This window comes from Gossypium raimondii, chromosome 6, assembly GCF_025698545.1.
Source record: "Gossypium raimondii isolate GPD5lz chromosome 6, ASM2569854v1, whole genome shotgun sequence".
In the NCBI taxonomy this organism is placed as follows: Eukaryota; Viridiplantae; Streptophyta; class Magnoliopsida; order Malvales; family Malvaceae; genus Gossypium; species Gossypium raimondii.
In genome coordinates, this window is record NC_068570.1 from 13528959 (window position 1) to 13601047 (window position 72089).

Here is a 72089-nt window from a genome sequence, read left to right on the forward strand (position 1 = left end):
CTTCCTAATTAGTCTCATACGCCATTTCCCACATTGTTAATGAAATAGATAAGTGATTTATCAAAATTAACAAGCTAACCTGATACCTTATCATACTCAGCCACCACTCTTTTCATTGCAATAACTCCTTCCATCGTTGCTTCCCCTAATAGAATACTATCATCAACAAAGAATAAATGTGTTATCGATAACCCGCTTCTTCCCACTTTCGCTCCACATTCTCCCCTCCATTTTGGTTATATTCAATAAAGTAGAAAAACATTTTGCATAAATTATACATAAATATATACTTAGAGGATCCCCTTACCTTAAACCTTATGTTGGTTTAAATTCTACTCCTTGAACTCCGAGTAGGGAACACTCTTAACACATCTCATGATTAGAGATATCCATTCATTTCAGAAACCTAAATGGCTCATCATTTTTTCAATAAAATTTTATTCTACCCTGTCATAAGCTTTACTCATATCTAGTTTTAATGCAAAAGAACCAACAACACTCTAATTTTTTTCTTTTTAAAAGAATGCAGAATTTATACGCCACTAGAATGTTGGTAATTTGCCTACTTGGTACAAACGCTCATTGTGTTTTCTTAATACAAAGATTAGGTACTCTCTGAAATCTATTCACCATGGTTTTCGAGATAAGTTTCTAAATTACATTACAAAGACTAATAGGCCTGAATTGTTCCATATTCTTCGACATAGACACTTTAGGGATTAGCACAATATTCATTCTATTTACTTCTTCAATATCCCTATGACCATTCAATACTTCTAAGCAATATTTAGCTACATCATTCCCCATGATATGCCAATTTTTTTATAGAAAAATATCAGAAATTCATCCTTACCTAAAGCCTTAAGTGGAGCCATCAATTTCAGTGCTTCCACCACCGCATCTACTTTAAACTCATCCATTAATTCTTCATTCAGCCCTTCTACTATGCATTGTTGAATCTCAACAACTAACCTTTCACAATTCTGCATCGGTTTTAATGAAAAATGTTCTTTGAAATAATTCTTTGCCAACTCAATAATCTCTTTTTCCCCTTTAATCCATGTTCCATTCTCATCTTCCAGCCCTTTCACAAAATTTCTTCTTTTTCTGTACGAGGTAAAATTGTGAAAAAAGAATGTATTGCGATCTCCTATTTGAAGCCAATTCGCTCTTGCCTGTTGTTCCCAAGATAGCTCTTCCTTATCTGCTCCTATATTTAAAGACACCTTTGCTTCAGTGATTTCTGCCAAACTATTCTCATATGGGTCTTCCTCATTCAACTTGCTTAGTATTGAATTCAAATCCCTCTTCTTTTATTTCGAAGTCATTTGTTTACTTTTGCCCACTCTTTTAAGGTGTTACCCAAATCATCTAGCTTTTCCAGAAGCTCCGTTTCATTTGAATCCCATCCCGTTTTAACTTGCTCCTCAAATCCTTCTCCAATGCCCAATCTGAGTTAAATCAAAACGAAAATCCTCTTCGTATTGAGTTTCCCCTCCTGCCCCCAATGTATCCATTAATATCGGGAAATGATCCGAAAAACTATGATTTAGGTGATTCACCGAATACCCTGGAAAAAAGCTCCCACCATGCCGAATTTGCAACCCTGTTATCAAGTTTTTCTCTTATGTTCTTATTCGGTAATCTTCCCCTTTCCTCTGTAAACTATTATCCTGAAAAAACCGAGTCATTTAAATTGTATTCCTCCAACACTTCTCTGAAAGCTGACATCTATCTTTCCTCTCTTAAGCGTCTTCCCCTTTTTTGAACAAAAACACCACCTCATTGAAATCCTCCACTACTAACCAAGGCAATCGACTACTATCCTTCAATTGTCTAAGAATTTTCCACAAGTCCTTTCTCAAATGTTCCACTAGGGATCCATAGAATCCAATAAACCTCCAACAAGACTCTCTATTTTCTTCAGTCACTTCAACATCTATGGGTGAATTGTATCCATCGCCATATTAGGGTTATGGAGCATTACCGTACAAACGAAACATTTAAACATTCATTTCATACATCATTATAAATGTATTATAAAACAACCATTCACTTACATGTTGTCCTTAAGTCGAGCCATCAAGGCCTTAAATTTACCTTAGAAACGAATCGAGACTAAATTGGAAACATTTGGAAAGTCTAAGAAAAAGTTAGAAAAATTTGACTGCAGGGGTCACACGGCCGTATGCCTCACACGGCTGAGACACAAGCCAGAGTTTTAGGTCGTGTAACATTCGAACTAGGGACACACGACCGTCTCTCAACCCATGTCCTCACCCATGTAACTCTCTGAGTAGGGTCACACGCCCATGTGCCAAGCTGTGTGCTAGGCCGTGTAACCGACTAGCTTGCATGCAAGAGAACCTACAGGGGACACACGGCCGTGTTTCCAAGCCTTGCAAACCAAAATTTACCTTTAATCAAGCAATTTCAAATCCATTACATGCATAATCATTCAACCTTTTTAAACACACTTTAAAATGGACCTCAAACAACATCAAAACACAATTAAACATGCTCAAAAACATATCAAAACAAACATCTTAAGTGCCTAACCAATGTGCCCTTATTGACACCACATTTAATTCATCCATCAACAACCAATATACCATTTATAGGTACCTCAAATAAAATTCAAACACTTAAATAATTGAATATGGTAAATGCATAATCTATACTAATCATTACCAACCAATTATCAACCAAAAAGGCTCAATGAACAAGATTTCTTCATTTACTAATCAAGCACCTCAAGTATAATACCAAAATGACCAAAAAGTTAAGGCAAACACCAAGTGGAAACATTTACATAACCACTTCAAAGATTCATTTAACCACTTCAAAGATTCATTTACAATCATTTAGTACTTATAGGACTACATTCTCTAGGAATTAACTAAACAAAAGGATATTATCTTAATATTGACATCCTAGGTACATGCCAAGACTCAAAAAGAAATACATCACCAACTTTGAGTACGGGAATTGTCTGGATGTTGAGACGTAGAACAACATTAATACCTAACCTGCAGTCAAATGAAAATTCAAGCAGTAAGCAACTAATAATCTCAATAGATCCCACTTTCAAATATTAACCAGAAGTTTACATTTCACAATATATAAGTCATCTCATGAATTTGGTCATTTTACCAAAATATATAATCCAACAAATGGCACTCGGTGCCTAACGATTAGACCGTGAATAAGGTTTTGCACCCAGCACTAGATATTTAACTCGACAAGATCCTTGGTGTGGGCAACACTAGTCAAACAAGTGAAAAAATTATTGCGCCCAGTGCTAGTCAGATAACCGGCGATAGTTGTGCCCAACATTAGTCGAACGAACCGATAAATTATTGCACTCAATGCTAGTCGGATAACCGATGGTAGTTGTGCCCAGCACTAGTCGAACGAATCGAAAAATTATTGCACCCAGCACTGGTCAAATAACTGACGATAGTTGTGCCCTGCACTAGTAGAATGAATCGACAACTTGTTGCGCCCAGCGCTAGTCAGATAACTGACGATAGTTGTTATCCGCAATTCTATAATATTATTTTTCATCACTCAATATCACATTTTATATAAGTACATATACTTCCATAAACTTCCATTCAATTTAACTAATAACTACATTACGGATATAATAAGACATCAAGTAGTAACTAGATTAATTAAAACAATTAATAAAGTTTGAGTTCAAGGAATAGGAACTTACCTTAACAAAACAGTTGTAATAGTAAGGTCAATAACTACTCTATTACTTTAGTCTTTCCATGGTTCACGTCTAGCCGGTTTGTTCCTTGATCTATGTTACAATTTCATTCAATTAATACTATTCCATCACTTTAATAAATATATTTATACAATTAAATCCTTCTATTATTTATTATAAAAATTATCCCAACATTTTATCACTTGTACAATCTAGTCACCAACACCAAACATAGAATTTGACCATCTACCATCATTAACATTAACATTTAACTTAATCACATCTTCATTAAATTTCCATTAACCAATAAATTTCCAGCCAAATGATAGTTTAAAAACAGTCCCTATACTTGTCATAATTTATCCAATTAATCCTTCAATTAGCTAATTCTTTTACAATCTAATTCTTAATGCAAAATTTCATAAGTACGTCTCTAAATTTAAACTAATCAAGAATCATTCAACAAAATGCCTATTCAATTACTAAACTTAATTTCTAACAAGATAATACCAAAAACTTAATTTCTCATAATGGCAATCTCCACAAACTTCCTTAAATCTAAAAATTCCAACTTGGGTAAGTTAGTTCATGACTTTAAGGTTCCAAAACTATAAGATTTAAGTAAAAAGAATCAAACTTACAAACTAATTTAAGCTCTCAAAGGAACAACAATGGCCGAAATACTATGTCTCTCCACTTCTCAATGGCATGCAAAGAAGAAGAAAAGAAAATAAAGCCTTTCAATTTTATTTTCTCTCCTCCCCCACTAATCTATTTTCTTTCCTTATTTTATTCCCATTTTCATTTCGTTTTCCATTTATTATAACTTAAAATTTTTACTAAATTAAGCATTATGACACCAATAACACATACATATATTAAATATATATACATATATAATTTCCTCATAATCCTTCACTAACAAAACTCATCTAATTAATAAAAGTCTATTTACCTAATAAGTCCTTTAATTTAATCCCACCTTGAAATTTAATTTCATTACTACTTTTATCACACATTTAATTTAATCTATGTACTTACTTTAAACATTGGTAATTAAAATTATTTAATATTGTTTAATTCACTTTTAAGGTAACTCTAAAAAATATAATAAATAAATATTTATAAGCTCAATTCACGAAGGCGGGGTCCTAAAAGTATGTTTCTCGACACCTTTGACTTACAGGTCGTTACAATCCTAACGATAACCCTCCTTTTGATCTTTCAACACCCACATCAATCTCGTTCACAAAACCATATTTCCTTCTTATCCTCTTCATGCTTCTCATACTAACTTTTGTTTCTATAAGAAACAGTAGCTGGGGCTAGATTTGTCTCAATATGTGTTTGAGACGTCAATTGTCTGTGGCTGCCCCAAACCACGGACATTCCAACTTAAGGTTTTCATTGTGACCGGCTAGCCTGCTTAGAAGCGATCTCCAATATTTCATTATCCAACTCTGTATCCATTGAAACATTGTTATTTTTGTCACCCATTTTATGCACATGTTGCCTTTTTGTTCCGTCCACTAATCCAATCGGTCTGTCTTCCAATTCCAGTTACACCTCATTTGTCTTGATGTAATCTAATCCTCCTCTTGTCCCACGTCTCAGTTCTTCACTTATTTGAACTCATTTTTTAACCCTTCTATTTGGATCAAATTTCAATCCTCTTTCTCTTGTCTAATTAGGTTGATGTACGTGTGAATCCCCAAAATACCTTCCTTCTCTACTTTTGTCCATGTCCATTCCTGTCCTACCTATCTCTTTAGATTTTTCCCTCAGCCATTTACATACAATCGGCGCCGCCTGTTTTGGTGAAGCTCTCAACGAAATATCCCACCCAAATTTCACTTCTTGTGATCCCAAGGTTAATTGTAATGGGCAAAAACTCTTTCCATGCCTCAATATCCCACATAAGAAACAAAATAGTGATAATTTTAAAATTGGAACAACACGTAAGTAGATTTGTCTTGTCCATAAATGATGCATTTCTTCCTCTTTAGTGGAAATTGAACATCCAGACGTACTTAATACGCATGAACTGTTAGACAAAACACGTTAGCGAACAAAAATAATTAATTATAAATAAACACTTATAAAATAAAATATGTTGAGAATTATTTATAGTTAATTTATCAAATATGAAAATCAAATAAAATCGTAATAAACAATTGAAATAAAGGCCAATTAATATTTTACGAAATGTTGAGGCTCGTGAAACACGATTTCCTTAAGACAAATTCGGCCGCTCCTACGGTACTTGGAGTAACGTTGGTCGAAAGTCTCCCAGGATACAACAACAGCAGTGATCGAAGTAGTAGCACCTCTACCAGGATCAATCGAACGAACAATGCCTTTGTCTATCACCGGAATATTTATAAAACACAAAGGATGGAAAAAGTGATTTTTGAGAATAACATAATTTTGACAAGAGAAATTCTAAGAGAGTATCAAAGTGTGTAAAAACCCTTCAAAATCATGGCCTTTTATAGGCATGGAGAGTGTTGGAATTTTGGAAAAATATCCCCAAAATCTGCCATTAAATTAAAATTTTAAACAAATTTATTGGAATCAAATCAATAAGATAAGTTTCCATATATAAGCAGATTTTATCTGCTGAGGAAAAATAAATTCGTGTTGGGCTAAAATATCCACAGGTCCATTTGGGCCTGATCGGTACGGACATTTTGCGTCGCCCACGTCGTGCAGGTGCGCCCCAACCCAATCGGGTTTGGACCTGCACCGCCCCTGCATTTTAGGCAGGGTTACAAGCTTCTTCATTCAATTATCTTTCAAGAGAATTCACTTATATAAACACTTCCCACTCTTGGTATTTAACCAATGTGGGATCTAAGCCTTTTATTCTTCCTTAACAATATTTCCAAGTAGCTTACTTTGAGCATCAATTTCTCATTCATCACTCAACCATTTTGAGCATATGATATATCGTATAAAGGTCTCATAGAGTCGAATATGAAACCATAAAATTATGATTCAACTCTCTACCTTTACCTATTAAGGATATGCCTCAAAGTTGCAATAAAATACAATTTTTCCAACAATCCCTCACATGAATGAAAATTGATAGTTTTATCAAAAAACATTGACTTGATGTGGTGATAGAATCTATGATCGATAGGTGCATAGGATAGGTAGGTATCGACCATTTAACCTTCCCTTGCGAAAGTATATTTACTTTACTAGCTGACCAGTAGACGTGATGTCCTTGAATTGTTCTGCCTTTTATGTAAACGATGATATACCTCACACAACTATCTCCCAAGTAAGGTTTTAGTGCTCATTGGTATGTTCATATATCCATGAACATCTCATGGTTCTGCAAGATTTTGAGAGAACTATGCCCCAATAGTCTCCTTAAAGCGGCCCCACTTCACTCTGACATAGGCAACTTAAAAGCATTGCTTAACCTATCCCCTTTTTAGTCACTGTTTACATCATAGGAATAGACTTGGGATAAGCACCCCCACCATGACTAGATATTGGGATCTACAGTCAACTAGGTAAAGTTTTTCTTCACATAGCGCATTTTATTTTCATGGGCTTTAGTCCCATTCCTTTTGATGTTTTAATAACATGATCTTCTTTTAAACTTTTAGTTAGCAGATTCGCAATGTTATCTTTTTTTTCAATTGAATATAGATAACTCTATTTTAGATCATTTGTTTAACGGTATTATGTCGACGTCGCATATGTCTCGACTTGCCATTATATGTTACGCTAGCAAGACACCCCCACACTTTCAAGTTGTTATAGGATGGTTTTCTACCTTGCCATAACTCATGTGGTGTCTTGTCCCTTTTCTTGTGGGGTACCTTATTTAAAAGGTAATTTACTCATAGAAACGCTTCCCCCAAATTTCATGTGATAACCTAGAGCTTTTTAGCCGTGTGTTCATCTTTTCCTTTAGAATTTGATTTTCTTCTCGGTTACTCTATTTTAGGAAAGTATGGTGGTTTTATTGAAATGATTCAATACATCCACCACCATGATTACTTAATCTTTTATTAAGTTGGTTTTCAACTTCTTACTTATAGAGAATAAATTCTCTTCGTCTTAGCTCGTAGTAAGAAAGGTAATAAACATTTTATTCCTTCCTCTCGTTTAACCAAGCTTTACAAGCATTGCTATGTATTAGATCAAGTGATTTTTGACCTTTATTATTTTGCCTCACCACATGTTTCTCATTTATAATTATAATTATTGCGAAACAAAGGAATGTGCTCTAAGTTAATTTATGTACGTAAAGTACCATAATTAACATACCCGAGCCTACTATGTCATTAATTAAATGACTTAAGCATATGAACAGGAAAGAACAACATTCTTATTCATTATTTTACTTTTACAGAGATAGCATTTAGGATTCACCTATTATCATCCCTTTAGCAAAAATTCCGTGAATGATCAGTTGAAGTTCCTGCACTTGATTCACAACTAATTTAGAATCAACCATTACAACATTCAAGAATTTAGCAACTAAGAACTTTTTAGTTCCAGCATCATCGGCTTTGTATTTATGGTCCAACGATGTCCATAATTTTTTATCTATTTTTTTAACACTATACACTTCGTACAGTGCATCCGACAATCCATTTAGGATGTAGTTTCGGCATAGGAAATCTAAATGTTTCCAAGCTTCAACAGCAATGAAAGCGGTAACTTCATCTACTTCACATTCTTTAACAATAGGAGGCTAATCTTTCAAAAATTTGGTCAATTTCAACATGGTCAAATAAAATAGTATTTTTTGTTGTCAAGTCTTAAAATTCTGTCCCGAGAATTTTGCAGGTTTCTGGTTATGGCTTACAGCAGCCGCCACTGGCAATACTGAGTTTTGGATCGAAGATTGCATTTGAACCAAAGCTTCAAATTGTGAATTGATTGAATTGGTGGGAGTCTCCATTTTTTCTGTTAAGAAACAAAACCAGAATTAGAAAACTTATAAACTTTTTTTAGAAATCAAGAATCTAATAAAACCCAAAACAAAAGTTTATACGATCTAATTAAAAATACAATAAAACAGTGCACCAGGTAGGTAACCCTAAAAGATAGGTGGTGCACTCGGCACGCTTAAATACCAAGTCTTTCAAGGAACAAATCCTAGACATGCATTCTCATATTGTATTTTTAATTCACCATTGATAAATTTCTTTTAATTCAATTTAAAGCAACAATTAAAGCTACCATAAACAAAAAAATTTCCTTTTGATTTGTTAAACGACAGAATAAAATTCTAAAACAAAATCAAAATTATTTTTTGTTAAACGCCAGTATTAAACCCTGAAACAAAATGATATCATTAAATCAAAATAAAAATCTATTAAACAGTGAGAATAAATCCAAAATAGAATTGTTTGATTATGTCTTTGTTTGGAAATAAAACAATATCGAATAAAATCTTGTTAAACAGCGGAATAAATCCCAAAATAGATTTTCTTTAATTTAATTTCTCATTTTTGGAAATAAACCAAATTTGGAATGAAATCGTTGAACGGCGGGAATCAATCCTGAAACGATTTTTATTTTACTCATTTTTGGAAATAAAATAAATTTGGAATAAAATTGTTGAATGGCGGGAATCAACCCCGAAACAATTTTTATATTACTCATTTTTGGAAATAAAACAAATTTGAAATAAAATTGTTGACCGGCGGGAATCTATCCCGAAACGATTTTATTTTACTCGTTTTTGGAAATAAAACAAATTTGGAATAAAAACATTGAACGGCGGGAATCGATCCCAAAACAATTTTATTTTACTCGTTTTTGAAAATAAAAAAATTTGGAATAAAATCGTTAAACGGTGGGAATCAATCCCGAAACAATTTTATTTTACTCGTTTTTGGAAATAAAACAATTTTGGAATAAAATCTTGAACAACGAGAATCAATTCCGAAATAATTTTTATTTTACTTTTAATTTCCCGTTTGGAAATAAAATCAAATTAATGGAATAAAATCCGTTAAACAGCGGGAATCAATCCCAAAACGGATTTTACCTATTTTTAATTTGGAAACAACATCAAATGAAATTTGTTAAATGGCGGGAAAAATCCCGAAACAGATTTTATTAGTTTTAATATTTATTTGAAAATAAAAAATAATAGAAGGAAAAAGGAAATCTGTTAAACGGCAGGGAAATCCTAAAACATATTTATTTTATAAAAAAAATGATTTTCGAAAAATATGTAAAAAAAAAATATTTGCCTTGGTATTGTGTCGGATTAGAAAATTGCAAATAAGCATATATGTCTTAAGATTGTTAGACAAAACACGTTAGCGAACAAAAATAATTAATTATAAATAAACACATAAAAAATAAAATATGAATAGAATTATTTATAGTTAATTTATAATATGAAAATTAAATAAAACCATAATAAACAATTGAAATAAAGGAGAATTGAGATTTTACGAAATGTTGAGGCCCGTGAAACATGATTTTCCTAAGACAGATTCGGCTACTCCTACGGTACTTGGAGTAACGTTGGTTGAAAGTCTCCCAGGATATAACAAAAACGGTGATCGAAGTAGTAGCACTTCTACCACGGTCAATCGAACAAACAATGCATTTTTCTATCACCGGAATATTTATAAAACACGAATGATGGAAAAACAACAGAATTTCGACAAGAGAAATTCTAAGAGAGTATCAAAGTGTGTAAAAACCCTTTAGAATCATGGCCTTTTATAGGTATGGAGAGTGTTGGAATTTTGGAAAAAATATCCTCAAAATCTGCCATTAAATTAAAATTTTAAACAAATTTATTGGAATCAAAGCAATAAGATAAGTTTCCATATATAAGCAGATTTTGTCTGAGGAAAAATAAATCCGTGTTGGGATTAATTTATATCCACAAGTCCATTTGGCCCAACCGTTTCAGACGTTTCACGTAGTGCAAGTGCACCCCATGCACGCGAGACAAGGTTACAAACTTAGTTATTCAATTACTTTTTAAGAGAGTTCACATATATAAACACATCCCACACTTGGTATTTAACCAATGTGGGATCTAATCTTTTATTTTTCCTCAACAATATTTTCAAGTAACTTACTTTGAACGTCAATTTTTTATTCATCACTCAACCATTTTAAGATTATGATATACCGTTGTAAAGGTCTCATAGAATAGAATACGAAACCATAAAATTATTATTCAACTCTCCACCTTTACCTATTGAGAATATGTCTCAAAGTTTCTATAAAATGTAAATTTTCCAACATGAACTTTCTGACGCCTCTTATTACTAGCGCCACATCATGCTTTATAAACTCCCCGATAAAATTCCCAAACTATCGAGCCATCCCTTCAGACATGAAACCCAAAGGCAAACTATGAATTTGCACCCAAAAATTAGCATGAAAAAGAGGATTTTGTACCAGGTCCTCTCCCTTTGTCAATCGGTGAAAAATAATCAAGTGCATGTTGAAAAACGAGGGTATGTCGTCCATAACCCTTTTCAGATCTATCTCATTGTAAAATCGAAACATAATTCTTTTTTATTCAATCTCCGTGATGGAGACCCCTTCTAATGGATGCCATAATTCTGCTAGAATGTTTCTCATTGATGGAAAGTAGACAACGGTGTCTGTTAATACCCTTCCTACCAGACATAGGTTGTATTCTTCTTCACTCACATCTTCATCTTCTTGCCATTGAACTAGTTCTTCCCCCTCATCGGCAATATAGAGATTTGCTAGTTCGTCTTCCATTATTCTTGCTTTGATGGAACTTTCACCTTATTTGGTTAATGTGAAACCCTAATTTTTTGTAACGGAGAACAACTCCAATTCGTGCTAATAAGCAGACTCTTACCTGTTGAAAAAGTTTAAAAACCATATTTGAAAACTTTTTAAAAGTAAAATAAAAAAATACTTTAGTATGATAAACTTGAATTATTAATTAACTTATCTAGGTCTCCAAAATTATTATTTTAGAAAGTTTTAAATTTTTAATTTTATATATTTTTAGAATTTTTTGAAATTTTTATAAATATTTTAAATTTTTGAAAATTATTTTGAATTATTTTGTAACTTTTATTGAGAGAGAGATCTATTTACTCATTTTCAAACTTGATGTTGACTAAAATGATATTTATATCAATCTGTTATTTAAATTATTCGATTTATTTGAATTTTAAAATTCAACTCGATTCAAACTCGAAACTCGAATAACTAGATTGGATTAACGAAAAATTTAAATTTTTATTTTATTTTTTCAAATCGAATCGAGTTTTGCTCTGCCTTAAATCAATAATAATCTAAACATGTCAAAACACACTAAAATCTACTTACGTTACTTTATATCGATTGGGTACCAAAAGTGTATGTATTGACTACCATGGTGGGCAGGCGGAGACAGTGCAAAGGGCAGTCACCCATTGTAGGAAAGCCCATACGGCAAACCCTAGTGCATTCAGGGATGAAGAAATGGTGGATTTCTGAAGTTTGGAAGTATGCAAATTTCATTTGTTGCTTTTAATAGAATTTCATAATACCAATTTTAAGAAGGGCCTTGGTCTTCTTATTTGGTCGTTGTAGTATTTGTTACTCTCATTGTTTGATGGTATAAAAAATGGTTCCTTCTTAGCCCAATAGATTCCCTCACATGGAGCCACCACTGACAAATACATCCATGGTGTTGACCCATATCAGATCTTTGCAAGTCCAACCAAATTCACCAACTGCATCGTTTCAATGGTTTTTATTTATTTATTTATTTGCATCCATGACTGTCAGGCAGTAGGTCCACCATTTTGAAAAAACAAAAACACTATTCTTAGAATGATTGGATAGATATTTCCATTAATGAAGGAGGTTCCAAGTTTGGATCTGCTTTTCTTAATGTAACTATTGAAAGAAAAAAAAAATCACCACTTTATCACTTGATAAAAACTAATTAATTCCTTGCAGAAAATTGAATGACATTTTAGAACAATTAGCAACATGGGTTACAACAGGTTTTTGTACAACTGAAGCAATTGCATAGCTTTGGACATTTAGGACAATAGCATTTCCACTTGCAAGAACAGCAGTTTGTGCATGAAGGGGGTTGAAAATTGCAACAGCACATCTTTCTGCAGCAACACTGCCATTTTGGAACTTTGCAGCAGCTAAAACATGAACCGCAGTTACAAGAGCTGCAGTCGCACGAACTGCATTTACATGCAATGCAATCAGATGAGGTGCAGCATTTGCAGGACATGCAGTTGCACAAGCTGCAGTCACATAGACTACATTTCCAGCACTCTGGGCATTTCAGATAGCAACAGCACCCAGAATTACAGCAACAGCTGGTGCACGCCATGTTAAAGCAGGGTAATCCACTGCAAAAAGAATGCATGTCATTAAGCGAGACGTACAGGAAAAGTAAAATAATTTGATTCAAACATATACATGCAATTACATGTCCATATAATAACTATAAACATGCAACCAAGCCTTTGGAGATAGAATGTAATTTTCAGGTATATGTATAACGGAGAAAAGCACAAGAAATTGGTACCAAAGCCATTTCCAAAAGCCACATGATTTTTGATTCTTCCTGCTTGTATGGACAAAATATATAAAAAAAAAAAAAAAGAAGGGTAAGCTTAAATTATCTTCTAAACCTTACATAATTAAGAAATGACGATGGTTTTAGTAGTTACAGCTGTATAAGAGGATCCGAGTTTGCCATTACAAAATCTGTAACCCTGAGAAAAGAAAAAATAAATAAATATAAAATACATTATCTGGCTACCACACAAGACTATCAATAACTAAGCAAAATATCCAAAATGCATAGATAACCATTCAAGGTAATTGCAAACTGTGCATACTCTTTGCAGTATCTTGAAGCAGGTTGGAAACCTTCAACAGATTTTAACTCCTCCTGTTCAAAAGTGAAACCCTAATTAGCAACAATTTAAAGACATTCGTAAGAAAATTTTGCTAATATACAAATATATATATGGGGTTTATTTACATACCAAGATAAAAATTTATTTGACAAAATGTCACAGGTCTGCTGCAACCCACTATGCTTCTATCAAAAATGAACTAACAATCTAAAACTGCTAGTTTTAAGCTAATTCAAAGATTAACATTTATACATGAGCAACATTTTGGTAGATTAGGGTGTTTGATGAATCATCAAACTATTCTGTTTCTAAACAGGGAAATTGATGGCAATCATGTTATGTTTTTATCAAATAACCAATACATAATCCTCTAGATTTATGTGCGGATCCAGAGGCAAGCTCCACCATCCAAGTGGATTGGTGACCTCAACCTGGTAGCTTTCTAAACTTAAACATTCTGCCAACAGTTTAATTTGTCAGGAACAGCAGTTTCCGCCAAAATTTACCATGTTAGAGAAAAAAACAACTATACTAGGTTTGTTTATATTTTTTTCATGTTTTAAATTTAATTTTAATAACTATAACCAAAGATATACAATGTCATTGACCCGCAAAGTGCAACACTTCCTTTTTATGGAACTTGGAAATGAGATTGTTAATTTCTGTGTTGAAATCTTAGCAAATTATAACATTTCAAATTCGTGTTTTCATCCTAAACAATTCACAACTACAACAACAATAATATTAAGCAAGTTATGCATATACTAATTTAGAGCTAAACAGAAAGCAATCCCAGATTAAAATTTAAAACACACCTCAAGAAAACTAATCTCTCTCTCAAGCATCTGAACTTTTGCCCTTTCCCTTCGCTTCCCATACAAATCCGGATACTTTGGAGGTGATTTCGGAGATGGTGGATGCAGAGGCTGAACAAAGGAAGAACCACCTGACCTTGCAGCCATTAATTTCCTGGTGCAAACTCAGATTCTCCGGTCACAGCCGGAGTACAAAGAAAATGTCGGCTTTGTTTTTTTTTTTTTTTTTCACAATATCACCCACCCCCTTTTTCACTCCCCAATAAAACAAAACAAAGTAGTACTAGAAGTAGCAAGTAAAACACAAGAAGGAAAGTAGTCGCATTTTATGTATAGCAAAAGAGTTAAATAAGAGACGAACAAGAAGCGGCAAGTAATGTTGGGTGTGAAAGCTAATGCAAAAGAAAGAAAGAAAAAAAAAAAGGTTATTTTGTTTGGGGTGTGACAGTGACAGTGGCAGATGCAGTAATTAACGTTTCTGACAAGGATAGTTACGACCCAAAGCTAAAACGACCAAGCAGAAGCTGTACAAGAAATGAATGTAAATGAAGGCTTATGGTGGTGACTTGTGAGGGTGAAGAGAGTTGGCTTTTAAGTTTTAAAAACCCAAACCAAAATATTTAAAGTTGCAGAAGAAGAGATTAAATGAGGATTTAAAGGGGAGAGATAAAGATAATGAGAGGGTGAAAAGGGGGTCATCATTGTTAGATGAACAAAGATGTGATCTTTCATCTAGACACAACCTTTGTGCATGGTAATGAATAATAATAGTAAAGGTAAAGACGGCAGTGACAAAAGCCTGCAACTTTTGGTACGAACCCATTTCTTTATAAAAGCTAAAGTTTCAGTCTTTCATTCTCAGATGGATTTGGGGTGGTGAAAATGTGCTTTACCATAACTTAACTTCTGCTAAAAATATTAAAAATAAAGAAATGAGTTAGATTACTTAAAACAATGTCTCAGCTGGTGTAGATAGGTCTGATCGGTCCCTCAAGTGGGTAGGGGGGGGGGGATTGCAGAAGTGCAGAAGGCAGAGAAGCGGAAAGCACGATGTTGTACCTCAGATCGCACGTGACATCTGCGTAGGAGTGAGAAATGAGTTGAAATTCAGTCTTTTTTTAATGTATAAAAGAAGTGTCCTTTTTTGTGCTATTGCATCCTTCAACGGCTAATCAGCCCTTACTTTTGGAAAAGAAAATTTAAACTGAGTGGGGAACAAAAACTAATTTACTCCACTATTTACAAACCTAAAATAATCATATTAATATTTTTTCATTCATCGGAAAGAAAATTTACCTTTTGCTAAAGATGTTGAAATTTGGGAAATTTTACACCTTTCAATTGCTTCAATTTAGGGTAGTAAATTCGCTGATTGAAAAGAATATTTAGTTTTTCTAAAAAATTAAACTAAAAACGAAGATAATCAAATTCAACTAATTTGGATCATTTTAATTCATCCATTTAAAAAATAGATAATTTTTCACTATTTTTCAAATATTTATTTTATATTAAAAAAGTTATAAAATTTAAAATTAAGAGTAAACTACACCAACTGTCCTTAAACTTTGTTTAAAATTATATTTCAGTCACCCAACTTTAAAAGTTAGATAATAGGCACTAACATTATCAAATCGTTATCTTTTGTCACTTTCTGTTAACTTCATTAAATAATTAACATTGCACATTAATTTAAAGGGTTAATAGCTAATTTGGTCCTTGAGTTATAGTTAAAAAATTATTTTGATATTTTTAACATTTTATTAACAATAATTGTAAAAAGTTGAAAAAAATCTTAAAAATAATTAAAAGTTTATATAAAATATCTCAAAGGACTAAATTCCATTTGTTTTCCATAGTTGATGAACACCTTCTATCACATCAACAACTTCATATTGTTTTACCCAGTAAATGTTTTGTTTTGTTTTTTTTTTCTCCAAGCCGTAAAAGTCAATTTCTCAATGCAATATTTGGATTCCACTATTTGACCAATTATTATTGCGCAAGTTTGCAAGAAACAAAATTTACGCTTGCAACACTGCTTTCATTCTTGAGAATCATAAAAACTTCTACCATAAATATTTCTTTGCAGGATTTTCCTAATAACTTTCAGTTTTGAAATTTTGGACTTTTTAAATTTATAATACAAAAGTGCTCTTCTTCTTCTCCAAACCATTCTTCTTTCGAATTTCAAGAAAATATCTTATTTTTAATGATCTAAGAAGAGTGGAGCTGACGCCAATTTGCATGAGAAAAGAGAAAAAAAAAAAAAGATGAAAATGAAGAGAGTGTAAAACAACAAATCAAATAAAAAAACTAGTTGGATAAAAGTGAATGGATATTTAATTAGTGTTCTTTTTATGAAAGCTCAACGACTGCAAGTTTTTATGAGTTTGGATGCGAAAAATTAATTGTAAAATTTTTATTTTTCTTTGCTACAATTGATTTTTTATATGAGTTTTATGTATTTTAATGATTTTTAAAATTTTTTTACAATTATTGTTAAGAAAGGTTTAAAATATGAAAATTATTTTTAACTCTAGCTCAGGGACCAAATTAGCTATTAACCTTTTGAATTAAGTGTAACATTACCTTTTTAACATAAGTTAACAAGCGAGTGACAAAATGTAACAATTTGATAATGTTAATGGCTATTCGTAATTTTGAAAGTTAAGTAATTAAAATGTATTTTTAAATAAAGTTTAGGATAATTAATGCAATTTACCTAAATTTAATTAAATTTGGTTTGAGTGAGGTTAATAGCATTTTGTTTTTGAACGGTGATAATAGCATTTTTGTATCTTGTGAATAAAATATTAAATCAAATCAAATCGGTTTAGGTAATAATCGAATTGAACCAAACCGTACAATCGAAATAGAAAAGGTAAAAAATGTAATTACGTGGGGTTTATTATGAAATATAGTAAATTAAGTGTCTATTTGGATATGTCAATGGAGTCTTAGCTTGATCAGTATGGGTATTGTTGTCAATGCAGGAGGACGTGGGTTCATAATAAAAAAAATAGTTGATTTTACTAATAAAAATAGTAAGCATAAACTCTTTTTCGTCAAATGTTGGTCCTTAACTGAATTCATCATTGTCTGAATTTGAATCTATATCATTAAGACTATCAATATCTCTTTCTTCATATCCTTTTCAAAGTATGGATCATCCCAAATCTACATATGAATGAAGTTATGAAGTATGCAACATGCTCGTACAACCCAACTTTATCTTTTATATGTTATACTAAGGTGATGTTATTAGTATGAGAAATATTTTTTTAGAACAAAAAATATCCTCTCAACCACATTCGAAACTTTAAATGTCTCAATTTAAAGAGTTCTTGAGCTATCTCTAGTGCTTGCGTCTAGCTCCATTCTCTCAAATGATATCATATCTCACGATATGATGCAAGAAAACTTTATATATTTGCATAATTAACATCTATCATACAATATTTGGGTTCACGGTGCAAATAGTCTATAACTTTAATCATAAAAACTTATATAGACTTAATTCGGAGAAAGAAATATACTAGGTTATAACTTTTTATAATATGTAAATTAAGTAAAAATAATAATATGACATTTATAATATATAACCTTTACCAAAAACAAATTATAAAGTGTCCAACAACTTTCATAATATTTCTTATAAATAATATAAAATTTTCCATAACTTTAGAAAGTTACTTTTTACAAATAAATTATGATAAAAAAACTATAATTTTTTTATGAATTAACATATTATTTTTATAATATATAGCATAGATACATAATAAGTTATGTTTGTACTTTTTTATAATAAATTTATAAATAAATATATCATAACATCTTTATAACATATAAATTATTTTTATAATAAAATTTTTGGCCATAATTTAAAAAATTAAAATTAAAATAATATAATTTTTGTTATAACTTTATAAAATACACAAACTATTTTTATAATATAATTTTCCAAGATTTATAATATAATTATTTAGAAAATAATTTTTCTCTTTTCAACAATGATCTCATCACGTAAGATGATGAGTTTATTATGTGTGTGTGACACGTACTTGGGACTACGATCATTGGAGGAACAATACCTAAACCCGAAGATGCTCCAAAATCTTTTCGATTGCTCGTCCGAGAATTACGATCTTTGGCTCTAGAACTGAATCGTTTCCTTGCATCTGAGAAGAACTTCCAGATTAATAGAAAGGAAGCTTAATAGGAATGAATCAGAATTTTTCTTCTATGATCGACCGATATAAACATCAACAACTTCGAATTGGATCAGTTTCTCCCCAACAAATAAGTGATTGGGCTAAGAAAATCTTACCTAATGGAGAAACCGCTGGAGATGTGACAAAGCCCTATATTTTTCATTACAAAACCAATAAATCGGAAAAGAATGGATTATTTTGTAAAAGAATTTTTGGACCTATAAAAAGTAGAATTTGTGCTTGTGGAAATTATCGAGTAATTGGAAATCAAAAGGAGGGCCCGTGTTATATTTTATTTTTTAAAAGAAAATAGATTATAATGTGTCATCCTTATGTGAATTTACTAAATAATTTAAAATCCACCTTATTTGTTTATAACAAAACCAAAAGTTAGAATAGTGATGTAAAGTAAATATTCAACTACTATTTTTTAGGGTGTGAAAAGTATTCAACTATATCTTTTGGAGTGAAAGTTTCAGACTTTATGCTTGGGCACAATCACTGGGAAATAATTACTTTTTACATTATGTCCATTCTTTGCGGTACAATCGCTGAATTTATGTCCTAGAACAGTGCACAGCTTTACATTAAATTTTCAAGTAAGGAAATTAGGAGAAATGAAAGGATTAGCGTGGTGGGAAATATGATACCTAACACAAGAAGCTGACATGATATGATGAAGTACGTGGCACATGAAGCTGATGTGGCAGAATATTCTGATGATGTCGTCAAAACATGTGGCAATAGATCAATGCTGGCATGTGAAGTTGGATACTGACATAGCCATTGCACGTGACTTGAAATGTTTGACGTGGTGTGGAAAACGCGATCATGAGTGCTTTGGCAAGAATGCTGGCAGGTAATAACATCTGGCTTTCAAGATGACAAACTGTTGGATTATGTTTTTGACATCGATTCTAGGGACGAGTTTGAAAATTTTCTAAATGTCAAAGAATTTTCTTTTATAGACATACTCTTCTCTAATGTATTATACTACCAAGAATCTACACTAACACCACGTTTGGTTCACTAGAATGAAATAGAATTGTAATAGAATATAACTGTAATGGAATAAAATTATAACAAAATAGAGCTGTAATCAGTAATTCAATTGTTTGGTTGAATAGAATGGAATATAGTTGTAATAGTATTTTTGTGTTTGGTTGAATGGAATAGAGGTTATAATAGCATAGGAAAAAAGCTTAAATGACCGAACACCTTTAGTAGAATTTTTTAAATAGATGATTATTGTTATTGTTATTAAATTTTAATAAAATAATAATAAACAATTTACTAAATATTTTAATATAATTATTATTAAATATAATTTAAACATTGTTAATATTATTTTGTTTTCATTTTTGTAAAAATTTTATAAAACTAAAATATATCCTTTAATTAAATTTAGTGATCATTTTGTAAATTTTTAGAATTGAATGACCAAAATATAAACTTACTACTAATTTAATGACTTGAGTGTAATTTACCCATAAAATCTTACCAAATACCCAAGCCCACCCACCAAAATCCTAAAATGCACCGGGCATCATCACTTTCTTCCCTCATTAATTTTCCCTTTCACCCAAATTTTTCATCAACAAGAACAAACTAAGGCCCAACAACCTAATCTAGGAAAAAGCTCTAAAAGGCACTGATGCGTCAGCCAATGAAAACAAAAGCAATAAACACTCCTAAAAAGCAACAATCAACAATTAATTTCCTTCGGTTATCTAAATAGTCCCCTTCCCAAGCTTCTTCAACCTTTCATTTCCTGCAAAAATGCCCTTTTCAGAACCTACATCCACCCAAGACTCCCCTCCCTTAAATCAGAAAACATATGTTTAGAGAGCCTACCCCTTTCGATCCTTTTCCACTTCTTCTTTGGCAAAATCAGGAACTCCATCTTGTAGGCATTGATGTATCCCTCGTTTTAATCCTTCAACAGCCAACAGATGGGCAACACCATTCCAACATTTTTATTTTATCTAAAATGATAAAATATTTATCCTTCCATTCTTATTTACTTGTTGTGGTTAGAAATTTTGGATCCCAAAATTCCCAAAGAGCAACCAGCCGTGGCTTACTTTTCTGCCTTAAAGACCAAACAGTAACAAAGATGAAGAAACATGCAAGCTACTTACTTAAAAATTTAAGCAAATTTGGTTCCTTTAGGTGTTCCTGTAGATGGGTTGTTGTTCTTTTCTTTGTATTTTGTTTGAGTGTTTGAAATTGAGATGATTGAGTCTCTTTTTTTAAAGATAAATGTTATAAAATTTTGTTATTTTTTTCTGCCATGGTTTACTTGCTGCACTGTTCAAATTAATGTGTTGCTATTTTTGATCGATTTTCTTTGTTTAACTTTGGAGTTTTAGATGATTTTCTGCGTGGGTAAATTGGGTAAAAAAGGAAATCTATTCCAGAAATCACCGAATAACCCATTCAGAGGTATGTGTGCGTAATGGTGTTTATGGGACTTTGTTGCTTAGTTCCGGAATGACCATTCGGTTGAATAGTCATTCAGCCAACCAAACACCTGCTTCACTATGGCGAGGTGAATACACCTGGAATGGCTTAGCCTTTCAGGTGAACCAAACATGGTGTAATTGTGTCTACCAAATTTTCATAGTTTCTTTTAACTCTTTATCAATTACTGTCTTTGATTATATTAATAAAGTATAACCCATTTGTCGAAACTATTTTTTGAAAACAAAAATTTAATTATCAATTTATTAAAAATGAAAATTGGAGTCGTCACCGATCTTTAATGAGGTGTGATCGGACCACTTTGAAAACGATTTTAGGTCTACGAATTTTGAGAAAATAGGTTCGGGAGTCGGTTACGCATGAGGAAGGGTTAGCACCCTCGTAACGCCTAAAATTGGTACTGAATTGATTGTTTAATGTCTTAGTGTCGAGAATTTGAAACGATTTTAAAATACGATCCTTTGAAAAGAAAATTTGAATGAAATAAATTGGATGATGAGGCTTACTCATTTCAAAGAAATAAATTGTCACACTTAGTAAGTTAGAGTGCAACATTTTAAATCCTCAAAATTAAGTTCATCTTTTGACTTTTAAAACCTATGCATTTTAAGAAGGATATCTGATTATTTGGGTCAAATGAGAAAATCAAAACTCAGTAAGTTAGGGTTCGACTTCACAAAATTCCTAAATATCGAATATTGCATTTATTTTCATTTGTTAGAAGAATTCTCGTCTCGAGAAAACAATATGTCATATCCAATGCGTTAGGACACCACGTATCGAATTCCCGAGAATGAGATTTTTATTTATGTTTTAATTAAAAAGGATATTCGGTCTCTTAGATTCCGAGAAAGATTGGAATCCAGTAAGTTAGGACACAATCTTTTCGAGGATCCCAAATTCCGAGTGTTGCGTTATTTTAAAAGACTTTTGTATAAAATGATTTTGATATTTAGATAATATGAAACCTAACCCTTTAAGTAAATAAAATGCTGTAGAATGATGATGTACAACGTGAATTGATTATTCATAAATTTAAATATACACTAATGAATACAAACAATCAATAAATAAATTTAAACGAGCATAGCAATAATAACTTCATACATTATGTAAATATCAACATTAGCTAATAAGAGGAAACTAATTGAAAATCAAGAAAAATAACACTAATGAAATATACAAATTTAAACATAATTTAAGAAATAAATATAATATATATAAATTAAAAGGTTAAAATAAATTTGAATAAATTAACAATATTGAAATAAGTTGAAATAGATTAAAGATGTTGAAATATTTGGAAGAAATAAAATATCTATATAATAATATGAAATTAACAATAGATTATGTATGTATGTATAATGAAAATAATTTAATATGAAATATGTATACATATAATAGTATTATATAATAGCATAATATAAAAGGTATATTCACAAATCTAAAAATATGTAATGAGTGAATTTAGAGAGAATATATTATAGAATAAAATAACACATTATAAAATTATAATAATAATATAAATAAAGCTCAAAATGATGATATATAATAAGATAATATATAAAAATGTAGGTGAAAATATGACCGAATATACCAATATTAATAATTAATAAATTAATAAAAAACAAATGTAAAAAAGAAGGGATTAAATCACAATTAAACCTAAATTAACAAGGAAATAATAGAATTAAAATAAAGTAGAGGACTATACTGCAATGCGCGAATTACATGGGGGGCCGATTGGGAAATATCCCGCTTCCCCAAAAACGTAGCGCAGTGACGGGGACCGAAATGAGACAATATCAAAATACAAGGAAAAAATTAAAAAAAATAAAAAGGACCGATTTAAAAACCCTGAAAGATCAGAAGGACCTTTTTCGCAATATACCCAAGTGTTGGAAAACGCGCGGATCCTTCCCCGGGTCGGGTCATCGCGCGGGTTGCTGGGGTTAATAGACCAATACTGCACCATTTTAGGGCCACTGAAACAGGCCGTAAACGGTGCCGTTTTCCGCACTATATAAGACCCCTTATAACCCTAAAACTAGTCTGTTAACAAACAGACACCAACCTCTGCCCCTCTGCGCCGCTTCAGCACCGAAAGCCCCCTCGCCTATTCAATCTTGGCCTGAACGGAGGAGGGATTCGGCGACGCATCGATCCAGGTAAGGTTTTTGAACCCTTTTCTCTTATTTATTTATATATATATTCTTATATATAGGATTAATAGCAAAACAGAGAAAGAAAGAAAAGCAACCGGAAAAAGAACAGAACGGTAAAGAGAAAGAAGAAAACCTTCTTTTCAATTTTTTTGTATTGATTTCGTGTCCGTGTAAAAGCCCCCTAAATTCAGTGTTACAATTAGCTTTTTATAGCCAAAAATAAAAGAATAACAATAAAAAAGAAAAATACAGAAAAATCCCGAAAATTTTCTCTTTTTTGCTTGTTTTCTGTTATTCGTTGTTGCTGTGTGTTTGTTTTTGTTTGCTGCAGGTACGGCCGTACGGAGGCCAGCTGGAGGCTCGTGGTGGCGCTACGTGCGTGAGGAGGCAGACACTCGTGGGAGAAGCGAACGTCACGTGTGGAGGCTTGGCTGTGGCGCTGGAGGCTTGCGGCGGCTTAGTTTCTAGAACCCTTTAGCGTTTCTGAAAATGTAAAAAAATGGGTTGTTTGGGCTTGTAACGCGATTGGGCTAAGGATTGTATTTGGGTTTGTAACCGGGTTTGGAGATTGGGCTAATTAGGCTTAGGTTAGGTTTGGGCTAGGGGTTTTGGTTAACTATGGACTGTTAATGGACTTTGTGTTTTTTTATTATTTGTGTTTGTGCTTTTGGGCCTGGGCAAATTGGGCTAGATATCGGGCCACTGTAATTGGGCCATTCGGGCTTAGTATAAGTTTGATTTTAGTCTGTAATTTTGGACATTTGGGCTTTTAATTTTTGCTTTTATATTGGTTTTATTTTACTAACGGGCCGGGCAAATTGGGCCTATTACACCATTCACTATGAAGCTAAAATTTTTTGTTCATTTGTTTACGATATTATTTTATGATTACAACATGGTCTTTAAATTATTAACAAACTCTAGAGAATTTAAAAGATTCTTACTGATTATACTTTTATCTATTAGCTATGTTAACATATAACCATGTCTGCTATGAATCAAGGTATCTATTACACCATTCTTTACTATATCATTTCATTATTATAAAATTTAAATTTGTTATGCCCTTATTTAGACAAGGACCACATAGTACCACATATAACAACAATTGACCTGTAACGACTTTTCCATTTAACCGATCACACGAGTAGGCCTACCCTCTATATTGTCAGTTACGTGGCACAAACAAACAAAGAGTTACCCCTATATATACCCTAGAGCATGAGAGACAAGTCCTCTCATTCTCTAAGAACCAAAACCTAGGTATCCTTCTCCAGCCTTCTCCTTACTTTCTTCTCCTTTTCTTTTTCTCTCATTTTTCAAAATCCTACTCCAGCTTTTCGCATGTCATAGGTGAACCAGCCATCCTATCTCCAATACCTTCTCCTCCTTATCTCCTCTCTTGCTGAAACTTTGTATCAACAAAATTCTATAATGATGACAATACGATATAATAATGTAATTCGATAAAACCAATACTATATCTTTAATATAGTAAAACATATGATCACTTTAAAACTACTTGTACAATGAATTAACCTTATATTATACGGTCTAGTGTCATTTATACCAATAAAATAATTATAATTCTATTTTAACTATTATAGTATGATAATTAATATTTTATTTTGATTTTGCCCTCAGTAAACACTATCACAAATCTAAGTCGAATATGTGGGTATCCAACCACCATACCAAATATGCACAAAGCACTAACTATAAAGTCTATAAAATGTACTCTGGGGTGTGCAAAGCACAAACTGTAACCATCCTAATACCAATGCGCAAAGTGCAAATAGTATGGTACTCCTGGGAATGCTACGTAACCCATATAACAAATCGATGTAAAGACACAATATTGTTATATCCTATGGCATGCCCAATAACCAACTAGTTTCCAAACATGGTTTGCAAGGGATTAAAGAAACTTTAACGATAATTTCATCTCTTTCATTACTTGAAACAACTATATTCCCATAAGCCTTTAATTTAACATCAAAAATCACTCGTCTTCCTATTTCGAGTGTAACAACCTAATTTTTAGTTGTGTTAGAAATGGTGGTTTCAAAACTCTATTTTCGATGTTCGAGCCCGTAAATATTAATATTTATGGGGTTAATATAGAAATATATTAAATTTTGGTATAGTAATTTTGTTTATTTGACAGTTAATTAAGATATAGGGACTAAATTATAAAAGTCTTATCACTATAGATTTTTAATTAGTTAAAAGTTTAAAATGGTAAATGAACCATTTTATAATGAATGTTGGTGGATAATGAAGACATCCTTCACTAAGTTGGCTTAATGATGGATTAAATTAAGCTAATCAATTTTAAACTAAATTAATTAAATGTTAAACTAAGTATATAAGTTAAAATAAAGAAGAAAAAGTAACATCTTCTTCCTCATATTGTTCTTGCTGAGTTTTGGATGAAAGAAAACCCTTTGGGAGCTTTCAACCTTAGTCCCTCAATTGGTAAGCAATTTAAAGTCTTTTCTTGTAATTTGTATGTTCTTGATATCATGGGAGCTTGATTTAGCTAGTCCATGTATCAATTTGTAAAATTGTTAAAGTCTCTAAAAGTTGTCATTGATTAATTCTTGATGAAATTGATGTTAAATGGTTAGACTTTAAGCTTAGATGTGAATAAAAGACTAGATTGTATAGTGTAATTGCTAGTTTTTGAACATAAGGACTAAAGTGTTTAAATTTTTAAAAATTGATGTGAAAATTATGAATTATAGATATTAGAGGCTCATTGAAGGATTTAATTGAGATGGTTTCAAAATCAAAGTTCAAAATTGAAAGATATGACAATTTCGGTTTTAAGGACTAAATTGAATAAAATAGAAAATTTTAGGGAACTCAAAAGTGAAACCGAATCGATCTGTGTATAAAATAGGGTATTATAAACTGTTTGGAATTAATAAATTAAATTAAATTAAATTAAATTAAATTAAATTATTGTTTAGATTGGGAAATGATCCAAATCGAGGATAATTAGGAAAAAGGCAAAATTATCGATTAGTCATTATAATTCAACTTGTTTGCTGTTTTGACTAGGTAAGTTCATATGATATGATTGTATTTAAATTGTTTTATATTTAAATTATGAATTTTGTATATTTTATAGTAATTTGAATTGTTTACAATTTGGCACAAAAGGTGAAATATGGACTAAATCGTAAAATGATAAATTCATTATAATTAATTGCAACTTGATATATTTAATGAATTGATAGTTACTTATGACTAATAGGATCATATTTGTGTGAATTTGACTGATTATCGAGATAGATGATTAAATTGAATAAAATTAAAATAATATAACTTGGTGAAATGGTAATATTGGCTTGGAATTAAGATAAATCATGCTATATTATGAATGAAATGATATCTTGATTGAGGAATTGATAATATTGAGATCGATAGAATGACAATCGAACTTATAATGAAATTGGATTAGTTACCCTATTAATTGTTCGAGTAGAATTAGATATTGTTGGTATGTCATAGGGTCAGAGTACTGAATAAAACCATCGTTGCTGGGCAATTCGGGGTGGTATACATTAAGTATTAAATCATCATTTTCAGGCAACTCGGCATAATAGATTGATTGAGTTGAGAAAACCATTAATGTCAGGCAATCTGATGTGGTATTAATTATCGATATAGCATCATCATTGTCGAGTAACCCGGGGTGATGGATCCAGGTATTCATTCGAGTCTGAGTCATGTTAATGGGGATATAAAATGTAAAGTTGATAATGGTATATCAATTGAATTAATGTTGTGAAATAATACTTAAAAAATAGTTATAATACATGAATTTCGATAGTATACAAATAATTATGCAAACTGGATATACAAGTCTAGAGGATTGATACGAGAACGTGATGAATCAATCAATTCAATTCGGAAAGTGATATGAATATGATATTGAATTGATTAAATGTTGATTAATTATATGAATGGCATTGTAATGTTGATTATAAGTGAATTATATTATTATATGTTTGAATTACTTTATGATATGATTATATGTTGAACTCACCTTGTTGATATGTGGTTTCCATGTTTAGGCAAACTTGTCAAGCTAGTAGCTTATTGTATTAAATTGTAAACTGAGGCAAGTTGTTGTTTAATGTCTATGAATTTACTAAGCATTCGATATGCTTACCCCATTATTTTCCCCTTTTCCTTATAGATTTCCAACTTGCAGAACGTGTTAAGTGTGTAACACCCCTAACCCATATCCGTCACCGGAACAGGGTTACAATGCATTACCAGAATTTACAAATCAAATAAAGATATTTCGTACTATTTAACATTTATATTAGAAATAAATCATATTCAATCATATTGTCCCTTATATGAGCCCTCAAGGCCCAAAATATGCATTAGAAACAAGTCGGGACTAAACCAGGTACTCAGAGATTTTTTCACAAAATTTTACAATTTTCCATGGTGCAGGGGACACACGCCCGTGTGCTAGGCCGTGTAAGCATGCTGAATTGCAATAAATAGGTGTAGGGGTCACACGGTCAAGTCACATGCCCGTGTGTTAGGCCGTGTGAAAATACCTGAGCATTCTGTTTTGAAATTTTAAAGATGCAACGGACACACGGCCAAACCACACACCCATGTGCTAGGTTGTGTGTCACACACGGCTGAGATACACGCCCGTGTCTTTGCTCGTGTAGAAAAAACAGGCTATTTTCAAGCTTTATTTCTCACCCCATTTTGGTATCAGCCCAAACACAACAATTTGCACAATCACAAGTCACGATAAAATCTTCAATTCAAGCCAAACTCAAGTTCAATACATGTCAATACACCCCATATGTCCAGTATTCAATCTTAACTAATTGACCATATAACATATATGCATATTTTACCATCCTTGTTATCTTAAACCATTCATCAACATATCCATAATTTATTCATCACTCAACCATATCAAAAACAACAACATGATAAAGCCACACACACACACACACACACACACACACACACACACACACACACACACACACACACACACACACACACATATATATATCAAAATATGTTCAACTCAAGCCATTCCAATGACTATTTACAACAAAATGCTATTAAGCCAACATTGGCCAATTTACCCTATACATGTCATTATAACCAAAATTAGTTTTCTATATGTACCGAAATGAGCTGATGGATAGTGTGATGATATCTTCGCTAAGCTTCCAACCCAACGAGCTTCTAAATTACTATAGAAAAGAGGAAAATAAAACAGAGTAAGCTTTAAATCCTAGTAAGTTCGTATAACGGGAAACTAACTTACCATTCATTTACATTTAAGTTAAGCATACAAAATTCATCCAAAGCAATTTTACCAATAGCCTATACACATATCTTCATCAAACATATTAGTCATGTATTTCACATGAATTTCAAGAAACATATGAGTTCATCAAATATCAAATTTCCATGTTCATAAACTTTCCACATCTTGTGTTCATACATCAATTCCATATATTTCAGGTATATACTGGTATAATTCATTTCAATTTCATGTTATCTCATGTCATAACTTTGCCCGTTGAATCATTTAAAATATCGATGGATACACGGGTAGTACAGACGAAGTGTACAAATCTGTAATCTGTCAATTCATATTCGGGAATGCTCATACGAGCACTTAAATGGGAAGCTCTCTTTCGAGCCATATAACGGAAAGCTCATGTGAGCCATGTAACGGGAAGCTCATAAGAGCTGTAATTGTGAAGTTCAAGTGAGCCAATGTCGAGAAGCTCTGGAGAGCCATTAATTGGGAAGCTCATGAAATAGCCTTTATTATCGGAAAGCTCGCAAGAACCATATAACGGGAAGCTCGTGAGAGAAAAATATTGAGATGATCATGAGAAAAAATAACGGGACGCTCTTTCGAGCTGTGATGTGTCCGCAACACATCCAGGACCACAACCAATTCGGGAACCCTGTATCCACATAATTTCATTTATTAGAACGAGACTTAATATTTGTTAGACATTGTCAGATATGTAACTGTTTTCATATACATGGCACTTATATATTTCATATGCAAAACATTCAATTCAAAATATATAAATATACAATTTAGTTACACGAACTTACCTCGACAAGTGTTCGTGTTCGCGAAATCTATTAATCCGTTACTTTCTCTTTTCCACGATCTATCTCCGTATTTGATCTATCTGAATCTATACGAATAAATTTAACATCAATTTAATACAATTTATATTCAATTCAATCCAATTCATATCTTAGGTAAAATTACCATTTTGTCCCTATACTTTTGATTAATTACAATTTCATCCCTTGACTCGGGAAATGAAGTTCATGCAATTTAATCCTTATTCCAAGCCTAGCCAATTTTTACATGTAACAATAAAAAGCCATGTATTTCATAAAATTTAGAATTTTTCCATGAATTTTCCATCTTTACAATTTAGTCCTTAAATCATAATTTCATCAAAATTCACTTTACAAAAGTTGTTTATCTATCAAGAACCTTTCATTTTCTACCATAAAACTTCATAATTCAACTATATTCATCCATGGAAAAACCCTAGCTATTTGAGTTTTTTAGCTATTAGAATTCAACTTTTGCATGTTATGCAATTTGGTCCTTTTATCAATTAAGCATGTCGGTAAAATTTTCTTAGCAAAATTTTTATACGATATTCTTATCTTATCGTAGACCATAAAATAATATTAATATAAATTTTCTTCCGAACTCAAATTTGTGGTCCCAAAACCATTGCTCCGATTTCACTGAAAATGGACTGTTACAACTCTCCCCCCTTAAAAAATTTTTGTCCTCGAATATCTTACCTGTAAAGAGGTTCGAATATTGTTCTCTCATGGTATCCTCAGGTTCTCAAGTAGCTTTTTCTATAACGTGTCGTTGCTAGAAGAATTTTACTAAAGCTACCTTTTTATTTCTCAATTCTTTCGTCTCATGTGCTAGAATTCTGATTGGTTCTTCACTGTAAGTCATGTTAGGCTGAATTTCAACATCTTCCGGAGAAATAACATGTAAAGGGTCTGACTGATATCAGTGTAACATAGACACGTGAAAGACATGGTGAATCCTATCAAGTTCTGGTGGTAGTGCCAATCGGTATGCAACATGTCCAATTTTTTCAGTGATCTCATATGGTCCAATAAATCTTGGACTCAGTTTTACTTTACGAACAAATTGAAGAACTTTCTTCTAAGGTGAAACTTTCAAAAATATTTTGTCACCAACTTGAAACTCTATGTCTTTACATTTAATATCCACATAGGATTTTTGACGATCAAAAGCTGCTTTCAAGCTATTTTGGATCATCTTCACCTTTTCTTCAGTCTCACGGATCCAATCAACTTCATGTATCTTCTTTTCACTGAGCTTATTCTAATACAATGGAGTTCGACATTTATATCCATATAAAGCTTCATACGGTGCCATCTTAATGCTTGACTGATAGCTATTATTATATGCGAATTCGATCAACGGCAAATATTTCTCCCAATTGCCTTCGAATTCTAAAACACAACACCGAAGCATATCTTCTAGAATCTGTATCACACGTTCAGATTGACCATCACTCTGAGGATGAAATGCGGTACTGAAATGTAATTACGTACCCAGTGCCGCTTGTAACTTATTCCAGAATCAGGATATGAACCGTAGATCTCTGTCTGAAATAATAGAGACTGACACTCTATGTAGCCTAACAATCTCAAAAATATATAATTCAGCCAATCTGTCAAGTGAGAAATCCATATGTACCGGAATAAAATGTGCAAACTTTGTTAAACGATCGACGATTACCCAAATGGCATCTTTCTTTTTCAGAGATAGAGGTAACCACAACCCAAAATCCATGGTAACCCTATCCCACTTCCATTCCGGTATCGTGACTGGCTGTAGCAATCCTGAAGGTACCTGATGTTCAGCTTTAACTTACTGACATATTAAACATTTAGATACAAATTCAGAAATATCACGTTTCATACCCGACCACCGGTACATCTGTTTCAGATTATTGTACATTTTATTACTCCCCGGATGCACGGACATAGTACCATTATGGGTTTCATGCAAAATTTTCTGTACAAGCTCTGATTTCTTCGGTACACAGACTCTGCCTTAGAATATTAGACAACCATCGGGTCCAATCTAAAATTCTGAATAGGAAGTCGACTCCCATTGTACTCGTTGAGCCTGTAACTCATTATCATTTTTCTGGGCTTCGCAAATCTGCTGTAGAAATGTTGGTTTAGCCTTTAACTTGGCTACAATTGAACCATCATCAGACAATAAGAAATGGGTATTCATTACTTGCAAAGCAAACAAAGACTTTCTACTTAGAGCATCTGTAACCACCTTTGCTTTTTCCGGATGATAATCGATAACCGAATCATAATCTTTGAACAATTTAAGCCACATGCACTATCTCAAATTCAAATCTTTCTGCGACATTAAATACTTTAAGCTTTTATGATCAGTGAATATATGACACTTTTCATTGAACAAATAGTGTCGCCAGATTTTCAGTGTAAAAACAGTAGTTGTCGATTCTAAATCATGTATGGGGTTATTCTTTTCATGTAGTTTTAGCTATCTGAAACCATAGGTTATCACTTTACCTTCTTGCATAAAAACACAGCCTAAATCGTTCAATGATGCATCACTGTAAATCACAAATTTCTTACCTGATTCAGGCTGAACTAAAATTGGTGCTTCAGTCAACTGGGCTTTCAACCGGTCAAAACTTTGTTGACATTTGTCGGTCCATTCAAAATTCACATCTTTTTGCAATAGCCGTGTCAGCGGCGAAGCTATCATCGAGAACCTTTTCATGAATCTCCGATAGTAACCAACTAATCCCAGAAGACTTCTAACTTCAGATACATTTTTCAGGGGTTTCCAGTTAACAATAGCTGATATTTTATTTGGATTCACTCTAATGCTTTCAGTAGATACTATATGTCCAAGAAAACCAACTTTCTGAAGCCAAAATTCACATTTGCTAAATTTAGCATACAGTTGTTTCTCACGCAGAGTTTACAGAACGATTCTCAAATGATCAGCATGTTTATTTTTATCTTGGGAATATAACAGAATATCATCAATAAATACCACCACAAATCTATCCAGATACGGTCTGAAAATTCTATTTATTAAATCCATAAATACCGCAGGTGCATTTGTCAAGCCAAACGACATCACAAGGAATTCATAATGTTCGTACCAAGTTTTGAAGGTTGTTTTTTATACATCCGAGTCTTTCACTCGTAACTAATAGTAACAAGAACAAATATCTATATTTGAGAACATCGTGACACCTTTCACCTGATCAATCAAGTCATGAATATGAGGCAGTGGATTCTTATTCTTGATTGTGACTTTATTGAGCTGTCGGTAATCAATATATAATCTCAAGGATCCATCATTTTTCTTAACAAACAGAACTGGTGCACCCCTAGATGAAAAACTGGGTTGAGTGAAACCCCTGTCAGTCAACTCTTGCAACTATGATTTCAACTCTTTTAATTCTTTAGGTGCCATTTTGTAGGGTGCTATTGATATCGGTGTTGTTCCTGGAAAAAGATCTATAGAAAATTTAACTTCTCTAACCGGTGATAATCTGGGTAACTCATTAGTAATAACATCAGGTGCAGAAGCATCCTCATGTGCATGAATAACATATGTTCTAGCTGCTGCTCGTGCTTCAGATTTGACGGTTGAATATTTTGTTGTACCCCGGCTACCACTCACATTGCAAGGATTACTAGGAGGTCTAGCTCTTGTAGCGGGGTTGCTCGGCCTTGAAGTTTGAACAGTATCTTTTTTAGGCTTTTCCAGGAAGTCTCTGAGATAGTGATCAAAGGAACCACATCTAAAATAGGCTCCGCTTTTCATGCAGAGTTCTCCAAAATGTAATTTATTACAGTGTCTGTATCTGGGTTTAGTGCTTCTAACACTACCCACACTTGCTACAGATGTAGCCTGGGATCTTGGACTGGAACGTTGAATACCTCTATCTCTCCCAGGATACCCCGCAGAGGTGGTAGAACGGTCAAAATTTTTCTTTCATTTCTTTAAGGCCAATTGATATGACTTTCCCATAAATCTTTTACTTGAAGTTCTGGTTTCCATCTCAGCTTGTCTCTTTTTTTTTTCTCAGCTCTTCAGCTTTATGAACTCGATCAACCAGTACAACAAATTCTATTAATTCAATAATCTCAACTAACACCTTTATGTCTTCATTTAAACCATCTTCAAACCTTTTACACATGGCGATTTCAGTTGGGATACACTCTCTGGCATATTTACTCAGTCGGAAAAATTCTCGTTCATACCTAGATACTGTCATATGCCCCTGTTTAAGCTTTAAAAATTCCTTTTGTTTCTGATCAAGGAATCTCTGACTGATATATTTCTTTTTTATCTCAGTTTGAAAAAACTTCCCATGTGACCCTGTAACACCCCTTACCCGAGACCGTTGCCGGAGTCGAGCTCGAGGCATTACTTTACTTGTCTTACTAGTTTGGGACATAAAAGTTACTTTTGAAATCAATTTCCACATTTACAGCAAAACTGTCCACTCGCGCAGCAGTTACTAAATCATTTATAACTTGAGATACGGAACTCGAAATCTAAATCTGTAATTTTCCCTGAAACTAGACTCATATATATATTTTTCATAAAATTTTCAGAATTTTTCATTCAGCAGATTAGTACAGTTTATTAGTTAAAGTATCCCCTGTTTCACCAATCGACTGCCCTGACCTCTTGTCACTAAAAATAAAATTTCTCATTGTGGGATTTTCATATGGTGTTACCACTTATTTATACAGAAAATAGAATCAATAAGGATTCTAGAAATATAAACTACAACTCATAAATATTGTTTTACCATTTTTAGTGATTTTCTAAACTCAGAACAGAGGACTCCAAAAACAGTTCTGACCCTATCTCACTAAAATTCACATATCTTAAAAGATAAATTTCCTTTTGCTAAACCGTTATTTTTCCATGAAAATAGACTCAACAAGCTATCATTCCATATATCATTCACCCTCTAATTAATTGTATACCATCTTAGGTGATTTTTTCAAAGTCACTTCACTGTGCTGCCTGAATTCTGTTTCTTTACAAGATTTTACCCTTTCATGATTTCCGTGCATAATTTATCACCTAGACTTTTATAACATCAAACATCTTCATACTTAACCATTTTAATAACCATTCATCATCAAATTCTCACACACCATTCTTTAGCAAAATCATAATTACAAACATGCAAAATAACTAAGTCCCTATACATGCCATAACTCAAACGTGTTTCATCATAAAATACCGAGCAGTTGTTCTTGATAGTGTAGATGATCTCCGACTTCTTTAGGATCCCTGAAGTAGCTTTGCAATACTATAAGAGAAAGAAAAATAAAAGAAGTAAGCATTAAGCTTAGTAAGTTTGCTAGCAAATAAATAACAACATTTAACACAAATGATTATACTCAAATGTCAAGGTCTCTAGTTTACTCTTTAATTAATCTCATTCTCATTCTCTTGCTTGTTTACTTAGTTAACTCGTGATCATATCTTACTCTTCCATTGCTGAAACATTGAGTATCATTTGATAATATAATAAGTTCTTAACTCTTATAACTTACCTGAGCTTGCCATTTACGCTTTTAACTGAACTTTCATGAACATGATTTGTTTACTAGCCCGTTGAGCTACATTGGAATAATAAGGATACTCGGGTCTCTTTCGATAATAACATGCCAAAGCCATGACCCAGACATGGTCTTACATGGGATGTACTCATGTCGGTGCCCATGCCATGTCCCAGACATGGTCTTACGGAGGACCTCTCATCTCGGTGCCAATGCCATGTCCCAGACATGGTCTTACATGGGACCTCTCATCTCGGTGCCAATGCCATGTCCCAGACATGGTCTTACATGGGACCTCTCATCTTGGTGCCAACGCCATGTCCCAGACATGGTCTTACATGGGACCTCTTTACCCAAATGTCATGACATTCGTATCCAGTACCATCCTTATGTATCAACAGGACTTTTTAATTTTAATTCTCTATCATTTCATGCTTGGATCATCATCAAATAAATTCATGAAATAAATTCATAGTTGCTGGAAAATAGCAGCATTAATAATAATTATTGAAATATTGCATTTATTTACTGTAAACTTACCTCGGTACCAAATATAGCCCAATTCACCAACTTAGTCTTCAACTTTATTCTTTCCTTTGTGTAACCTCGAGTTTCGTTCTTCTTGATCTAAAATAGAAAATTTAACTCATTTAATACTCACATTTATCAAAACATCCCTCGACTCTAACTTTGGCAAAATTACGATTTTACCCCTAAACATTTACATAATTACATTTTTGTCCCAAGGCTCGGAATTTAAACTTCATCTCATATTCTTATGTTTTATGACATGCTGAACATTTTTCCCTTCTATGGAAACAACAAATTCTCACTCTAACATGTACTTATGAACATTAGCTATTTTTACCGATTATGTCAACTTACTCGTTTTCGCTTAAAATCGGCTAGCAAAAGGTGTTTAACATAATTTCTAGCTTCATATTCTATCATAAAACATCAAAACAAACACTTTTAACCTATGGTTATTTTTCCAAATATAAACCCTAGGTTAAATTATTGCTAGAATAAGCTAAATTAAGCTACTGGGATCTCAAAAACGTAAAGAACATTAAAAACGGGGCTTGGGATCACTTACTATAGAGCTTGGAAGCTTGAAAACTCTAACTATGGCTTCCCCCCTTGCTGATTTCGTCCAAATGAAGAAGATGAGCACAATTTGCCATCTTTTTCCCTTTTAATTCATTTTAATTACTAGATTACCAAATTGCCCCTAACTTAAAAATTTCCTATTTCACTTATCTCATGTCCATTTTTGTCTACCAGCTTAACCAATGGTCTAATTACCATATAAAGACCTCCAATTTAAAGTTTCATAACAATTGGACACCTCTAACATGTAGAACTCAACTTTTGCACTTTTTACAATTTAGTCCTTTTGACTAAATTGAGTGCCCAAACGTCGAAATTTTTGAACGAAATTTTCACAAAATCATTCCGTGAAATCATAGACCATAAAAATATAAGAAAAATAAATTTTTCCTCATCAAATTTGTGGTCCCAAAACCACTGTTCCGACTAGGCCCAAAATCAGGATGTTACAGACCATTTCTTTCGGTACAACAGAAATTAGCGTGTTCCACCATTGATAAGCTGAGTCTTTTAACAGAGACACTGCACTTTTTAAATATTTAGCCAGTGTGCATGATAGTTCATCAAGAACTCTAATAGTTTTTTCTAACCAAAATTCAGCCATTTCAAGGTACCATCTTCGGCTGTTGCTCTGAATGCTTCTACCCTATATTTACGTATTTTATCTACAGGAGGCTTACCAGTTCTAACAAGTTTTGTACCTTGTGGCATATCAAGAACCAGTTGAGAAAAACAAAGGGTGGAGGTTGTTGTACAACCAGATTTGTTCTTATGAATTTTGTAAACCATTTATTTATCATTTGGAAGAAGGCTTCTTTAGCCTCTCCTCCTCGGCCCTTAGATACGGGCTTTTTACTACTTGAGGCTGATCTTTGAATTGAAGCTTAAGCATTGCTCTCAGCTTCTTTGTATTCAGCTCGGTGGGACGACATTACTATATGAAAAACATGTTTTAAAATGGTTAAGAGATATCACACTATCACAGGTTATATAATGGCATGTATAGCTAGACTCGTACTTGCTACGTTAGCCCGAGAATCGGCTAAACTGTAACTCTGATACAAATAAATGTAACACCCTTAACCCATAACCGTCGCCAAAACAAGGTTACAGGGCATTACCAAAAGTTATAGATCAAATACAGATATTTCATGCTATTTAACATTTATATCAGAAATCAAGCATATTTAATCATATTATCCCTTATATGAGCCTTCAAGGCCCAAAATATGCATTAGAAACAAGTCAGGGATAAACCAGGTACGTAGAGAAGTTTTCGAAAAATTTCAAAATTTATTCCATGGTGTAGAGGACACATGCCCATGTGGCCAAGCCGTATGTCTCACATGGACAAGAGACACGCCCGTGTCTCAAGCCGTGTGGGAATTCAAAATAGGGACACACGATCGAGTCCCAGCTCGTGTCCAAATTAGGGTGTTCATTGACTTGGGTCACACGGCCAAGCCACACACTCGTGTACTAGACCGTGTGAACATACTAACTTGTAATACATAGGAGCAGGGGTCACACGGTCAAGGCACACGCCCGTGTGCTAGGCCATGTGAAAATACTTGGGCATTCTATTTTGAAATTTTAAAGATGCAGGGGACAAATGGCTAAACCACATGCCGATGTGCTAGGCCGTGTGTCACAGACGGTTTAGATGGCTGAGACACACGTCTGTGTGTCACACACGGCTTAGACACACGCCCATGTCTCTGCCCGTGTGAACAAAATAGGCCATTTTCAAGTCTTATTTCTCACCCTATTTTGGTATCAACCCAAACACAACAATTTTCACAATCACAAGTCACAATAAAATCTTCAATTCAAGCCAAACTCAAGTTCAATACATGTCAATACACCCCATATGTCCAAGTATTCAATCTTACCTAATTGACCATATAACATATATGCATATTTTACCATCCATGTTATCTCAAACCATTCATCACTCAACCATATCAAAAACGATAACATGATAAAGCCACACACACACACACACACACACACACATATATATATATCAAAATATGTTCAACTTAAGCCATTCCAATGACTATTTACAACAAAATGTTATTAAGCCAACATTGGCCAATTTACCCTATACATGTCATTATAACCAAAATTAGTTTTCTATATGTACCGAAATGAGCCGATGGATAGTGTGATGATATCTTCGCCAAGCTTCCAACCCAACGAGCTTCTGAATTACTATAGAAAGGAGGAAAATAAAACAGAGTAAGCTTTAAAGCTTAGTAAGTTCGTATAACGGGAAACTAACTTACCATTCATTTACATTTAAGTTAAGCGTACAAAATTCATCCAAAGCAATTTGACTAATAGCCTATACACATATCTTCATCAAACATATTAGTTATGCATTTCACATGAATTTCAAGAAACATATATGAGTTCACCAAATATCAAATTTCCATGTTCATAAACTTTCCACATCTTGTGTTCATACATCAATTCCATATATTTCAGGTATATACGGGTATAATTCATTTCAATTTCATATTATCTCATGTCAGAACTTTGCCCATTTAATTATTTAAAATATCGATGGATACACGGGTAGTACAGACGAAGTGTACAAATCTGTAATCTGTTAATTCATATTCAAGAATGCTCATATGAGCACTTAAACGGGAAGCTCTCTTTCGAGCTATATAACGGGAATCTCATGTGAGCCATGTAACGGGAAGTCCATGTGAGCCATGTAACGGGAAGCTCATAAGAGCTGTAATCGGGAAGTTCAAGCGAGCCAATGTCTAGAAGCTCTGAAGAGCCATTAATCGGGAAGCTCATGAAAGAGCTTTATTATCGAGAAGCTCGCAAGAACCATATAACGGGAAGCTCGTGAGAGCAAAATATCGAGATGCTCATGAGAGAAAATAACGGGTAGTACACACGAAGTGTACAAATCTGTAATCTGTCAATTCATATTCGGGAATACTCATACGAGCACTTAAACGGGAAGCTCTTTTTCAAGCTATACAACGAGAAGCTCATAAAAGCTGTAATCGAGAAGTTCAAATGAGCAAATATTAGGAAGCTCCGAAGAGCCATAAATGAGAAGCTCGCAAGAACCATAAAATAGGAAACTCGTGAGAGCCAAATATTGGGATGCTCATGAGAGAAAATAACAGGACGCCCTTTTGGGCTGTGATGTGTTCACAACACATGCAGGACCACAACCAATTCGGGAATCCTATATCCATCAAATTTTATTTATTAAAACGAGACTTAATATTTGTCAGACATTGTGGGATATGTGACTGTTTTCATATACATGGTACTTATATATTTCATATACATAACATTTAATTTAAAATATATAAATATACAATTTAGTTACACGAACTTACCTCGACGAGTATTCGTGTACGCAAAATCTACTAATCCGTTACGTTCTCTTTTCCACGATCTATCTCCGTATTTGATCTATCCAAATCTATACGAATAAATTTAACATCAATTTAATACAATTTATATTCAATTCAATCCAATTCATATCTTAGGTAAAATTGCCATTTTGTCCCTATACTTTTGATTAATTATAATTTCGTCCCTAAGCTCGGGAAATGAAATTCATGCAATTTAATCCTTATTCCAAGCCTAGAAAATTTTTACATGTAACAATAAAAAGCCATATATTTCATAAAATTCAAAATTTTTCCATGAATTTTCCATCTTTACAATTTAGTCCCTAAATCATAATTTCATCAAAATTCACTTTACAAAAGTTGTTTATCTATCAAAAACCTTTCATTTTCTACCATAAAATTTCATAATTCAACTATATTCATCCATGGAAAAATCCTAGTACTTTGATAACTTTGCAAATTAATCCCCGAGATAGCTAAATTAAGCTATTACGATATCGAAAACATGAAAATTACTAAAAATGGGACAAAGATACTTACCCAATTAAGCCAAATAAGCTTGCTACCTTCAAGCTCTTCTAACTAGGGTTTCCATGCAAAAATAATTTGGGAAAGATGATAATATGATGATATTTTCATTATTTAATAATTTATCATCTTTTATTATTTTTACTTTCCAATTTAGTCATTTTCTTTATTTAATTTTCCAATGATGAATCATCATACTTATCTAATAACTCATTTTAATGGTCTATTTGCCATATAAGGACCTCAAATTTTGAATTCCATATCTATTTGATCCTTTTAGCTACTAGAATTCAACTTTTGCATGTTATGCAATTTGGTCATTTTATCAATTAAACATGTAATCAGTGAAATTTTCTTAACGAAATTTATATACGATATTCCTATCATACGGTAGACCATAAAATAATATCAAAATAAATTTTCTTTCGGACTCGAATTTTTGGTCCCGAAAGCACTGTTCCAATTTCACTAAAAACGGGAGGTTACAAAGTGGATCGTTAAGAAGTTCACAGTAAACCTATTGTTGATTCAATAATCTTTTAAAAATTTTAAAGCTTGATTATATGTCATGTACATAGGTGTTTGTATATGTTAACTTAAAACAATGATTTTTGCTTGCAACCTTTATAATGTTTGATTATGGTAAGGCTGGATGAGTGATTTGTTGGATCTAGTGCCCTAAGTGTGGTATTTTCATCTAAGTACACATACAATTTTTTCGAACAGATTGGTTTATAAAATTATTCATGAATTGCATTACTAATTTTTATATTTTACTCATATGGTTTTTGCACGCAAAGCAAAACAGAAGCAAATGTTGCTCACTAGTTGTCTAATGTTTAACTAATACTAAGAGGTATTACGTGATCGATTGTAATACGAAAAGATAGCTTGTATTAGTAGATGAACCTAAACATGTCCTTAGTCTAATAAGAAATGAGCAAACTAATTGAAAGACTAATATGTCATATATTAAGTCCAATTGGGGAGATGTTTTGTCTTGGACATCAGAGCGAATGACTCCCAGAAGATAGAGACATAGATGTGACTGACGTGACTGACAGTACATCAGAAGAACCCAATTAGAATAGATTCTAAATCAGTTTATAGATTTATTCACTTGTGACGTTCTTAGTGTGACATGCCTAAATCCTGAGTGGATGACGGACTATGTATGTATGACTCGAATGCAAGTAAAAGCCTGAGTTCGAATAGATAAGGAACCGAAAACTAGTGCGATAGGTGTAGAGGTGCTCATGGGTCGGGCCGGGCTGGGTTCGGGCCGGGTCATAAAAAATTTTGGCCCGGGTCCGGCCCGGCCTGAAATATGGGCCTGAAATTTTTCCCAAGCCCGACCCGGCCCATTTTTTTAATAAATACCAAAAATTTATTTTAAAAATTAAAAAAAGTATTTTAAAAATATTTTAAAATTAAAAAAATTTTAAAAAGTATTTTAAAAATATTTTAAAAATATTTTAAAATTAAAAAATAATAAAAAAAGTATTTTAAAAATATTTTAAAATTAAAAAAATTTTAAAAATAAATATATTTATTATATCCAAAAAAGTGGTGCTTGAGGCCCTGCCCGTTTTCTAAACGGGCCTCATTTTTTTGCCCAAGCCCATATTTCGGGCCTATATTTTTACTCAAACCCTCCCATATTTCGGGCGGGCCGTCGGGCCGAGCTGGGCCGCCTGGCCCATGAGCACCTCTAGTTGGGTGTACAACTTCTTGAGTATGTAGCGTCATTCAAAATAGTGGAATTCATAGCCCGAGACATGGGTAAATGATATCCTCTCATTGACATTATATGGTTGATGAAAAGTAAACGAGGCCACAGGTCGTTCGTCTTTGTGATGAATGAGTTGATTACTATTTGATAGTAATTGACTTTTAATGAAGGAAGATGTAATGGTTACCATGAGATAAAATATGATTATATTGGGATAGCAAGTATTATCCCAAAGAGATCAAGGATATCCTATGAGGGTAACACACTTATGACAAGGTCGTTGGATGAACGCTGAGTAGTTGTTTTCGTAATGGTATATCGTTAGGGAGAGTTTAGTCATGATACTATAGTGGAATGACTTTGTGACTAAATGAGTTTATAATTAATATGTGTAAGTTGAAACTTAATTATAAATCATTTGAACCCTAGTTACATATGTCTAATCGGTCCCTTCGCTAGCTCGTTGAAACTAGAAAAGAATTGCGTGTTTAAATAAAAATGAACAGAATGAATAGAAAAGGAGAAATAATAAACATTCAGGAATGATTATAGTTTTCTCCGAAATGGAATCATTTGGAAATAAATGTAGATTTCCAAAAATGGAAATGAAAATGAGAAATGATTCATTTGCAAATGTATATGGATTACTAAAAAATTATCAGAAGAATGAGTTTTTACTTTTTAGTAGTTTTAAAGCCCCAAAATGAAAATAAACCATTCAATCATAGTGAACAAGTTGAGTAGTGAAATATTGAATATTTTTTCTTGGAAATTTTACGAAGGGTAAAATCATCATAATTTTATCGGAGGTGAAATTGGGATGAGAAAATTATTTAATTGAAAAATTAATGTTTATTTTAGAAAATATAAAATATGTATTATGTTGGATTAAAAATTCAGAAAACACATATAATTTGGCCTAATACAATGGCACGCCCAAATCCCCATCATAATACATATGAGGGGAAGCACACCTTATTAGCCCTCTCTTTCTCTCCTAGTTGGACTCGGAAGTTGTCTTTCTATTCGAAATAAACATCTACATTTCAACAAGGGTTCTGTTTTCTCTTTCGATAAATAGATGACACTAGTTGAGCTATTTAAACAACTATGAGAGATTAATCTACTGAAAAATAGAGAGAATTTATTCTTAACTATTAAATATATTTTCCAAAATAATAATTCTACCAGTTTCTATTAAAAAAGAGAGAATTTTTGTTTTCACCCCAAAAAAGAAAAGAAAACTTTTTTTTCTAGTTTTGTGTTTTGATTCAATTGATTCGAGCCCACACTTGAAGCAGTTCGTGGTACGAGAATAACGTAAAAGATCGTTTGGTTGAAAGTCAGAAAATATCAAGGATCTGCTTATCCAAAAACACATGCACGATTTTGGTCTAAGGCTTATTGCTATAAATATCACAAACCGGGTCGGTTTTTAAAATTTTAATTTTTCGTTGTGCAAGAAAATCGTTTCAAACTAGATTTTTTTCCCAACATGATTATAGTTGAAAAAGTTGAAATAGTGTGTTTAAAAGTATTACAGCTTAGGTAAGGTTGGCTTTTGAACGAATGATTAGTTGATTTAAAATGCATATGGTTGAATGTGATTAGGTTGGTATTTGGTATGATGTTTCAATCAGTACATGAATGTCTTATGGAATGACATGATTCAAAATGGTTAGGCATAGTTAAATTTGAAAAATGAACGACTTAGTTGGTATGCTTGAATAACATTGAAATGGATAAGTATGATTGATGAATTTGAATTGAATATCTTATAAGAAAGTTAAATTGAATGTTTAAGCTTATTTGGTACGGTTTGGATATGTTTTTGGACCATTCGAAATTGATGTTTGATGTATAAAATGTTAGGTTGATGGAAGCATTGAAATAGGTATAAAATGACTTAAATTGTACCAAAAACAAAGTCCACGTCACGACGTCAAGCAATGGTCGTCGCCACGAGCTCTAGGCTTTAGGCCACGGTGTGACGACAAGGAAATCCCTCACGTCGCAACGTCGACCCAAACTTTTGAAACTTTACAATTTAGTCCTATTTCATGCTTGGGCCATCAAAAGAGCTTTCGTAAGCTCGATTGAGACTCAGAAAATATTGTATATCATAATGTAAATGTGTTTATGATGGGATTGGATAATTGAATGATTATTTTGCTGCATAATTGACGGTTTTTGGTCTGACAACGAATGAGGCATCATGTAGCTCGGACCCGACGATTAGGTTAGGCGAGGGGTATTACATTGAATGATCATGGTTGGTAAGGGCAATTCACACTAATTGGGATGTGGAGAGCCACTGCTAGTGGAGGGATGTAACACCCATTGCCTAAACCGATCGTCGAGTTTGAGCTACAGGATGTCACATCCATTGTCGGAGCAACTTCCGTCAAAATATAGTAAATATATCAATCAAATAAACATTTATGACTTAAACTCATTCACAATATGATACTCAAACTTTTTTGAGTCTAAATCAAGCTTACGAAAGCTCTTTTATTGACCCGAGCATGAAATAGGACCAAATCGAAAAGTTTTCAAAATTTAGGGTCAATGTTATGACGTCACCTTCTCCATGTTGTGGCGTCGCCAAAATAATATGTCACATCACGATGTCGAACCACTTGTCATCAGGACGAGGAACATGTTTGGTGCAAAAATAGGCTATTTAGTGTTTTTTCCAAACCCACCTTGCAAATAGGTCAAAAGAATGCACTTAACACCATTCATATCTATTCAAACATATCAAATTCAAACAAATCATAACATATAAACATACCTAAACATCCAAACCAATATGCCACATTTGGCACCAATACATCTCAACCTACTTACACCATTACAAGTCATTTCGCCATTCATTTCCTTAAGGCAAGTCATGCTCAATCATATATCTCTAAGTGCCAAACATACATAACACAACATGCTACCAAAATATGCATATATATATATGTACACAACTTGAAATATACATCACAAGCTCATTATCAATTATGGATTCAAACCAAACTTAACATTATAAAGTAGCATAACAATTCTTAGGCCACATATAATCAAGCTCAAACAATCAAAAGACTACCAAATTGAAAGACAAATAGTGACTTTGAGGTGATCCGATCAACATGCTCCACAATCAACAACTACAGAAGTAAGAAGACAACGATAAGCATAATGAATACCTAGTAAGTTTATTCAAAACTCAACTTAACTTACCTAAATTTATATAAATTTAATCAATAGAAGCACAAAGATGCATAACATGATATTTCTTGGCATTTTTAACAGAGGTGAATCTAAGGGGTTGGCAGGGGCTCCGACCCCCTAAAATGGAAAATTACTATTTATGCCCTTTAAAATTTTTTTAAATTTTAATTTAGTAAAGGTAAATTTGCACTTTGCCCCCCTAAAATTGTAAAAATTTGATTTAATCCTTTAAAACTTATAAAGATTTAGATTATTAAAAATTAAAATTTCATTTTGTCCCCTCTTAAAATTTTGTTTTTTTTTTTTGCTTCGCTCCTGATCCTTAAGCATTCTTGTACAAATTCACAAAACAACCACAAGTTAGTACATTTGCAAAATAAAATCAAAATGCTCAAATCACATATACATACCACCATACAATTAGTTATATGTTATTCCAACTTATATATTTTATAATCATATCAACTATATTCATAATCAATGTTACCAATCATTTCTCTTTCGATTTATTTCCATTTTCACCTGTATGACTATAGTGAACTAACTTCGAGAACAGGGGATCGATTTTCTCACACAAGTTGCAAGTTTTGTGTCTACTCACACAACCTATAGGTCATAATTATTGATATAAGTGTTATTCGGTGCTACTCACACAAGATGTAGAGAATCCACAACATATTCGATGCTACGCACACAAGATGTAGATAATCCACAACATATGCTAGATCTCAGCCACCAATAACTAAGCTCTTGACTAGCACCCAAACTATATCATTTGGGTCTAATCATACAAGTTGTAGGTCAGGATTATTCATATATAAGTGTTATTCAATGCTACTCGCACAAGCTGTAGAGTATTGTAAACGAAAAAATATATAGGATTTTTCCTATGTAAGTTATCACCTTTTTACTTAAATCCGTTGTTAAAACTAAGTAATTGTTTAATAAATTAATGAAATATGTGAAAATATGAAATTAGGGCATAGAAATTATTAAAATGTGATTTTATGCTTTCTTATATATTTTTCATGCAATAAATGGCTTATTTTATATTAATTTGATTATATTATATTTTTAAGACATAAAGTGGGCCACGCATGATTAAATTAAATAATAAAATATAAAATTATATTTAATATTTCATTTTAAAATATTTCATTAATAATTTGGGTTTTAATTAATTAATTAAATTAGATAAATTTAATTCTTTGGTCTTCTAACTTGTTAATTTATTTTGGACAGGTCTGATAGCTTTGCTGGATTACAAAACCGTCCAAATTGGAGACCAAGTCAACCCAAAATTCAGCTGCACATGGCTATCCATAAACCACTTTTTAGTTTAATTGCACAAGGTCCTTGAAGAGTTGAAGAAATTAGAGATTTACCTAAAGATTTGCATTTGACCGAGTCTCAGTCCTGAGTTATTGTGGCACTCAAATTGACCAAAACTCAAGGAAAAATCAGCTCAACTTACTAAAATTATGGCCGACCAACCATGGAAGATGCTTCAAAAGATGGAAACTCCTATTTTTAGCAAACTATCTCTCTTTCCTCACCTATAAATAAGACCCTCTCATTCCTTTATTCATCATCCCTCAAGCATCCATCAAGCATCATTCTCTCTTTTTCTCTTAGCCTTTTCCATTCTCACGCCTAGCATCATTTCTTTATAGAGATTTTAGCAATTAAGCCTCTTAAAGAACCCTTGATCGACTACCTTGGAGAACCATCAGCAAAGGAGCAAAGTAAAGGAACAAAGGAGTCTCGTCAGTCAGAGTCTTGGGTGATAGCCATTCTGAATTGGGTTTAATCTTTCTTTTCTTTAACTTAATTTAAAGATGTTTGCTATGTGTTCTTTGTTCTTGTTTACAATAATGTTAGCTTAACTTTATTTAAGCTAGGATGATTGTTTTGATTAAATAATATTTATTTGATTCATGCTTATACTGTTTGTGCCTCAATCGATTATGTTTTCAATTAAAATCAAGTCTGTATTTCGTTCATACGTGATTGAAATGCAACTGAATTAGCTAAGCGATCCAAACCAGACGACGGCTAATGGACGCATAATTGAAATGTGCATGCTCAATTTAGATCCTAACACGATTAAATTGTAGGTTGTATAACAACTCTAACCAAGCTCTGTTGTCTGCATAGTTTTTACATTTGTGTGATTAAATTGTTTCAAACCTAACACGTCCCTGTTACCTCACATGAATGCTAAGAAACCCTTAGTAAATAAGGATCAGTAAAATGCATATTTACTAAGTACAGGATTCCGAAAGGACCTAATGTGGTTTCCAAACTCATGAAAGATCGAGTTGTCATGGAATGTTCTTCCAAATGTTATTAAGCATGTTGATAATAAATTGAGTTTAATTAAAGTAATTGTCCTAGTTTATTTATGTTATAATTGTTGCAAATTGTGTTTAATTTTACTAAAATCTATTTCAATCATATAGTTTGCACAAGTACAATCCCCGTGGAGATGATAACTCGATACTTACTTATTACTTGATAATGACTGTGTACACTTGCACAAACCTAAGCGTTACAAGTATCCACAAAATATGCTGCATCTCAGCCATTAATAACTAAGCCCCTGACTAGCACCTAATTCCTATAAAAACCGTAATGGTTTGTCATTAGTACCTTAGTTATTTACCAAATGCATTCGAACCTTATTCTATACTCATGCCATTTTAATATCCGTAACATCATTATATATATACAATTTCGTATCATTCAATCATATATATAATTTTCATACTCTTTCGATGTTTTGTACTTATTAAAACTGTCCTATTTTCATACTTTACAATTTAGTCCATATAATGTCAAAAGTAACTATATTTCATTCCAATTAAATATATAAGCAAGTGATAAGTGTCAAAAGTAGCATATTTCAATCCCATTCTTAATGCGTTTTTGGATGATTAATCAATGCAAAATGGTGAATTTTATGCTCCTAATCCTTTAAATTCATGTTTTTATACTTAAGAAAGCATTTGAGAGCAAAACGAGCAAAAACGGAGCAAAAATTAGAAAATTAGAGCAAATTTCAAGAGCCACACGAGCTGGGCACACATTCGTGTAAGCCACACGGGCGTGTGCCAGACCATGTCAATTTCGTGATTCGCACTCCAAATATGCGAAAAAAATACAATTTTTAGGTTTTTCGGGCATTCTAAGACCTATTAGTACCAAATATAATAAGAGAGGAAAAGAGCCGTCGGAGAATATTGAAGAAAACAACTCTGAAAACACCATTGAAGCTGACCCTGAAGCAAAATTCCACCAAGATTGAAGATTTCCTTTTGATTTCTTTGAAGTTTATTATGAGTTTCTCTATTTCCTGTGGTTATACTGTCTTTGAAATGTTTTTATTCGCGATTATGAACTAATTTTCTAAATACCTAGGGGAGATGAACCCTATGATGAATTTTGTCTTTTGATTTCTGTTTTACACAATAAATACTTGAATCTTGTTCTCGGTTATGTGTGCTAAATTCTTAATTTAATATTTTTGAATTATTATTTCATGTTTGATGTGCTTAATTCAGAGGAGGAATAGACTCTGTTTAAGAGTAAATCTAGCATAATTGAGTAGAATTGCATGCAATCCTAGAAATAAGACGACATAAATCTACCAAATTTGGGTCAAATCTAATAAAGGAATCCATAGATCTAGTTAATGCGATAATAGGAGTTTTAATTAGAAAGAAATTTCAATTAATCAACCTAGAGTCAGTTGCTCTTAATCTTGAAGAGAGATATTAGCGTAATTTAGGGATTTCTATGGATCAAGTTATTAAGTGAATAAATTGTTTAATTCAGATTGATAATGAAAGAAGCAGTCTAGGTGGATTCTTTCCTGGGTATTGTTTCGCTCCTTAGTTGTTAATCGATTATTTTATTGATTTGTTCTTTGTCGTGTTCTTAGTTAATTAATTTAGCTAATTTTAGTATTAATCAATCATTCCAATTTTTTAGTTAAATAATGGAAAGATGGTAATTACTAGTACTTTTAGTCTTCGTGGGAATGATATCTTGCTCATCGTAGCTATATTATTTATCGATAGGTACACTTGCCTTTGTCATATTTTTAGTTAGTTTCGTGGACATCAGCAAGAATATATATTATTTAAGTAATAGAAATCAACATAATAAGTTCCATATGAACTTACTTGACAAAAACAACAACAAACACGACGTCAATGACTAATCTGTAATTTTCCCTTTTCACAAATATCCTCCGATTGGTTCAATTCTTGATCTATATGATAATTCATTTCAATTTATCAATTCCAAATGCTTTATAACATTCTATTTTATACAGATGACAGTTCAATTTCATTATTCAAATCTTCCCTAAATTTTTTCATTTTATTCAATTTAGTCCCTAAAATTGAAATTGTTATAACTTTCAAATTTGAGCTTCAATTTCGAAACTGATCTCAATTCCATTCTCCTACAACCCTCTATTATCAAAAGTTGTAGAAGTTTTATACTAATTCTGAAATTTTTACACTTTAGTCCCTAAGTTCAAAACTAACAATTTTCACTTTACAAATTAGTCATTTTTCATATTTAAGCTTAAAATCTAGAAATTTAGTACCAAAATTTTTAAGAATTCAACAATGGAAACTTTTGAAAACTTTAACGATTTTGCAAAATAGTACACATGTCAGCTAAATCAAGATCTTGGGATCTCAAAAACATAAAAATTATAAGAAACGTGCTTAAAATTACTTACCAATTGAAGAAAGTAAAATTTGGAAACTTGGAACCCTTTCTTTTCTTTTCTTTCGTGAATGGGAGAAGATAAGCATGAAAATGTTTTCATTTTCTTTTTATTTTTCCTATATATACTTTGATTAAAAACTAATTAACCTTCATGAACTAAATTAAACATACATTACTTAATCTTAATTATAAACTAATTAAACAAAGTGGATTCCATCATGGAATCCCACTATCCACTATTATCAATTGGTTTAATTTCTCCACTTGTCCATTAACAATTTAAAATTTATAACAATTGAACTTTTACCACTTTTACGACCTAGTCCTTATACCTTAATTAACTACTTGATTAAAAAATTAAATGACCAAACATTATTTAAAATTTATACTAACCTCATAAATATTAAATAATAATATTCACGAATTTAATCATCAAAAAGGAAGTTCCAAAATCACTATTTTTGATACCATTAAAAAACGAGTTATTATAGGGACAAAAAGGTTGTCTAATATAATTTGGGTAGAATAAGGTCAAGTATCTAGGTTTACATTTACCTATTGCAGGGTATTTATAAGAGAAAAGAAAGGCGAATCATGGTCCCCTATCCATCAGGCTTAGGCATCATAGTAGGGTGATGAGTGTCAACTTAGGGTATTGTTGGACTTGACTTGAAAAGACCAGATGAAGGGAGATATTGGATGTGATGGTTTGATGAGTTTATGTAGGGGTCTTCTTAATATATCTTCTTTGAATCATGTGGGTCCTAGGAAGGTGGTGCTTGAGTAAAGGTGAAAAGCGATTTTAAGGACAAAGCTTGCGAGACATGATCATCATAGGGTTGCATTATCATGATCCAAGTTAAGTTGTCTAAATTGGACCTCTTGGATTTGGGTTTTATATTAGTGGGTCTTTCATACTTAATTTGAGATGAATATGAAAGTATACTATAATTTTTTAAAGGATTGATAGCTTTTGAAAAGTAGTAGTTTTTAAAGGGAGTGAGAAGTCCTTTGAAGAGGAAAAGTTTTTATAAAAATAAAATATATTAAAATTTTAATTTACATTATCCCTATATATAATCATTGTTTAATAAAATATGAGACAATTTTAGTAAAAAAATCTCTTCAATTTCTCTCAATTTCAAAATTGAGTAAATTAGTTTATCTCAAAAAATTGGAGTAGTATAATCTCCGTCAAATTTGAAAGTAATTAATGACAATTAATAATGGGTTAATGTATTCCGTCAATTGTACATAATTTTGATTGGTATAGTAACAAATTTAGGCTTTGATGTTTACAGATGTGGTCATTTTTGCCTTTATTCTAAAAATTTCAGCACATTCAGCCTCAATATTTGCACAAATATTGTGGGATAAAATTATTAAATTAGGACCGAATTGACAGAATGTGTAAACTTTGAGGGTTAAATTTATTATTATACCAATCAAAGTCATGAACAATTGATGGAAAACATTAACGTTACGATTAATTGTCCTTAGTTGTACACTTTCGAAATTGACGAGGATTAAATTAAATTAATTTTTAGGAGGGAACAATTTGCTCAATTTTAAAATTAAGAGGGAGTGGAGAGGTATTTTTACGGACATTTTTATAAATTAGTAAAGATAAGCCCATAGGCTGCCTCTGATCTGATCCTATTCAGCGGCAGCTGGACTCTGTTTTGGTCTGTGTGCTCTTTTTACTGCTAAACCATGTTTTTAAAACAGACTTATAACTAGCCTTAATGTTGGCAGATTACATATAAATCAGAATTTATGCTCCAAATGCTCATTTTGTTTTCCAAACCCTTTAGTTTGAAGGTATCAAATTCTAATCTTTGTACCAAATCACGTTGAATATTAGTCAGCTCCATATCTTAGAAGCCAAGTTATAACAGACATCATCACTGAGTCAGTAGCAACAAGTCAATCTTTTCTCGGTCTAATTGTGCTTCCACTCCCTATACTCTTTAACTTTTCAAATCTAGTCTCTATGCTTTTAGTTCATTTAAAAATTAATTTCCTTCTATTAAAATTGAATATGTGTTATCTATTGGACTTTAATTTTTAAATTAGATACTTGAATATTAAAATGTCACATATTCGAATTTAACTTAAGTTCATTAAAATTTCTTTTAACTTAGATGGAGTACATTCAAAAGCCAAAGATCTAAATAATAAGGCTCCAAAGTGAAATTTCTAAAAGTTAAAAGAAAATTAACACTTTTGGGTTGAAAAGTTAAGTATTTGGCTTGAAGAAAACCAAAGCTAAACGCACCCTAAAAGCATATGGATGAAAGTTTGTAAAGTTCAAAAAAGTACAGGGACTTGGGGGCAGAACTAAAAAGTAACAAGAAGTTGGTGGCTTTGAAGCGATTGACAAACCCATTTATTGCCACGTATGCGGATTAGCATCTTTTACAGACCATTTTTTATGGTCTAAAATTTATTCTCATGCATATGCAATTTTATAGTGAGCCAAACGTTATTCTAAACCATCTTCAAAAAGGAGACCTTTAAATTAGTTGACAGAAATAATGGTCCCATAAAGCTCCTCTTCATCAATAATTGAAGACTTGTTAACAGATTTTAGCATTCAAGAGATTCCCTTTCTGGCCAACCACCTGCCAAATTTTTCAAAAAACCCTTTTTGAAATTCTTCACTCTTAACTCAAATTACATGCAAAACGATTCCTTCATGTAGAAAAAAGAACAATATAAATATATATAACAAAACGTGCTCCACAATGTTTGCCAATACGTATTCTTACATCCATATATATATTATACGTATAGCAATAGTCAAACAACTTTGCCTAATCTTTCAAAATAGAGAGAAAAAAAACCATTTTTACATGTATATAAGCACGGATTGTCTCAGACTTGAGTAACATCAACTTAGCCTAATCCTTGAGAGATAGAAAGAGAGAAATCCATGGCCGGGAAAGCCAATACAATGCCGGTTATCAGTAAGCTGTATTGTTCTTCATCTCAGGTGGTGCTTGCGGTTAGGAGGAGGCCGCATGTGGTGAACGGAGGCGGTTTCGTGGTGACGGATTGTAGCCAGATGGTTGTTTTCAGGGTCGACGGTTGTGGGGTTCTGGGTACTAAAGGGGAGCTGGTCTTGAGAGATGGAAATGGGGATGCTTTGCTTCTCATACGTCGAAAGGTAAATATTGTTTATTTGTCGATAACTTTAAAACAGGGATTTGAAGTTCCTTTGTATACCATCAAATTATGATAAATTCTTCAAGGCATGATCTATAGTGTGTGTGCATGCATATGAATGAATCAGTTTAAATGAATGAGCCTTGAATTTCCTCGAGTGTTTTGGATGAAAACAACTTGCATTTGCATGTTAGATGGAAAGATAAAAAGGAACATGATATGCAAGTGGATAAAGCAGGATAACATGGAATAGAAAACTGGTCATCATGATTATAACTGTGTCCTAAAGTAGTCTCCAATAGGGATGGCAAATTGGTTCAAGTAACTTTGTACAATAGAGAAGCTGGTGGGATGAGATTTATCCATGTATTAAAACTATATGTACCGCGAGAAAACTTTTTTAGGTGCTTATAATTTTTGTGATAGTAAAAATATAATTTCATCATTTTAGTAGTTTATATATTTATATTGTTAAAGAATTAAATTAAATTTTTACATTTTTAGAGGGACCGAGTAAAATTTTACCTTTACTAATTTAAAATTTTAAAAATTTAAAAGACTTAAATAGAAAATTTTCTATTTTACGCGGTCTGCATCTCCATTATATTAACAAACCAAAATCATATTTTGTCTCTCATTAAGCCCCCCAGGTGATGATTCTTTCTGGGCTAATTGTGCCCAAGTCCCTGTATTCTTCTTTCGTTTTGATACATTATAACTTGCGGGAAGGAATTTTATTACCAGGGTTGAAAGTGCCAACATAGAGCTTCATTTAGGTTGTTGGCTAATCCCTCTAGTTTTAATTTGAAGAATCGGTTCCTTTTACTTGTGTAATTTAAAAATCAAAGTCCAATTGATAACATTGTTGGTTTTCGTTAAATTTGAATATGTAACATTATAATATTAAAAAAATGTTTAATTTAAAAATTAAAATCCAATTGATTTAAAAAGAAGTTAATTAACAGTGTTATCAATAGAAATTTGACTTTTAACTTAAAATAAATAGAGGCATTGAATTCCTAGAATTAAAAACAGGGGGAATAAGCTTGAAAAGTATAGAGACTGGGGACAGAATTAAACTTTTGGTTTCAAATTTTTTAGCACTATGATGCATAGTGATTTTTAATAACCGAGTAGACATGGGATATATACGCACAAGCATAGGCAGGCAGGCAGGCACAAACTGTATTGCTATGGGCTAAGCTAAAGCCTAATGGTTGTTGATTCCTATATTCCAGGGAGGGATGGTTGAGGCACTAAGCATACATAAAAAATGGAAAGGCTACAGTTTCGACTACGAAGGATCACAAAAGTTGGTTTTCACTTTAAAGGAGCCAGCCCGTTCATGCCTATCCAATAACAATGCCATCAGAATCTCCACTGAACCAAAAAGCAGCAGCAAGCAGTGTGAGTATGAGATCAATGGTTATTTCCCTGACAGAAAATGCAGCATCATTGATTCCACAGGCAACCTTGTCGCTCAGGTAGTATACTTCATTTAATATAGCATGGTATCAAGTTTAGTTTTGTTCTAAATCATAAGTTTACGTACAGGTTGGAGTAAAGAAGGAAGTAGAGGAGTTGATGGCAAGTAAAGATGTTTATCAAGTAGTGGTAAAACCTGGGGTTGATCAAGCTTTTGTTTTTGGAGTCATTGCTGTTCTTGATTACATTTACGGTGAATCTACCAGGTGCTGATTGAGGGATTTCTGTAAACCCCCAAAGTAGAAGTTAAATTTGTTGGTTTGGGTTCCATTTGGATGACTAGATTTGGAATGAATTAAGCTGCAAATTCCTCTTTATTTTAGGATCTGTAATCCTTAGCATGTATATAAAATAATAACTTCGAATAATATTAAAGATTTGTGGCTATCTTTTCTGTTTGTTTCTCTCCGCTTATATTAGTATAGCCTAGGAATGCAGCAACAATAAATTTAAGGAAGAATCCTATGCTATTCGCCTCTGCCCAACTAACTTGACAAACAGTCAAATGAAGAATTGGATGGTAAATGGCTTCATCTTTGAACGGGAACAATTCTATCTCTCTTTACATTCCAAATTTAATCAAAATTTGAAAATGTCAAGGAGTGAAAGCTAAACTTTCTGATGGAAAAAGAAGCTTCCTTTTAGAACATAAGACAAATGTTTATGAAATTCTCACGGCAAGCAACTAGCAAATGAATACGCTTGATTCCTTCCATCAATCAAACGCAAACTTCCTTTTTTTCTCTAACAAGAAAACCCAAAGAAGAGTATCTCCTCAACAAAATCAATGGAGTTCATGAACAAGGTACTCAGATCGGCGAAATTTACAACAAGGATAATTGATTTATAACAAGGCAAAACACAATTACTATACGATTCAAGAACAGGGAATACTGGTAGAGTACACAAATTACAGAAAAATACTATGCTAGCTTTGTGGGACAAAAAAGCGGGGGAAGCGTTAAGCGCAGGCGCAAACGTTCTCCACCACCACGGTCTCGTCATCGGCGGACCTGAAAACCAGGTACCCAACAGCCAGTCCCAAAACAATAGCCAAGAAAATGCCTCCGTTGAAAGACATGATGGCCAACATCAGGAGATACCCGATAGCCGAATTGATCCCGAAGAGCAAGGCCGTCGCGAATTTAGCGGAGCGGCGGTATTTGGGGAGGAGAGGAACAGAAGCGCCGGCGGAGGAAGGCGGGGATGGGTTGGAGGAAGCAAGGGATCTGAAACGGAGGCGTCGATCTTCCATGTACTGGTAAAAGGAAGAGAAGAGAAAACAAGCAAGCAAAGTGAGGAGGTAACTCAGCCATGAATCAGTCTTCCAGGAATCGATGAGCAGAGTCACGTCCTTTCCCCAGTACAAGGTCATGTGCATCATCTTCTTCGATTGACTGAACCCTCAAACACACAGACAAAAAGGGAAAAATGGAAAGCAGTTTTGTTGATTGTCGTGTTAAGACAGAAAACCTTAAAAAAGAATTTGACAGATTGCTTTGGTTTTATCAGGAAATCCCAATTTTGGGAACCAATCCAGTTCTGGGATTTGGAGTATGGACTTACGATTATGCCCTTAATAGGATGTGCTTGGCCTTGGGGAAATGGAATAACTGTTGAAAAGAATGGAGCTGCAAGTGGCCCAGCCCCCCTCTAGACCGATTCAATTCTCATCTAACAAAAGCAAGAGACAGTTGATTGAAATTTATAGTTAGATTAAAATTGGAATCCAACATCTAAAGATATGCATAGCATTCGGAATACTGAGAGTGCAACTTACGTAACTATTTAAACCCAATGCCACGCTATACAAGTGCAAAAGGCGAAGCAAAAGTTATCCCCTACTGACTGAACTTTGTTGTTAGGTTTAGCATTAAAAGTCAATGAAGATACTTTCCCAGCCATGTGCTCACCCCAACAATGAAAAATGTCAAGTTGTGATCCCTAGTGTCTTGATTGGGCACATATCCTTGGGTTTTTGCAGGCAACACAATGAGAGGCCAAAATCTAGAAATCCCATTGTACAAAACAAGTTACTATCTCTAGGAATTATGTACAAAGAAGATTAGTTATATCGCACACCAAACACTAATGAGATACCCAAACTAGCAAGGGTATTGAATTAGATCCTCCCCAACATCTTAACATTGTAATTTTCACACAAGTGAAGCATTTAACATCAAATCACCCAATGAGTTGCCCTATGCGAACATTGTCCTAACCAGGATTGATGGGTTAATCCTAAATATCACACCTAATGCCACCAACAAAGAAACAAGTTTATTTGCAACAATATAAAGCCAGACAATTTCGTAAAAGTTTTCTCAAAAAACCCAAGGAAGCTAAAGTCAAAGAGGTGGTTGGTCACATGCAGTATGTATCGATGCAGGAACTCCTAACATACCACCAAATGTAACATCAATAAAGTATAGAAGTTCGTTACTCCAATGACTTGCATCATCTTGAATCTTCCATAAAAAGCTAGAACAATCAGTGTAAATGTAGCACTAGCGACAACATGCCCATTTGACCTTTTCTCCTATTCTAGGAATTGTCATTTGTCAATGGTCTTGGAACAATCACTCTAGGAATGAAAGAAACTTATAACAATAAAAGAAAGATTGATCTTTCAGCATTTCCTCATCATTCTAAACCCATATAGGTTTTGTATAATGTAGAGGGTTATTTGATGGAGAGAAGAGACATTGCAAACAAGTGAATGAGATGTATCAGAAGAAGGCAGAGAGGATGACTGAAGCAAATCCAATAACACTAAGCGCATCGATAAGTAATGGTTGGTAAAGTGGAGAAAGGGACATGTGGCTGACGGTAAGGCTAAACAAAGAAAATAATTTGAGAGAATTTTAGAGAGAGCTTTGAGAGTTAGAATGCCAAAGTGTCAAAAGTCCTTTCACTAGTTGTGAAAGGCTCCTATTTATAGTGTTTCAAGAATAATACTTACAAAGCTATCAATTAACGAGAATAATAACTCATATTTTTTAGTAACAAAGGCATTAATGGCTTATTATTATATTATTATTATTATGAAAGGATTTTGTTGCTGATGCTAATAAGTAGTGAACAAAAGTTCACTATGTTTTGGGAAGAAAAGAGAAGCACTCAATATTACAAGAAGAGGTTAAGAGGAAAACCTCTAAACTACCTCCATATTTGATCCATCGAACCAAGCTCTCCGAAACATCCCAAAAAGTGAAGATAACCCAAGAACCCTATCATATTCCGGGGTTACTTCAACTTCTTTTACTTTGGTGAAGTGGTACCATGAGAAACATCTCTCGTGGAACATCTCTTAAAACACAAGATGATGTGTGACACCCCACACCAGACCCGGTCGTCAAATTCGAATATGAGACATCACATTACATTACCGAAGCAAATTTGACTACCTCGATCCAATATCACAAAGTTTAACATGTAATTATCATACAATTCAAATCAATCGACATTCATAATCTTTCACATAAGCATATTATAGATGTCTACCAACTTTATTTAAGAAGTCTTAGAATTGTTCGAGATAAAAAACGGAGTCAAGACTTGATTTCAAACTGAAATTTCAACAGTGTCTCAAGATAGGGCATTCATGTCTTAAGACCTATTGATTTTTATTCTTGCTTCGGTGTTGGAATATCTCAAGACATTTAAGCTTATATCTTGAGATTTGATCACTTATGTCTCGGGACCTGTCTCGAGGCATAGTTCCCTTACTTTAGACTCTAACTTCGATGCATCAAGATAAATGGGTTCTTATCTCGATACCTGAAACAAACCAAAATTATCTTAGGTTCGATGTTTACTTGTCTCGAGACAAGTGATTATTAGGAAATGTGTCCATATTGTAGTAAACATGTAATTGTTTTCTATGTATTTGAACAATGAATAAATAAAGTTAATTTCACATTTCACTATTATGTCTTTTTTGTTTTTGTCGTTCATGTTTTACATGCATAGTGAAATTGTGACAAGCAAATATTAGCTCATTAATTGTCTAAGTTCAAACTGACGATAAGTGGCACTGTAAGAACGTTTACATTGCAAGAAAGACAACTTACTTCAGTAGATAATCTTAACAAGTCCATAATCCCGTAAAAAAATCAAAGTGAGAATTTGATTCAAATACTTAGAATGATTATTATGTCGTTTACAATTACAATTGGGGAGATGACTAGTCTTGGCTATCGGAGCAGTTGACTCCACGGGTAGAGACATAAATGTATTCATTGAAAGAATGATACATTGGATTGGACTAGACCTGTCCATGGGCCGGGCCGGGTTCGGGCCGGGCCCGGAAAAAAATTTCGGCCCTACTCTTAGGCCCGGGCCCGGCCTGAAATATGGGCCTGAAATTTTGCCAAGGCCCTACCAGGAAAAAATAATAAGCCCTACCGGTTTTTAATAAACACAAAAAATATTTTAAAAATAAAAAATAAAAAATTTTAAGTATTTTAAAATTAAAAATAAAAATAAAAATATATATTTATTATATTCGGTCGGGTCGGGTCGGCCCGGCCAAAAAGTTGAGCTTGAGCCTGCCCATTTTTAAACAGGCCTCGTTTTTTTCTTAAGCCCATATTTGGGCTTATATTTTACCCGAATCCTCCCATATTTAGGGGATCCAGTGGCCGGCGCCTTTACCCATGGACAGTCTAGATTGGACCCAAGATGAATTAATTTCGAAATGCATTTGTGAATTAATTCACTTGTGACGTTCATGGTGTGATATACCTAAATTCTGATTTAGTCACTGACCATGCGTATGTAACTCATGTGCTTTGATATGATTAGATGCTTATGCTCTAAAGATGATCAAGCCCATAGTCGGTATGTTGAGTACATGACTTGTGTATGGAATGACTTTATTAGCAACAATGGAATTCATAGCTCGATTAAATATTTAACGATACCCTCTTATTGGTATTGTGTGGATTGATAAATATGGAATGTAGTCACGAGTTGCTTATTCTCGAACAAACAATTTATCATAGTCATTTGTTGACAGTGATCATATTAATCATTAAGAAGACACAATAGTGACAATGAGATAAAATAGGATTGTATTGAGTGAATGAATTTAACTTAGAGGAATCAATGATATCATATGAGGTCAACACACACATGATGAGGTCATTAGATAAAGTAGTTGGATGAATTGCTTTCATAAAGAGTATACAATAGATAGTTTTCAATCATGGTACTTCTTGTGATTGACTCCATGATTAAGTAATATTGAATTATCAGAATGATGCTTCTAGACATAATTGCAATTACTCTAGTCTAATTATATATGTCTGATTGGTCCCTCTGTTAGCTCAACAAAAGCTCAACAGATTGCATTTGAATCAGAAGAAAATTCTACGACTTTGGAAATAATTTAATTAATTCACTTTATTCGATGTGGAATTAAATTAGGTGGTCGTGAGAATTGTTCAACTAGAATTTGATTAAAAATTTTCTTAAAAAATTAATTTGGAAAATCTAAGTGATTTTTTGGGAAATTAATTTTAATCAAGCAAAATTAAATTAATCAAATTAATTAAAATTAATATGATATTTTTGGAAATTAATTTTCAAGTCAGACAATTGGCCCAATGGGTAATTAAACTTGAAAATTGGACCTGAGATCAAAAATTGGGCCCGAGAACCCAAAATCGTGATTGAGACCCAAAAACTGGTCGAGCTGAGCCTAGTATGTGAAACCGACTAACGGTCAAGCCAATGGCTCGACTGGACCGAACCAGTAGCAGCCAAACATGTTCGAGGTGTCATAAGGGTGTCGTGCCTGCACCATAGTGCATTGTGGTGCCGAGATTGCAACAGTGACATTTCGATGGCCAATGGATGGTCGATGGCGGTGGTTCTTTGGTGGTTGTGCGGTGAAAGAATTGCACTCCTACTTGGACCAGATAATTTGATTTTAGATTAGCTATTCCAAAAATAACATTATTTTAATAAATTTAATATTAAACTAAATTATACTTATCTTGATAGTATTTTTTAAAATTTAATATTAATGTGATTATCTTAATATTAAATTAAATTTAATATTTATCTTGTAGATAAGTATCCTATTAATTTAATAGATTTAATATTAAATTTAATCTAATATTTGTCTTGATAAGTATTATATTAATTTAATATTAAAGTGATTAAGTTTAATTATAGTTGAACTCTCTAAACTCTCCTATATAAAGAGAACCTTCGGTCATTATTTTACACACACTTAAATTCAAGAGAAAGTTGTAGAGAGAATTCTATGAAGAAATTGTTTTAGAAAATTTATATATATATATATATATTATTTACAACTTAACCCTAAAATTTAGAGAAATTGCAAAATTACCCCACTAGTAATTTTGTGGAAAAAAATTTAATTCGAAATGAACCCACACTCGACAGACGTGAGCTTGAGGATAACAGATAAGACTACTCGATCGAAGCATTCATTCTAGATGAATTGAAAATGTATAATTTTGATTAAGTGTTTATTACTTTAGATATTACAACCAAGCTCTTGTTTTGAAAAAAAATTTAACTTCGATTTTTCCTCAAATCTATTTTCTGTTACATTTTCCAAACCTAATTTTCCAATAAGGATCACTTATCTCAAGATATGACAACGTATGTCTCGAGACATGCTCAACATGTCTCGATTCCTAAACCTAGAAATGCACAATTTGGTTAATTTGTTCTCAATGACTCGAGACCAAATGGTCAAATTACCTATGTTTCACTTAGTAACTTGTTAAAAAGGTCTCTTACACATTTCTATCTTATTCCAACCATGATACCAATTTCATCAATCATCAAATTTATCTCCCTGAACGCATTCAACACATATAACTACCATTCAATGCATCGTATCATTATATAGATAGACAATAATAAGATAAGTTGAAACATACATATAAACATTAAAATTAAATAACTAAATTCAACTTTAGGACATTCAAACGTCCATTAAGTACCAAAGCAAATCAAAAGACCCAAAAATGACAATTATCATATGAGACAATCTAGGTACATGCCTTTAAACTTTTACAAGCCAAAGAACATACAAACTTGGTCTGAGCTTAGTTGTTGAGTCTTGGATGCTTTGCAAGCCCTCTAATCTATCAAAACTTGTTGGGACCTATGCACGAAAATAAACAAATTCGTACGTTGAGTATTGTATACTCAGCGGTGCAAATATAATACGAATTCAATATATAATAAACTAAACCAATAACAAACATATATCAAACATATATGTATAGCATTGATAAAAATAACTTCATTGGTGCACCCTCACAAAATACATATATGAATACACATCTTTTCCTATATTCATTATTCAATATCCATTTCAATAGATGATAGTTTTATATCATTGTATACAACATATCATATCAGCATCACATTCTAATTTCTTATTCTATTTGCCCTTATTACCCTATTGTAAACCCTAGAATGGATACACAAATCTATATGTTAATATAAGTCCACAACCTTTTGGGAATTGGGGCTACTCAATCTGTATGACAATATATATCTACGACTCTTTGGGAATTGAGACTACCCACAACCCTCTAGGAATTGGGGTTGTTCACGATCCTCTAAGAATTGGACTTAAAACAAAGTCATTGATATCTATGACCCTATGGCATGCCAACTATGTCTTTACTATGTCTAACATCGTTTAACAGGATATTTTTATCATTAGTTACTATCACTACTCAATATGATGTATTCATCATCATATCACGAATCAATATTCTATTTCATAGTATCATCAATGTACCATATATTACATGCCAATAATATATATTCATATTATCATGATATCATGCTTTAGTTCACAATCAATTGAGTTCAGTTCACTATTTTCATTTATAACACTTATTATCAAGTATTATCTTTTGCACAAAATTCATATATACCCAATATCATTTCAAGAATTTAGGTATAAGCACTTTTCCTTGTCTATAATTACCAAATCGAATACATATAATTAGGGGTGAGCATTCGATCGAATCAAATCGAATTGAATCGAAAATTTCGAGTTAATTGAGTTTTCGAATCTCATTTTATCATCCTAACTTTATTTGAAGTTTTCTCGAATCGAGTCGAGTGAGATGGAATTCGAATCGAATCGAATCGAATATATTTGTTCGAGTTAAATTTTAAAAAATAATTTTGGGTCCTTGTAACCACTGTCACCCATCGTAATAAAATTTGTCCACCTTAATCAATTTTTTTATTAACTTTCATCACCTCATAATTTATTTATTAATTTTTTATATACTGGTTAGCTTCTTTGCTTGCTTAGTTGTTTCAATTATCTTTAGATTCTTGTCACTATGTATTTTGGAATTAAAAAATATATTAAATATAAAATATGATTTTTAATAAAAGTTATTTTAAAAATAAAATGTGAAATTGATACCAATATAAAATTTTAATACTGAATATTTTATGGCATAATTAATAATTCAATTTTAATATAAATATTTAATATGACTAAACAATTCAATAATATAAATAATATAAAATGTGAAATTTAATTTAATAATATAAATAGTAGATATAAATAAAATTATTGCTATTTATGTTTAGTGATTTTTTTTTGGATAATTTTAATTTTTTATTTGAGAGTAAAGGGTGAGAACTGAGAAGTAAAAGTTTAGAGGGAAAATAAAAAGTTTTGGGGAATAAAAGTTTGAGGGAAAGTAAATAGGGGGAGTAAAATTTTGGAGGGAAAATATTAAAAAAAAATTGGAGGGGGGAGGGTTTGGGGTAGATGAGAGGTGGGATGGGAAGGGAATAAAAGTTTTAGGGGAAAAGTGAGAGGGAGTAAAAATTTTGGGGAAAAATAAAAGGTTTTGAGGGTTTTTGGTAGGTGTGTTCATTCGGTTAACCGACCCGAAATAACATTAACCGAATTAACCGACCTTTCAAAATTTTTAACCGTTAACCGAACCGAAATTTTTTCAAAAAAATTTAACCGAACCGAAATTTTTTCGGTTAATTCGGTTAACCGACCGAATTAACCGAAAATTATATATTTTTTTATTTTTGGTTAAAAATTAACCGAATTACCCGAATTAACCGAATTAAACGAATTAACCGGATTACCCGAATTAACCGAATTAACCGAATTGAATCACTACATAATTAAATTATTTTTAGAATTTTAGACTTTAGTCTTAGTTTTAGTTTTAGAATTTTATTTTTATTTATTAAATTATTTGTAATTTTATGATTGGGTTGGGTTGGGTAATTGGGTTGAGTTGATTACTTGAGTTTGGATTGGGTTTAGGTGAATAGTGGGCCTATTTATATATTATAATTTTATTTATTAATTTTTTCGGTTAAACCAAAAAAATTCGGTTAACCGACCGGTTTCGAACCGAATTAACCGTTAACCGAAAAATTAAAAAATAATTAACTGCCTCGATCGAAAAAATTCGTTAATCGACGATTAACGAATTCGCCGATTAACCAATTTTTTGGTTTTACCCGAGTCTTGCACACCCCTAGTTTTTGGGAGTAAAATTTTGAGAAAAAGTAAATGGGAGAGTAAAATTTTGGTGGGAAATGAATTTTGGGTAGATTGGGGGCTTAGGAAGGGAGGGGAGTAAAAGTTTTGGGGGGGAAGGTGGGAAAGAGTAAATGTTTTGAGGGAAAAGTAAACAGGTTGGGGAGTTTGGGGTAAAAATGTAAAATATTATAGTTTGATATTTGAATTATTCGAGTTATTCGAATTCGAAAACTCAACTTGATTCGAACTCGAAATTTAAAAAAAAAATTCGAGTTGTTCGAATAACTCGATTCGTTTAACTCGAAATTCGAATTTTTTCCAATTTTTTTGAGTCGAATCGAGTTTTGCTCACCCCTACATATAATCAATTATCATTATATCACCAAAGTCTTTAATGCAATTAAATAAATGCATATCATCAAAGTTAATGTTAATATATCATCACTTATGATTAAGCACATATATATGAACCTATAATAATATCGATAATTTATAACACAACTTCATCTAAGCACAACATCATATTCATCAGCTCAAAGTTTCGAGCATAGGTGCAGTTACCTTGATATTGATTCTAGATTTGACTATGTTACCTAACTATTAACTGAACAAGTAATTAAAAGTGAACTATAGTAGCACAAACCTAATTCGCCACACGTCGCTCATTTTTGCCTTTTATCCTCAACAATTCGGCTTCTACGTACGTTCGATAATTCATTTACAAAAATGGTATTAGTTCACATTCAACAAGGCATAGTCAACAACCATGTATAATTACACGCTTTTACAATTAAGTCCCTTTTTAATCTTAGTATCTAAAATGCTCGTATCCTGTTATATACCCGATTGAATTAAAATATGATTTCATATTTATTCTCTAGGGACCTTAACCTATCTATCCATATCATTAATATTTAACAACTTACATTGTATTCAATTTGATCTATAATACTAAAAAAATAGCTTTCTTTACAATCACTAAATTTTAACTCAATCACAACCTCACCCATGATTTCTAACTAAATTTCTCTAAATTCTCTACCATGGAAACTTTGTTAAACCTTATCAATTCCACAATCTAATGCTTAGGTCAAGATTATCAACTATCACTAATTAAGATTTCCATGAAATTTCAAGTAAAAACTTACCTTTCTTGCAAATTGGATGAACGACAATGGTGAGAAAACCTTTGAAAATTTTCCTTTTTTTTCTTCTTTGCTATACACGAAATAGAGAAATAAACTAGCTTAATGTTTCCTTTCTCTTTCTACTAACCTATATATATTAACTTTTTTATTTTTTATTTCTTAATTTATATATGTATCAATACCCATAATTTAATCATAATAATCTTAGTGGAAATCTACGGTGGTGGTTAATCTCATCCACTAACTTCATAAATTACTAGTTTATTATCAAATAAGGCCATATCAAATTGCTACTTAAGCCCTCTCCATTTATGTCATCAATTTTAATTTCTTCAATTTAATTCTTGTACTATTTAATATCCTATTTAATTAGTTATTAAATAATTTATTTTCTAATCCAATTACTAATTTTTTATTTTTAATTCTTGTGCTTGCTTCGTAACTACTCGATTAATAATTTAATTTTTTCGGATAGTCCACTTTAATAAATTCAATCCCTAAATTGACTTTTTCAACACCGATGAAAATCGGGTTGTTACATGATGGTTGTTCTTGGATGAGAGTTGCTCCTGAATATTGATTATTTTGACTTGTTCCAAACATGAGTTGTTTTGTGGTTATGCTTTTATTGATAGAGCTTGTTCTAAATAATGACTCTTCTGAAAAAAACACAATTTTTCTAAATAGAAACTGTTCCAAATAGTGATTATTATAAACATAGCTATACTTGAAATATCATTATTCTAAACAAGTGTTGTAACATCCCTCTTAAAAAAAATAGAAGTAGAATATTTATGGTAAAAGTCCTTGAATAAGTGTTCTATAAATAAATAGTAGTATAAGAAATTGTGATCGTTTTAGAGAAAACCATCACACATGAAAACACAGAGGATTATTAGTAGGAGTATGTGGTTAAGTTAAAATTCAGTATCGAGTTTAGGGATTAAATTGAATAAATTGGAAAAGTATAGAGATTAAAATGCAATTATCCTATTTTATTTTGATGGAAAGGATTTAATGACAATTTTACCATTAATTAAAAATAAATTGTTTCATGCTTTTAATTGATTTTTTAGTAAGTAATAATATTTTAATAATTAATATTATAATATATAAAAAGAGAAAAGATAACATCTTTCTCATCTTTCTTTCATTTTCACGTTAAACAAAGGGAAAAGGAAAAAAGATTACTTCCATTATTTTCCTTCAAATTCAAGTATAATGTATGATTTTTCTTTCCATTATTTTTTAGATTTTGAATCTTTGAAGTTTGTTTTACATATATATACCAATAGTTTTTTGATTTTATCAAGTATTTTGAAAGTTGCCATTAAAGAATATTGATGGAAGCTTAGAAAACTTAAGTGAAATATGTATATTTTTGGATAGGAAATGATTAGAAGATGAATTCTAGCTTGTTGGAAGTGTGAAAAAGAAATAAAAACGGATGAAAATTTTACTTAATATATTTGGCCATGTTAAAGGGGAAGTAGAGAACATTAGCCACTTTGTGTAATATTAGTGCTACATGATAGCTTGTAAAGCAGTGGGTACTCTGGTGAAGACGAAATTGAAAATGGATAATCGAGTCGAAAGATATGCGAATTTCAGGCTAGAAAACTTAAGTTGCCAATAGGAATAATCATGCATATTTAAGTTTGTTTTTATGAGTTTTAGTTTTAAAATGGATAAATGATGTTGTTTCGTATTGAATTGCTCCTATTGTAGCTAAAAACAAAGCGAACATCTTGAAGAAGAAAGGGGAAGAAATAGAGTAAAACGATTAAAACTTCGGTTTGTACTAATATCTTATTTTCATTACATAAAGCTTTAGAATATATAGTTTACTATTACTAGTTATATTTATTTTATTTTATTTTTATGAGTTTTGGATGAGTTTGAATAATTTAGTTAATATTTATAAAATTATGTTTGAGATGAATACTATGTTTTCATATGAACAAATTAGCAAATTCATGGTTATGATTTGGATTTGAATATTATGATTTTAGATGATTGAGCAAGAAAATGATTAATATGTTTTGAATTGGAAGCCTAATTTTACATTAGGCGGTATGTGATTTGAACATGAAACGGAATTGAAATGAGAATTATATGAAAATGGAATTGAAATGGATCATAAAATTTGGTTTTTACCCCGTTTCACTAAGTTAAACTAAATCAGATATAGTTGGCATGCCATAGAGTCTTTATATCAGAGAATCTAGATCTCCCAAATTCCCAGAGGGTCGAGGAAGAAAAGGCCAAATCGATCAGTTGTTATTATTGTTAGCCCAAATTCCCAGAGGGTCGTGGGTAGTCCCAATTCCCAAAGGGTCGTGGACTGCTCTGATAGCCATCGTTGCCGAACAACTCGGGGTGGCGGATTCGTGTATCTGGTTATGAGTCTAAACTTTAGAGCGGGGTCCAAATTGAAAGAAAAACAAAAGCAAAACTTGAATTAATTTGAATTTCCATATTGTGCAAATTCAATTAATTACGCGATTTTGAATTTAATTAAAAAGATTATTTTCTTTATTCGATTAGTCAATATCAAAATATTAAAGTTTATTAATATTAGAATTTTATTTTATTATAATGTTATTAATGATATTTATAATCATGTTTTAGTTTATTTCTATCAATTAAGTTGTGTCTAATACTTATGTAATGATTTATATGATACTAGCACCACTGAGCATAAAAATTGCTCAGCATACGGTTCGTCTATTTTTCCGTACACAGGTAGTTAGGTTCGCTAGATCGTTCCAGCAGCATCTAAAGAATCGAAGTTTAGCTCAAACAATGTTGGTGAAAAATTTACTTTATAGTTGATGTAAATGACATGTATATGGGCTTGTATATTTATAATATTATGTCATAAACTAAATTTAAATATTTTCATTGTGTTTTTTTACTAGTACTTTATAGCTAATATTTTAATAAAATAGTAAAGCATAAAAATCTAGTTTATTTATATGCTTTGAGAAATCGTAGTGCTGGGAATTGATTTGGGAGATAATTTGAATGTGGATATTTTGTGAAAATCTAAAATTTGCAGAGGATTTTACGAAAAATAGGCAGAAATGCTGCCGAATTTTTTATAAAATATTTTTACCATGTTTCCTTTTCAAAAAAAATGGAAAATGAGTTGATTCGGCAACGAAATGTGACATTTTATATTCGAATCCAACAACTGGGTCGGATAAAATGTGTCACAAGAGTTGTTCCAAACATTAGATGTTCTAAACATTAGATGTTCTCAACTAGAGTTGTTCTTAAATGATAGTTACACTAGATGACAGTTGTTCTAAACTAAAGCCCTATTTTGAACATAGATATTCCAACCATGGTTATTCTCAAACAACGGTTGAGAGATTTTTAGAAAATAACTTTTGAAAGTCAATGCCAAAGTGCCAAAAGGCCCCTTACTAGTAGATTTTAGAAAATTGGAGTTACAAAGCTAATTAATTAATATGAATAATGAAAATAAAGTTTAGTTACAATGGCATTAATGGTTAAAAAGGGATGGTGAGGGTTTTGTTGGTGATGGTGATGATAAATAGTGAAGAAGAGTATACTATGTTTCTAAAAAAATAGAGAAGCACCCAATGTTACAAGAAAGTGTTGAGTGAAAACCTTTTAACTACCTCCATATTTTATCTACCAAATCAAGCTCTTCGAAACATCCTAAAAGTGAAAATAACCCAAGAACACTATCATATTGCAGTGTTACTTCCATTTCTTTTACTTTGGTGAAGTAGTACCATGTGAAACACCTTCCACGAAACATCTTTTGTAATGAAAGACGGGGAGGGGGGTTGTTCCTGAACATGGGTTATTCTGACTTGTTCCAAACATGAGTTGTTATCAACATAGAGATTGTTTCAAACAAAAATTGTTTCGTGGTGATGCCTTTCTTGGAAAAGCTTATTTTGACTAATAACTCTTTTGGAAAAACACAATTGTTCTTAATATAAATTGTTCCAAACAATGATTATTCTAAACATAACTATTCTTGAAACACCATTATTCTAAACAAGAGTTGTTCCAAACTTTAGATGTTCTCAATAAGAGTTGTTCTCAAATTACAGTTGTTTTGAACTAAAGTCATGCTTTGAACATAGTTGTTTCAGATGTAGCTATTATTAAAAAAAAAAAACTTGTTCTGAACAACTATTTGAATAATAATTTTTCTTTTGGAAGAGATATTTAGTGAAGCAACATTGCTACTTGTTTCGAACTTGATAACACAATTTCTTGAAATTAGTATTGTTGTCAGTGCAAGAAGACATGGGTTCAAGTGCGCTAAAACACATTACCTAAATGTAACACCCCAAACCTGACCTAGAAGTTATGACCGAATCTGGAGAAATTACATCGACTCGTTCGGTAAATTAATTTCAGTAAATATTTAGCAAATACGACTTTTGCAAACAGTCATTAAAAAGTCATTTGTTCGCTTCAAAAAACACTTAAGAAATTACTTAATTGGCAGCAGAAAACCTTTTCCGAAGTTTTGGTTTTGAAAACTGAAACCCGTTTTGTTGACTTAAGTGATTTTGTAGCCTCGCGTTAGAAAATAACAATTACTAACGAATTAAGCAAAAACCTAGAACAAATTCAGAAATAGATTCCAAACACAAAAGATCAAAATTAATAATTACAAAATTCACCATATTTACATTAACTGCAAAAAATAATCCGAGCTCCCACACGCCGTCTGAGCCTAAGTCAGAGGTTTACATTAACAAATAAAGATAAAACAAAGGGGTGAGCTATGAAGCTCAATGTATAACTAAACTCAAACGGAGATCAAACAAAACACAATATACAAGTTAGAGAACGTAGATAATTTCATATCAATCATATAGCAAGAGTGGAATAAATCAGAATATCATAAAGATTTTTATAACAATCATATAATAGAGTAGAAGATGTATGATTATGCCAATGCGATGTTTTTCGGAAAATTAGAATGCAAATTATCAAAATATATCCTACCCAACTCCGCTACACACCAAAATAGAGTTCCGCAGAACTCATACAACCAAATCACACCAACAGATAATTGTGGAAAATGCCACCAGAATTGCAGACAAGCTGTTAGATAGTATTGTGGATTAACCACCAGATAATGCAGATCATTAAACTGCCAGAAACTTCCTCTGTTCACATCATCACGAACCCTATGGAATGTGTCATGGCATGCATATTCAGAATCAGAATCAGAATGATAAGCATGTAAGACATGCTGTCATACAATAACAGAAACATAAAGCATGGGATTCCACACTTTGCAGGACAGATTGATCAAATCTTAATGAATCATATCAGATTTACCATGAAGTCACATGCATGGTTACATATCAGAATCAATATCAGACATAACAACATATTCGGATATCACATGTTCTCATCCAACTCAGTAGCACAGAAACAAATCATCAAAATTAACAAAGCACGGATCCTATCTGAATAAATCACATACCTTAAACATGTCCCAAACAAAAGCACATTATACGTTAACATATCATACTTACTTAGCTTATATCATATTAGACGTACATATAGATAACGGATTATACATCAACCGATCATCGACTACCAAGTTTTATAGCTTTTTTTGATCATACGGGCCATACAGTAGGCCTATGTTCGATTCAAACGACGATTACGGCCCTAAAGAAAAATCCTACTTTTTGGTCCAAACACTTGTGTGGATTTACACGACTTAGGTGGCTGGCCCGTGTGGTCCACATGGCCTACCATATGCCCATGTCTCTGGCCCGTGTGTCTCTAATTCCAAAATAGTGAGTTGCACGGCCTGTACACACACATGTCTCTAGCCCGTATGACTTGAATTTTAAAATAGTGAGTTACGCGGCCTACCATACTGCCTACCACACGGCCTAGCACACGGCCATATGGCATCGACAACCATGGATTCCAACTTTCGACGTTTGCAAAAATTCAGGTTTTCGTTACACACCTGATACAGATTTGATGCAGAAGCAACAAAGATGAATTCCCGGCCCTAAAACGATAATAAAACCTAAATCAAGCGATTTTCGTAACCATTTTAATAATTAACATATTTACTACCAAAGTTTCGACGAAACCTTTTGACGCAAAGCTCAAATCGAACTTAAATGCTTACCCTTGCTCGCATCCAGCAATACAAGTACTTAAATTGGTAAAGAATCTTGATATGCAATCCTTTCACCTAAGAAAGAGAACCAACTTAAACCCTCAAAAATGAATTTGGACAAAATGAGTAGAACAATTTCAGTTTTAACAAATAACGAACGAGAACGAACATTAGTAGAAATTCAATAACAAACTTACACCGTTAACCTTTCTATCGAAACAACGAAATATACAATCTCTTCGAAAAAACCAGTTGTGGAGTTATCAAAAAGAAAAAGAACAGATGTTCCCTAAAAAAAGTTTTTAAAAAGGAGTTTAGTTATTGTAAAATAAAATAACTAAATAAACTAGAACAATTTCATAAGGCAACGTAAAAAAAAAGAACATTTTTCTTATCGCTTTCGTAGGGACTCAAACACAAGAGCAGAGAGTACACAAAAGCTTAACCACTGAACCACTAGGCTCATTGTTGATATCAATTGATCGAAAATAGAATTTATGTTAGATGATCAAGGATAGAGGTTAAGATAAAAATTAAAAAAATTCAAAGAAGGGATTTGAGCACCAGACCTTAAGCACACATCTAGAGCACTTAACTACTGAACCAAATGATTTTGCTTTGCAAAATTTTCAAAATCCTAACTCAAAATTAAGACATAACCACTCTTGGTTTGGTTAACCCAGTTTCTTCTAACCCAGTTTTTGGGATGTTACAACTCTCTCCTCCTTAAAAGAATTGTCCTCAAAATTCTCACGGTCTCACCAATCACTAACACACAAAATCTGAAATATTCTCATTCATACAAATCATCGCGCTATAGCTGCGCAACTCTGATTTCAATGCACATCCCCACAATGTTTCTAACAGACTTTCTATTCACTAACTTGGATTATCAGAAGAACTCATTAAAAAT

General features: G+C 32.5%; 3 protein-coding genes across 4 annotated transcripts; 1 reads left to right on the forward strand and 2 right to left on the reverse strand.

The window, feature by feature from the left end:
* Nucleotides 1-12518: 12518 nt before the first annotated feature.
* On the reverse strand, nt 12519-15387 carry LOC105774634 (guanine nucleotide-binding protein subunit gamma 3). 2 transcript variants are annotated; one of them, XM_012597194.2, is made up of 5 exons: nt 14400-15387; nt 13564-13616; nt 13393-13437; nt 13248-13289; nt 12519-13068 (listed from the first exon to the last, which is right to left on the reverse strand). In XM_012597194.2, the coding sequence occupies exons 1-5, from the start codon at nt 14544-14546 to the stop codon at nt 12681-12683; spliced, it is 675 nt and encodes a 224-aa protein (XP_012452648.1). In that variant the 5' UTR covers nt 14547-15387; the 3' UTR covers nt 12519-12680. The 2 variants fall into 2 exon arrangements, with proteins under 2 accessions (XP_012452648.1, XP_012452649.1); XM_012597195.2 differs by having other exon boundaries at nt 13248-13286; nt 14400-15382.
* A 37075-nt stretch (nt 15388-52462) lies between these two features.
* LOC105773919 (protein LURP-one-related 6) lies at nt 52463-54726 on the forward strand. Its single transcript, XM_012596123.2, has 3 exons — nt 52463-52855; nt 54093-54338; nt 54409-54726. Exons 1-3 carry the CDS (start codon nt 52622-52624, stop codon nt 54550-54552), a joined length of 624 nt encoding a protein of 207 aa, XP_012451577.1. The 5' UTR covers nt 52463-52621; the 3' UTR covers nt 54553-54726.
* A 436-nt stretch (nt 54727-55162) lies between these two features.
* LOC105773920 (copper transporter 5) lies at nt 55163-56010 on the reverse strand. Its single transcript, XM_012596124.2, has one exon. It carries the CDS (start codon nt 55721-55723, stop codon nt 55301-55303), a length of 423 nt encoding a protein of 140 aa, XP_012451578.1. The 5' UTR covers nt 55724-56010; the 3' UTR covers nt 55163-55300.
* Between the last annotated feature and the right edge of the window lie 16079 nt (nt 56011-72089).

What these genes read in the sequence shown, in the direction of transcription:
- LOC105774634 (XM_012597194.2), bottom strand. Translation starts at nt 14,546, where the DNA reads ATGGCTGCAAGGTCAGGTGGTTCTTCCTTTGTTCAGCCTCTGCATCCA. An exon ending in GCTTCAAGATACTGCAAAGA is followed by an intron (nt 13,438 to 13,563) that starts GTATGCACAGTT and finishes TTCTTTTCTCAG; the next exon opens with GGTTACAGATTTTGTAATGG. An exon ending in TCGGATCCTCTTATACAGCT is followed by an intron (nt 13,290 to 13,392) that starts GTAACTACTAAA and finishes TGTCCATACAAG; the next exon opens with CAGGAAGAATCAAAAATCAT.
- LOC105773919 (XM_012596123.2), top strand. Translation starts at nt 52,622, where the DNA reads ATGGCCGGGAAAGCCAATACAATGCCGGTTATCAGTAAGCTGTATTGT. An exon ending in TGCTTCTCATACGTCGAAAG is followed by an intron (nt 52,856 to 54,092) that starts GTAAATATTGTT and finishes CCTATATTCCAG; the next exon opens with GGAGGGATGGTTGAGGCACT. An exon ending in CAGGCAACCTTGTCGCTCAG is followed by an intron (nt 54,339 to 54,408) that starts GTAGTATACTTC and finishes GTTTACGTACAG; the next exon opens with GTTGGAGTAAAGAAGGAAGT.
- LOC105773920 (XM_012596124.2), bottom strand. Translation starts at nt 55,723, where the DNA reads ATGATGCACATGACCTTGTACTGGGGAAAGGACGTGACTCTGCTCATC.